The 72089-nt window shown below is 47.2% G+C and overlaps 1 protein-coding gene across 1 annotated transcript; it reads left to right on the top strand.

Annotated features, from left to right (window-relative positions):
• The first annotated feature begins 53319 nt into the window (after window positions 1-53319).
• LOC125513824 (protein S40-4-like) lies at window positions 53320-54265 on the top strand. Its single transcript, XM_048679033.2, has one exon. It carries the CDS (start codon window positions 53456-53458, stop codon window positions 53993-53995), a length of 540 nt encoding a protein of 179 aa, XP_048534990.2. The 5' UTR covers window positions 53320-53455; the 3' UTR covers window positions 53996-54265.
• Window positions 54266-72089: the final 17824 nt, after the last annotated feature.

Below are 72089 nucleotides of genomic sequence, written 5' to 3'. Positions count from 1 at the left end.
CAGTTCGGGACCCCCTACCCGAGATCCGCCGGTTTTGACACCGACACCAATACCAAAAGGCATGACTTCCAATCCTTCATGGAAACCTTCATTGCTGCTGCCAGTCGGATTGCTGACGGAATTGATCTGGATGAGTTCGTCGTGCCTGCAAGTCCTCCTCCTGCGGAGTGAACAAACTTTAAACTTCGCCTTAAATTTGCCTCGGAATGCCGAGTGATTTTGTAACCGTTAAACTCCTTCGGGCCTGATGCTCGAGTACTTTTATCCATGTTCTGGAACTTTAGGATTTATCCGAACTTGGTTTATCTTCTGAATATGTCTGTGTTTGCCTTCGAGTGGAACTTACTTCTTCACATGGAATAGTCTTTGTATTTGTAATATAGCTCTGAGGGGAGGTAATCAGTCGACCTGCACCTCGTCGTCTTTGCAGATAAGGATGGAGAGGACATTGTATTGGTGTCGAAGCTCCGAGGATAGATCGCGGATGACCTGCGCCCCGTCATCCTTGCGGACAAGGATGGAGCGGACATCGCATTTGTGTCGAAGCTCCGAGGACAGATTGCAGTTGACCTGTGCCTCATCGTCCTCGCAGATAAGGATGGAGCGGACATTGTATTTGTGTCGAAGCTACAAGGACAGATCACGGTTGACCTGTGCCTCGTCGTCCTTGCGGATAAGGATGGAGCATGTTTTTATACTTAGGCGAGTACTGGACTGCAGCTAAGCCTCCGAGTGGAAGGGTCGCTCACCACTCAGTAGGATTTTTTCAAACTTAGGCGAGTACTGGACTGCAGCTAAGCCCCCGAGTGAGAGGGTTAATCACCACTCAGTAGGATTTTTCGAACTTAGGCGAGTACTGGACTGCAGCTAACCCCTCGAGTGAGAGGGTTGCTCACCACTCGGTAGGATTTTCCAAACTTAGGCGAGTACTTGACTGCAACTAAGCCCCCGAGTGAGAGGGTTGCTCACCACTCGGTAGGATTTTTCAAACTTAGGCGAGTACTGGTGTCGGTGTCAAAACCAGCGGATCTCGGGTAGGTGGTCCCAAACTGTGCGTCTAGGATCGATGGTAATAGGAGGCAGGGGACACGATGTTTACCCAGGTTCGGGCCCTCTTGATGGAGGTAATACCCTAGGTCCTGCTTGATTGATATTGATGATATGAGTATTACAAGAGTTGATCTACCACGAGATCGTAGAGGCTAAAACCCTAGAAGCTAGCCTATGGTATGATTGTTGTATATGATCTATAGACTAGCCTGGCCTCGGTTTATATAATGCACCAGAGGCCTAGGATAACAAGAGTCCTAGCCGAATATGCCGGTGGGGAGGAGTCCTTGTCTTGATCACCAAGTCTTGTGGAATCTTCCATGTATGCGGCAGTTGTCTGAACTGGCCCATGAGTATATGGCCATGGGGGTCCTCGGCCCAATCTAACAGATCGGGAGACGACGTGGTGAGTACCCCCTAGTCCAGGACACCGTCAGTAGCCCCCTAAACCGGTCTTCAAGTTAGGGACGCTCCTCGATTCTTCAGAATTGTTCTTCATCTTCGGTTGTCGGTCTTGAAAACTGGTTCAACAAATCTTCTCATCTTCGATCTTGAGGATCGCCGAAATGCATTCGATGAGTTTACACGTCGGGTATCCGAGGAGCCCCTTTAAGTTTCTGGCCTTTATCAATGCCTTGTTATTTTTATGCCACACCTCGGGTTTGAAGTTGTTCCCAGGAGGCAGTGTCCTCTTGCGTCCGAGCTCTAACGTGGGACTGCATTCGAGGTATCTTTTGCAGCCGAGCACCAATGCCGGACTGCTTCCGAGCTCCAACGCTGAAATGTATCCGAGCTCCAACACCGGACTATGTCCAAGCTCCAACACCAGACTATATCCAAGATGTCATAGATCATCTTGGTCCAAAAAAGTTAAAGGAGTTTAGCCGAGCTTAATGCTGGAAATGCTCTCTATGGAGCCAGCCACTAGTGCCCGAGCTTTATGTCGGACTGCTTCTGAGGTGGTGCACCACCCCGACTGTGGGTCAATTTTTTGTCAATATTTTTGATTGGTGCAATTTATTCTCTGCCGAGATTTATAGCCAGTAACCCTCAACGTGTGTAAAGGTTTAAAACCCGAGATGCACTTGAAGGATGATGTAAGACCACTGATCCCAGTAGCCGCTGAGACTCAGGTTGATTTGCAAAATCGGCCTGAGGATCAAGTCCTAACTCGGCAGAATACTTCGGGATACAAAAAGCGGCGTGCTCAGTCCTCGAGACTCAGGTTGGGTGCGGCCGACCAACCTAAGGATCATAATCTCCTCGGAAACTGTATTGCACTTAAAATTTTCTGCATTGGACAGGCAATGCAGTAGCCCCCGAGACATTGGTCGGGTGGCAACACCAGACCAGGGGATCGATGTGCCCCTTGAATATTTGTAAATAATAAGCCCGAAACCCAGTAGCCCCCGAACCTTAATGCGGGCACGGGTGGCCGAATTAAGGATCGATATCCATAGTAAAATCAGAAATTATGTGTAATGACTCTATGTATCCAAGTACTTTACATCCTTAATGCTCGGATCCGCATTGTACAAAACTTTGTTGACTGACCATTGGATTCCACCTCCTCGGCTAGTAGCCGAGGAGTGTTTGTCCTACTTTATAAAGCCTTTATGAGGGCAAAGATTTACGACAAACAAGGCAATCTGGCCATACAGTTTTATAAACAAAGGTACGCAGAGAGATATGTTATATTACTGTTTAACATAAGAAATGTCTTCCAAAGAAAATAGTCCCGCTATCGGTTCCTTTCTTTGGGTTGTCATGCTAAGCATGATCATGAAACCTCAGCTCTAATGTAAGAGCAAAATATCGAGGATTTAGTTTGGGAGGCCAGTTAATAGCCCCCGGTAGTGTTCGGCGACAGTCGAGGTCAAGCCGTAAACACTTCGGCCATTGTTATGAATGGCCCGTCATTTAACACCGTCATCGGATCGCTGACCAGTTTACGCTTATTGTGACAGTCAGTTTTCGGCTTTCTCCACTGAGGTGCTTAACCATGTGAGCTGGAAGCACAATCACAGTGGTTCTCCCTTTGCATACCTAGTCGAACAAAGTGAAACATAGGAGGCAAGCACGGGAGCCGGGCAACCCAACTATTGACCGAAGACACAATTCGAAACCAATGCATATATAGTGAGATCCGAGAATGTTTTTGCCGAATCTATAAAGGTGTCTGGCATTGCACTGTGAGACTTGTGCTGGAAACACACAAATAGTTTAAAAGTGGCAAAAAGCTTGGAAAACCAAAAAAACGCCAGTAAAAACATGACGTCCGAACAAGATCAAGTGTTCAGTGCCAATTCGAAAATTGGAAGAGAAAGAAAAAATTGTGCTTCTGTCGTGTTTTGACAACGACCAAGAAGAAAACACATTTACAGCTCATATATAAATTTTAAGAGCCCCCAAGTGACTTGGGTAAGAATTTTATGTATAATGATTGTATGTACTGAAGTACTTATATCATATTTGTGTTCACCTGAACTTTAAACGCGTCTTAACCGACCGTTGGCTTCTCCCTCTTCGGCCAAGGGCCGAAAAGTGTCATGTACTCCGCCTGTCGAGAGTATTGACGGTGTTTCCGATGACCAGGCAATCAGGCCATAAGGCTATAACAGACAAAGCGCGCTCAGGAAACTGATGCTATATTACTAACGAAGTGTAAGAAGCATCTTCAGAGAAAATAGTACCCCCACCGATACCTTTCTTCGATGCTCATTATTACTATGAGACTTGTGCAATAGATTTTTTGTACTCATGAGTTCCGTTGTGTGCCGACCATGATTGAAAACAATAAGAGCGCTAGCTTTCGGCTTCACCCAGTCTGAGGTCAGAGCTCGGATGACCCGGTCGTGACAATCGCAGAGGTGCTCCCTTTACTCCCTAGCCGAACAATCGGGAACGTATGGGTAAGCACAAGAGCCAGGCAACCCAGCTTGCAAATCGCTTAGGTCAATATGGTGCATATTATGGCGTAATACACAAACAAGGAACGAAGTCGTAAGTATAATCATATGCAAGAGGAAAAGCTCCATCAAGGGAGCCCCCAAGTAAATAGGGTATTTGAATTTGTGTGTCACAAACAAAGTTTTGACAAGGAGATTCTCTACAAGCAATTTTTTTCAAAAAGGTATAATGCTTGGTCGAACCGAACACAAGTTAAAAATTTAAAACTTTGAGCATGAAGGCAACTTAGCTGGTTAATGTGTTCGGTATTGATGATGTGGCCCGAGCTTGATGCGGGACAAGGTTCCATCCCCCAAGCCGGTCCTAAGGTGGCGGAGCAAAGAGCTCGGAACTCCGAAGTGGTGACATATCACGGTCAATGCGGGCCGGCAGAGTGATGCCGAAGTCCCTGGCATGGGGTAATGAAGTGTTGACGAAGCCCCCCGTCCAGCCGAGGTGACGTGGTATGTCAGTACGCTGAGTTAACGATACTGCCCAACCCGGATCATTTTCCTGTGCACAAAAAATAGTGCAAACCGGAGATAATAGTAATAATAATAATTAAAAAATCATTGCATAATAAATAATTTATGCAAAGTGAGTAATAAAAAAATATGGCCTGGCGCCAAAGTCAATGTCGATGCAGGGCATCGGCGTGATGCGGTAAAGGCGTGGCAAAGCCTGAATTCACAGGTCGATCCGAGTTCCAGATGCGGCGTTCGCCGGACCATGTACGGAAACTGACCGAACCACCATGCGATCGTCGTTAAGGCGGCCATCATTTGATAGACCTGTGTACATATGATGAACAAACCAGAGTAATAATTCCTTGGAAAAAATGAACCCGAACAAGCAAAAAATACTAGGATTAATAGCACCTAGTTTATTTGTTGTAGCAATCCGAAGAAAGGTGATTCCGAAAATTGGGACTCGATCCGCATATCCATTTCCTGATGGGCGATAAAGCGACGGTACGGCGATGCTGGCAAAGGTTGGCTCGCCGAGGCAAAGCCCTCGGTCCAGCTAACATGACGGAGCTGGTCGGCTAGTGACGCCGAAGTCTCCGGAGTAGGTTGATGAAGAGATGGCGAAGCCCCCGGTCCAGCCGAGATGTCGAAGCCTCGATGTCAGCCGATGAGTCGAAGTAGGTCGGCGTGATGGACACCAGCTTTGAGAAGCAATAGTGCGGCCCTGCCGATGCAGGTCGTGACGTGGTCCATGCCGGCTTGATGAAGTGACCGTGCGGCGATGCTGGTATGCCCGCTCCGTGTAATCCGTGGGGCGGCGATGTTGGTGATGATTTATCCTTCGCGATGCCGGACTCTTGTTCAGCTTGCCGAGATGATGATCCGAAGAAGTTGAGCTCGACTCAATAAAGTGACGACGTGTCTATCGCAGGTTGGCAGTCTTGGAGCAATATTGCCGGACTGGTTTGACACCAGCATGATGATGAAGATGACCTCAGGGGAGGCTTAAAAATTTATGGGCATGTGTTTAAAAACAACGCACAATAATCTAGAAGAGAATTGCTCTAAAAAGGTTGTCCAATATCACGTTCATAAAGAAACATGAATTCGGGTCGGATCCGTATTCGCGCAGAAAACGGATCCGAAAATTCATCCACTCATCGGAAGGTTCCCGGAGTTTGAACAGTCGGATCGAGCTGGAATTTGGAGGGGTGGTAGATATGGGAATTCCGCACTAGATGAACGGTTGGATCTTCCAAAGGACCTCCGAGATGGGCTCTGGAGACCACGCCCTAAACTCGTCCAGATTCCCGTCCAGATTTGACAGGGCTCCGGTATATCGTAGATTGTCGGAGATTTCTCCATCAGAACTCGACGAAATTATGCATGGATATTGTAGACGTAATTCCGCACTATTCCACCGAAGCAATCGTCAAAACGACGCTCGAGGAGGTGGTGACGGTGAATACAAGTTCGCTGTCCATAAAAACAGCACGGCCGCCTGAGGGCAATGTTGACATTGAGCCCTCGAGCTCCATGGATGACTCCTCTATGATCATGATAGAGATCGGAGTTGATGTTGAAGAAGGACCCCGTCCGAACATGATGATCAGAGATGGAGCACGGTCCTCGGTCGAGCCAAGGTGACCAGTCGAGCCAGCGACGAAGATGTCGGCGTCACAGTTGACCTGCGGGCGAGCCATTGATCCTTTTGCCGATCACACAACGGAACTCTCAGTGAAAGCACTAATGTCGGTGTCAAAACCGGCGGATCTCGGGTAGGGGGTCTCGAACTGTGCGTCTAGGATCGATGGTAACTGGAGGCAGAGGACACGATGTTTACCCAGGTTCGGGCCCTCTTGATGAAGGTAATACCCTACGTCCTGCTTGATTGATATTGATGATATGAGTATTACAAGAGTTGATCTACCACGAGATCGTAGAGGCTAAAACCTAGAAGCTAGCCTATGGTATGATTGTTGTATATGATCTATCGACTAGCCTGGCCTCGGTTTATATAATGCACCAGAGGCCTAGGATAACAAGAGTCCTAGCCGAATACGTCGGTGGGGAGAAGTCCTTGTCTTGATCACCAAGTCTTGTGGAATCTTCCATGTATGCGGCAGTTGTCCGAACTGGACCATGAGTATATGGCCATGGGGGTCCTCGGCCCAATCTAATAGATCAGGAGACGACGTGGTGAGTACCCCCTAGTCCAGGACACCGTCAACTGGACTGCAACTAAGCACCCGAGTGAGAGGGTTGCTGACCACTCGGTAGGATTTTTATAACTTAGGCGAGTACTGGACTGCAGCTAAGCCCCCGAGTGAGAGGGTTTTTCACCTGTAACACCCCGGATATGATTTACCCATTATGTATTCCAACTCTTTCCGTTTCCGGCCTTAAGTTATTTTATTTTCTCGGGTTCGGGTTTTTGTCTCCGTGTGTTGTTGTTATTGTCATGCATCTCATATCATGTCATCATGTGCATTGCATTTGCATACGTGTTCATCTCATGCATTCGAGCATTTTCCCCGTTGTCCGTTTTGCATTTCGGCGCTTCGTTCTCCTCCGGTGGTCTTTTCTACCTTTCTTTCGTGTATGGGGATTAAACATTTCCGGATTGGACCGATACTTGCCAAGCGGCCTTGGTTTACTACCGGTAGACCGCCTGTCAAGTTTCATATCATTTGGACTTCGTTTGATACTCCAACGGTTAACCGAGGGACCGAAAAGACCTCGTGTGTGTTGCAGCCCAACACCCCTCCAATTTGGCCCAAAACCCACCTAAACCTCCTCCATCATCTAGAGCGTTCGATCACGATCGCGTGGCCGAAAACCGCACCTCATTTGGACTCTCCTAGCTCCCTCTACCTCTATATATAGATTCTCTCCTCAAAATCCCGGATCCCCTCCTACCCTAACCCTAAAAATCATCTCCGCCGCCACCGGACACGTCCGGACGGCGCCGGACGCGTCCGCCGCTGCCTCCGCGCCAATCCCGCGCTGCCACGTGGCCCGAGCCCCACTTTGCCGCACCGCTCCCGCCGCCGGCCCGCTCAGCCCGGGGAGGGTCCCCGGGGCCCATCTCCTCCCGCCGCCGCCCGGGTTCCTATTCCCCGAGGCCGGCCATGCCGCCCTCCGCCGTCGCCCGACGCGCCTCCACGCCGGAGTCCTCAAGTCCGGCGAGCGCGCCCTGGTCCACCCTGCGCCGCCTCGTCGCCTGTGGCCGCCGCCCCGCCGGTGCCGCCCTCCGCTGTCGCCTCGCCGCCCATCCTCCCGGCCGGCAAGTTCCCCCGACGACTCCGGCCATCTCCGGTGACCTCCTGCTACAGTACTCCGGCAGCCTCGAATTCCATGCGATCTAGATCTCAGATCTAAAAACTACCCTCGGTTGACTTTTGCCTCAAACCCTAGATCATATTGCCATGTTCATCGTGCCGTAACTTTGCATCCGTAGCTCCGTTTTGGGCATATATCATATCAAAATGTTCGTCTCAGAGAGAACATCATTTCATTCCATTGCATAATTTTCATTTGAGTTCATCTTGATGCCCGAAATGCTGGTAGAAGAGTGCTACTTGAGATAATTGTCAGATCTGCTACTCCATTTAGATATTTGTCATTTTTGCCATGATTATTGTGTGCATAATATGCCCATGAGCTCTACATATGTTTTGTTAAGGGTTTTGCCATCTTTCCAGAGGTGCAACCCATGTATTTTTGTGATGTGTGTGGTGACTAGTACAAGATTGCAAAGTGGTGCACTTGGTAATGCTGATTTCAGGGACTTAGCATTTCCACTAAGTCCTTGAGCTGTTTATTTCATATGGCCATATGTTCTTGTTGTTTCCTATTGATCCGTGCCTCTTTTGAGGATGATCAGTAAGGATGTTTTGTTAATATTGTAGTGCTCTATCCATCCATGTCTTTGTTTGCAATTATGGAGCACCCTAGCTTGAGTCAATCGAGCTCTACTTTTGCTACTTTGTGAATCTGGGCAGATTATCTACTAGTTAGCGATTTTGCCGATGATGTTGTAGTTGATCCGTGCATGCTATGTTGTTGTTCTTGCCATGTCTAGCTTGTATTTTGTGTATTCTTGTTGGGTGTATGATTAGAATATCATGACATGCTCTGTAGTGAGTGCATCGAGCTCGTAAACATGCCTACTTGATATCTGTTTCAGCATGTTCCAGTTTTCACTAAGTCTAAGAACTGATTATATTTTTGCCATGTTCACATGCTTTCAAATGTATTTTCTGATCCCTTTTGGCTCAAGGTCACTAAGGGACTTTTGTTAAGCTCTTTGAGTAGCTCCATGCCATGCTTTACTTTGCCATGTTCAGGTCCTGTAGCATATAGTTTTGTTGCTCCGAAGAGTGCTATCTGATCTGAAATTCCAGACAAGTGTTAAATTCACCAAGTCTGAAATCTGTTTACCAAATGCATTTTTGCCATGCTTGTTTGAACCTGTTAATGGATGAATTGGCCGTAGCTCAGTGCTAGACTTTTGTTAAGCATCATGAATGTATTCCTTCCATGTATTTTTCTGCCATGTTTGGGTGCCATAGTATGTTCTTCTTGTTGCATTTAGTTGACTATTTGCTGTAAATCGCAGATCGGTGTCATTTTTAAATTGCTTGTCATTTCCAAACCGTAACTCCGATTCCGGCGTTCTTTATATCGTTTTCAAGCGATTTCATCTCATCTTTCCAGTGGCACACTTGGATTTCCAATTTGAGGCCAGGTTTATTCATTCCTTGTCAAATCTTGCATATGCATCCCGCATCGCATCCCGCATAGCATACCATCTTTGCATCATGTTGTTTGAGTTGTGCACGTGGTTGATTGTGTCCTTGTTGCTTGTTTATCTTGTTTGGGTAGAGCCGGGAGACGATTTTGCTAACGAGGAGCCCGTTGAGTTTGCTTTCGAGGATCCAGTCAACTCTGACAACTGTGCAGGCAAGATGATCATACCCTCGAAATCACTTCTATCTTTGCTTTGCTAGATGCTCGCTCTTTGCTATGCCATGCTACGATGCCTACCACTTGCTTTCAAGCCTCCCAAATTGCCATGTCAACCTCTAACCCACCATGTCCTAGCAAACCGTTGATTGGCTATGTTACCGCTTTGCTCAGCCCCTCTTATAGCGTTGCTAGTTGCAGGTGAAGATTGGAGACCGTTCCTTGTTGGAGCATTATTTACTTGTTGGGATATCATCATATTGCCATGTTATCTTAATGCATCTATATACTTGGTAAAGGATGGAAGGCTCAGCCTCTCGCCTAGTGTTTTGTTTCACTCTTGCCGCCCTAGTTTCCGTCATATCGGTGTTATGTTCCCGGATTTTGCGTTCCTTACGCGGTTGGGTTATAATGGGAACCCCTTGATAGTTCGCCTTGAATAAAGCTTCTCCAGCAACGCCCAACCTTGGTTTTACCATTTGCCACCTAGCCTCTTTTTCCCTTGGGTTTCCGGAGCCCGAGGGTCATCTTAATTTAACCCCCCCCCCCCGGGCCAGTGCTCCTCTGAGTGTTGGTCCGACCGAGTAGACTGCGGGGCCACCTCGGGGCAACTTGAGGTTTCGTTTTACTCGTAGGATGTCTCATCTGAGTGTGCCCTGAGAACGAGATATGTGCAGCTCCTATCGGGATTTGTCGGCACATTCGGGCGGTGTTGCTGGATTTGTTTTAACTTGTCGAAGTGTCTTGAAGAACCGAGGTACCAAGTCTGATCGGAACGTCCCAGGAGAAGGTCTATTCCTTCGTTGACCGTGAGAGCTTGTCATGGGCTAAGTTGGGACCCCCTGCAGGGATTGAACTTTCGAAAGCCGTGCCCGCGGTTATGGGCAGATGGGAATTTGTTAATGTCCGATTGTAGATAACTTAAACCTTAACTTAATTAAAATGAATCAACTGTGTCAGTTACCGTGATGGCCTCTTCTCGGCGGAGTCCGGGAAGTGGACACGGTGTTGGAGTAATGCTTGCCGCAGGTTTGCCCTCTTTAGTTATGCGCTCGCACTTTGCCTTCTCTTCTCGCTCTCTTTTGCGAACAGGTTAGCCACCATATATGCTCGTCGCTTGCTGCAGCTCCACATATATTACCTTGCCTTACCTACAAGCTTAAATAGTCTTGATCGCGAGGGTGCGAGATTGCTGAGTCCCTGTAGCTCACAGATTACTATTACACCAGATGCAGGGCCTGATGATTCCACTCCAAATGGCGTGCTCGAGCTCAAGTGGGAGTTCGATGAGGACTCTCAACGATACTATGTTTCTTTTCCTGATGATCAGTAGTGGTGCCCAGTCGGGGTGATCGGGACCGTGTCGCATGTTGGGTTATCTTTTATTTTGGCGCCGTAGTCGGGCCATGAGTGTTTGAATGTTGCAATGCTGTTTATGTATTTGATTGACGTGGAGAGTGTAAGCCAACTATGTACCTCCCCTTTATTATTTATATTACATGGGATGTTGTGAAGATTACCTTACTTGCGACATTGCTTTCAATGCGGTTATGCCTCTAAGTCGTGCCTCGACACGTGGAAGATATAGCCGCATCGAGGGCGTTACAATGTTGATACCAAGTTGGTAATCAGAGCCATCCCGACCTTAGGAGCCCCATTGCTTGATCATTTTTAGCGGCCGAGTTGTGTCTAGAAAAATGTTTTGAGTCATTTAGGAATTTTATATCGGAGAGTTTAGGAATTCTTTTTACTCCCCAGTCTCCTCATCGCTCTGGTAAGGCATCCTGATGTAGAGTTTTGACTCTTCTCTTCTCAAATTTCACTAAATTTTTTTTAGGATCACGCGGGTATCTTGGAATCGTTCCGATGGTTTTATGACGAGAAAATTGTCTTGGTGCCTCCTGTCAGGGGTTTTGTGGAAGTCTCCCGGGGAGTTGAGCTCTGAGGTGTTGTCGTCATAATTTTATCGTTGCAGTTCTGGAATACCTGAGTTTAGTACACCGACATCAAAAATCTCTTTTATGCAGTTCGTTGGTGAGATAACCTCGACCCCACCCAGTACTGGGGCGGGAGTTCGGGAGTATCGACATAACTTGTATAACGGATGCTTTTCGAAGGTTGAGGTAGATGGTTTCCGAAGTTTTTCTCGGTTATGTGTTGAAGGATGGATACAGCTGGATGTAGGATTTGCTAGATTTGGGTGAGATATTATGCTTCCCCTGTATCCCCAACACCTGATTGCATATCCAGAAAGGTTCGGGAGTTTCATAGGTGGGAATTCTAGTAGCTCTAGTTCTTCTTCCACGGATATTGGTTTGAGATTGGGATTTCTTACCGATTATTCGTTCTTGATCCGTACCTTGTTGATTTATTTCTCTACCTTAATTCTACGTGGCTTCTCAATTTATGGATACGTGACCATTTCAAGAGGAATGCATTCGTTCATTGTGTTCGGATGTGAAGACTATATGTTGCAATTTTCATTCCGTTGGATTCAGCTTCAATATTTGTCTATCAATGTGCTAATGGATGTCAACCTCTTCAGGATGGCTCCTCCAACGCGCACGACTCCGAATCCTGATCCGCCACCACCTCCACCTCCTCCGGAGGCATGGCAAGCTGTGATGGCCGCAACCAATGCAAACACACAGTTGATCATGCAAATTCTTCAAGAGCGCAATCAAGGCAACCAAGGGAATCAAGGCAACAATCAGAATCACTTTGCTACACTCAACCAGTTCCTTGCTAACGGGCCAAAGACTTTCAGCAATTGTGTTGAGGCAACCGATGCTGACGATTGGCTTGTGGATCTGTGCAAGCATTTCGAGTGCAGTAACGTCAGGCCTGAGGACTTTGTCAAGTTCGCTTCCTTCCAACTCAAATATCAAGCTGCAGAATGGTTCCAGCAGTACAAGGACTCCAGAGGTGGACGTGTTATCACTTGGGATGATTTCCGTCGAGATTTCCGAGCTCATCATATTCCTCAGAGCGTGGTTGAAAGCAAGCATGAGGAATTCTGCAACCTGAAGCAAGGCTCTTTGTCTGTCTATGACTACAACAAGTTGTTCCAGAAGCTCGCCCGCTTTGCTAAGCAGGACATCCCTGATGAGAAGAGCATGATATATCAGTTCAGAGGTGGTCTCAGAGAAGAAATCCAGCTAGCTCTTGTTCTTTTTGAGCCCTTGAGGTACGATGAGTTCTACAACATGGCATTGAAGCAAGAGGCCGCTCAACTGAGGTGTGATGCTTCCAAGAAGCGAGTCCGAGATTCTACTCCGTCTTCCTCTACTCAAGTGGCCAAGCAGCAGAAGTATTGGCTTCCTCCTCCTTCGTTTCGTCAGCCGTATCAGAAGAGCAAAGGTGGCAGTGGATCTTCCCACCCACCCAACCCTGGCTTTCAGAACAAGACTTCGTCTCAAGCTCCAAGATCGAGTGCTCCGTACCATTGTCCGCTTTCAGAGGTCACGTGCAAAAAGTGCCAACAGAAGGGTCACTATGCCAACAAATGCTTCAATCAGAGGCGCCTTCCTCCTCCTCCTCCTATGAGATCGGCAAGTACAGCTATGGTCAAGCATAACACCAAGTCCGCCAAGGTCAATTTGATGAATGCAGCTCAGGCAGAGGACTCGTCAGATGTCATCATGGGTAACCTTCCTGTTAACGATGTTCCAGCAAAAGTACTTTTTGACACTGGTGCATCGCATTCTTTCTTGTCATGCCCGTTTGCATCGAAGCACAATGTTGATACTGAGATCATGCCCAAAGTCATGCAAGTTGTTTCTCCCGGCAAGCTTTTCACTTCTAGTTTGGTTGCTCCCGATATCTCTATCACGTTGGGTGACTACAAGTTTCTTTCTTCTCCGTTGGTTCTGGGTAATTCGGATATTGATCTTATTCTCGGAATGGATTGGCTTTCTAAGCACAAGGCTCAGCTTGATTGTGCAGCCAGGCAGATTCAATTGACTCATTCGTCTGAGGATGTTATTGTCTTTGCCGCTCGGGGTAATACCATCCGTCTGTTTTCTCTCAATGAGAAGGGTGAATTGGATGCCATCTCTCAAATTCCAGTCGTTTGCGAATATCAAGATGTCTTTCCAAAAGAGCTTCCAGGAATGCCTCCGCACCGGCCAGTTGAATTCGTCATCGATCTTGAACCTGGCACGGAACCTGTGTGCAAACGTCCTTACAAGCTCGGACCTGAAGAGTTGAAGGAGCTAAAGAAGCAACTCGATATTCAAGAAAGAATGGGTCTCATCCGGCCTAGTTCTTCTCCGTGGGGTTGTGGTGTTCTTTTTATGAAGAAGAAGGATGGAACGGACCGACTTTGTGTTGATTACCGTCCATTGAACAAGAATACCATCAAGAACAAGTATCCACTTCCCAACATCAATGAACTCTTCGAACAACTCAAAGGTGCCTAAGTATTCTCCAAGCTTGATCTCCGTATGGGTTATCATCAGATTCGAATTCATGAACAAGATATTCCCAAGACGGCCTTCAGGACAAGCTATGGTTCATATGAATACATTGTCATGTCTTTTGGTCTCGTCAACGCTCCTCCGACTTTCTCTCGCATGATGAACTTCATCTTCAACGCCTACACCAATGACTTCGTTTTGGTCTATCTCGACGACGTTCTGGTTTTCTCGAAGAACAAGGAAGATCATGCCAAGCACTTGCGTTTGGTGCTCGATAAGCTCAGGGAACATCAGTTCTACTCCAAGTTCTCCAAGTGCGAATTTTGGCTCGATGAGGTTCTTTATCTTGGTCATATCATCTCTGCCAAGGGCATTGCGGTGAATCCTGAGAAGGTGTCTGCAATTGTGAATTGGGAACCTCCTCAGAACGCGAAGCAACTCCGTAGCTTCCTCGGCCTAGCAAGCTATTGTAGAAGGTTCGTGGAGAAATTTTCTAAGATCGCGAAGCCTCTCTCAAATCTTCTCCAGAAGCACGTCAAGTACGTTTGGTCTCTGGAGTGTGACATTGCTTTCAACACTTTGAAAGAGAAATTGATCACTGCTCCAGTTCTGACTCCGCCTAACGAATCCAAATCGTATGAGGTCTTTTGTGATGCCTCTCTCCAAGGTCTTGGAGCAGTGTTGATGCAAGAGAAGAAATTTGTTGCTTATACATCTCGCCAGTTGAAGCCCAATGAAAAGAACTACCCCACTCATGATCTCGAGTTGGCGGCAGTTGTGCATGCTCTTTTGACTTGGAGACATCTCTTATTGGGAAGAAAAGTGGACATTTTCACTGATCACAAGAGTCTCAAGTACATCTTCACTCGGCCTAATCTCAACCTCAGGCAGACTCGATGGGTCGAAATGATTCAAGAGTATAATCCGAGTATCGAGTATACTCTAGGCAAGGCCAATGTGATTGCTGACGCTTTGAGCAGAAAGGCTTATTGCAACAGTCTGATTCTCAAGCCTATCAACCCGAGCTTTGTGAAGCTTTCCGCAAACTTAATCTGCAAATTGTTCCTCAAGGTTTCCTCGCCAACCTTCAAGTCTCTCCTACCTTGGAAGATCAGATTCGCCAAGCTCAACTTCTTGATGCTATGGTGAAGAAGGTGAAGATTGGGATTGCCAAGAGCCAACCCAAGTACAAGTGCTACCGCCTTGATGACAAGGATACTCTCTTCTTCGAGGATCGTATTATTGTGCCCAAAGGTGACCTTCATAAAGTGATCATGAACGAGGCTCACAATTCTCTCCTCTCCATCCACCCTGGGAGCACGAAGATGTATCAGGACCTCAAGCAGGCTTATTGGTGGACTCGAATGAAGCGCGAGATTGCTCAATTCGTGAATGAATGTGATGTCTGCAAAAGAGTGAAGGCAGAACACCAAAGGCCAGCTGGTCTCCTCCAACCTCTTGCCATTCCAGAATGGAAGTTTGACCACATTGAGATGGATTTCGTGACTGGGTTTCCAAAGTCCAAACGTGGCAAAGATGCTATATTCATTGTCATCAACAAACTCACTAAAGTGGCTCACTTTCTGCCTATCAAAGAGTCAATCACTGCAGCTCAATTGGCGGAACTCTATACCTCTCGACTTGTCTCTCTGCACGGTATTCCTCAAGTGATGTCTTCAGACCGTGGCAGCATCTTTACCTCCATGTTTTGGGATTCTTTTCAGAAGGCCATGGGCACCAACATCCGCTTCAGCACAGCTTTCCACCCTCAGACTAACGGTCAAGTCGAGCGTGTCAATCAAATTCTTGAAGATATGCTCAGGGCTTGTGTGATCTCCTTCGGCATGAAGTGGGAGGATTGTCTTCCATATGCTGAATTCTCCTACGACAACAGTTTTCAAGCAAGTTCGGGCAAGGCCCCATTTGAAATTCGGTATGGCAGGAAGTGTCGTACCCCTCTCAACTGGTCTGAAACCGGTGAGCGCCAGCTTTTGGTAATGACTTAATCACAGAGGCAGAGGAAATGTGCAAAGTCATTCGCGATAACCTCAAAGCAGCCCAATCGCGCCAGAAGAGTTACTATGATAGTAAGCACCGTGATTTGGCTTTCGAGATCGGAGATCATGTGTACCTCCGCGTCTCTCCTATGAAAGGTACTCGTCGCTTCGGTATCAAAGGGAAGCTTGCCCCTAGATACGTGGGACCTTTCAAGATTGTCAGCAAGAGAGGCGATCTCGCCTATCAACTCGAGCTTCCTTCAAACTTCGCAAATGTTCATGACGTGTTCCATGTCTCTCAGCTTAGAAAGTGCTTCAAGACTCCTGACCGCACCATCAACTTCGAGGACATTGAGCTCCAAGAAGATCTCTCATATCGTGAGCACCCAGTTGCTATTCTTGAAGAGACTGAACGCAAGACTGCAACAAGTCGATCAAGTTCTTCAAAGTAAAGTGGTCACACCATTCCGACCGTGAAGCTACCTGGGAACGCGAGGATCACCTCCGTTCTGAATACCCGACGTTCTTTCAGTCCTAGATCTTGGGACGAGATCCTTTCGTAGTGGTGGAGTGTTGTAACACCCCGGATATGATCTACCCATTATGTATTCCAACTCTTGCCATTTCCGGCCTTAAGTTATTTTATTTTCTTGGGTTCGGGTTTTTGTCTCCGTGTGTTGTTGTTGTTGTCATGCATCTCATATCATGTCATCATGTGCATTGCATTTGCATACATGTTCATCTCATGCATTCGAGCATTTTCCCCGTTGTCCGTTTTGCATTCCGGCGCTTCGATCTCCTCCGGTGGTCTTTTCTACCTTTCTTCCGTGTGTGGGGATTAAACATTTCCGGATTGGACCGAGACTTGCCAAGCGACCTTGGTTTACTACTGGTAGACCATCTGTCAAGTTTCGTATCATTTGGACTTCGTTTGATGCTCCAACAATTAACCGAGGGACCGAAAAGGCCTCGTGTGTGTTGCAGCCCAACACCCCTCCAATTTGGCCCAAAACCCACCTAAACCTCCTCCATCATCTAGAGCGTTTGATCACGATCGCGTGGCCAAAAACTGCACCTCATTTGGACTCTCCTAGCTCCCTCTACCTCTATATATAGATCCCCTCCTCAAAATCCCGAATCCCCTCCTACCCTAACCCTAAACATCAACTCCGCCGCCACCGGACACGTCCGGATGGCACCGGACGCGTCCGCCGCCGCCTCCGCGCCAATCCCACGCTGCCACGTGGCCCGAGCCCCACTTCGCCGCACCGCTCCCGCCGCCGGCCCGCTCGGCCCGGGGAGGGCCCCCGGGGCCCATCTCCTCCCGCCGCCGCCCGGGTTCCTCTTCCCTGAGGCCGGCCACGCCGCCCTCTGCCGTCGCCCGACGTGCCTCCACGCCGGAGTTCCGCCCCGCCGGAGACCTCAAGTCCGGCGAGCGCGCCCCGGTCCGCCCTGCGCCGCCTCGTCGCCGGTGGCCGCCGCCCCGCCTGCGCCGCCCTCCGCCGCCGCCTCGCCGCCCATCCTCCCGGCCGGCAAGTTCCCCCGACGACTCCGACCATCTCTGGTGACCTCCTGCTACAGTACTCCGGAGGCCTTGAATTCCGTGTGATCTGGATCTCAGATCTAAAAACTACCCTCGATTGACTTTTGCCTCAAACCCTAGATCATATTGCCATGTTCGTGCCGTAACTTTGCATCCGTAGCTCCGTTTTGGGCATATAGCATATCAAAATGTTCGTCTCAGAGAGCACATCATTTCATTCTATTGCATAATTTCATTTGAGTTCATCTTGATGCCCGAAATGCTGGTAGAAGAGTGCTACTTGAGATAATTGTCAGATCTGCTACTCCATTAAGATATTTGTCATTTTTGCCATGATTATTGTGTGCATGATATGCCCATGAGCTCTACATATGTTTTGTTAAGGGTTTTGCCATCTTTCCAGAGGTGCAACCCATGTATTTTTGTGATGTGTGTGGTGACTAGTACAAGCTTGCAAAGTGGTGCACTTGGTAATGCTGATTTCAGGGACTTAGCATTTCCACTAAGTCCTTGAGCTGTTTATTTCATATGGCCATATGTTCTTGTTGTTTCCTAGTGATCCGTGCCTCTTTTGAGGATGATCAGTAAGGATGTTTTGCTAATATTGTAGTGCTCTATCCATCCATGTCATTGTTTCCACCTAGCCTCTTTTTCCCTTGGGTTTCTGAAGCCCGAGGGTCATCTTATTTTAACCCCCCCCCCAGGCCAGTGCTCCTCTGAGTGTTGGTCCGACCAAGTAGACTGCAGGGCCACCTCGGGCAACTTGAGGTTTCGTTTTACTCGTAGGATGTCTCATCTGAGTGTGCCCTGAGAACGAGATATGTGCAGCTCCTATCGGGATTTGTCGGCACATTCGGGCGGTGTTGCTGGATTTGTTTTAACTTGTCGAAGTGTCTTGAAGAACCGAGGTACCGAGTCTGATCGGAACGTCTCGGGAGAAGGTCTATTCCTTCGTTGACCGTGAGATCTTGTCATGGGCTAAGTTGGGACCCCCTGCAGGGATTGAACTTTCGAAAGCCGTGCCCGCGGTTATGGGCAGATGGGAATTTGTTAATGTCCGATTGTAGATAACTTAAACCTTAACTTAATTAAAATGAATCAACTGTTTGAGTTACCGTGATGGCCTCTTCTCGGCGGAGTCCGGGAAGTGGACACGGTGTTGGAGTAATGCTTGCCGCAGGTTTGCCCTCTTTAGTTATGCGCTCGCACTTTGCCTTCTCTTCTCGCTCTCTTTTGCGAACAGGTTAGCCACCATATATGCTCGTCGCTTGCTGCAGCTCCACATATATTACCTTGCCTTACCTATAAGCTTAAATAGTCTTGATCGCGAGGGTGCGAGATTGCTGAGTCCCTGTGGCTCACAGATTACTATTACACCAGATGCAGGGCCTGATGATTCCGCTCCAGATGGCGCGCTTGAGCTCAAGTGGGAGTTCGACGAGGACTCTCAACGATACTATGTTTCTTTTCTTGATGATCAGTAGTGGTGCCCAGTCGGGGTGATCGGGACCGTGTCGCATGTTGGGTTATCTTTTATTTTGGTGCCGTAGTCGGGCCATGAGTGTTTGAATGTTGCAATGTTGTTTATGTATTTGATTGACGTGGTGAGTGTAAGCCAACTATGTACCTCCCCTTTATTATTTATATTACATGGGATGTTGCGAAGATTACCTTACTTGCGACATTGCTTTCAATGCGGTTATGCCTCTAAGTCGTGCCTCGACACATGGGAGATATAGCCGCATCGAGGGCGTTACATCACCACTCGGTAGGATTTTTCAAACTTAGGCCAGTACTGGACTGCAGCTAACCCCCGAGTGAGAGGGTTGCTCACCACTTGGTAGGATTTTTGGAACTTAGGCGAGTACTGTACTACAGTTAAGCCCCCGAGTGAGAGGCTTGCTCACCACTGGGTAGGATTTTTCAAACTTAGGTGAGTATTGGACTGTAGCTAAGCCCTCAAGTGAGAGGGTTGCTCACCACTCAGTAGGATTTTTCGAACATAGGCGAGTACTGGACTGCAGCTAAGCCCCCGAGTGAGAGGCTTGCTCACCACTCGGTAGGATTTTTCAAACTTAGGCGAAACGGATTCGCAGCTAAGCCTCCGAGTGAGAGGCTTTCTCATCACTCGGTAGGATTTTGTTTTAAAAACTTAGGTGAAATGGATTCGCATCTAAGGCACCCACTGGGGGATTTAGAACATATAAAAAAGGAACAACTATCATTTAAGAGATTGTAAAACTGTGTCTTTGATAATCAAACTAAAGGGTATTTCTTATTACATCTCAACAGTCTGAATGCTTAAGTGTAAAAGGGGCGAAGCAGCTCTGCATTCCAAGCGTGTGACTCGTCTTTCTTGTGCTCGACATTGTATAAGTGGTATGCTCCATTGTGGAGCACTCTGGTGATAATAAAGGGGCCTTCCCAAGTAGGGCGAGCTTGTGTGGTTTTTGCTGATCCACTCGAAGTGTTGGGGAACGTAGTAATTTCAAAAAAATTCCTACGCACACGCAAGATCATGTGATGCATAGCAACGAGACGGGAGAGTGTTGTCTACGTACCCAACGCAGACCGACTGCGGAAGCGCTGACACGACGTAGAGGAAGTAGTCGTACGTCTTCACGATCCTACCGATCAAGCACCGAAACTACGGTACCTCCGAGTTCGAGCACACGTTCAGCTCGATGACGATCCCCGGACTCCGATCCAGAAAAGTGTTGGGGAAGAGTTCCGTCAGCACGACGGCGTGGTGACGATCTTGATGAACTACAGCAGCAGGGCTTCGCCTAAACTCCGCTACAGTATTATCGAGGAATATGGTGGCAGGGGGCACCGCACACGGCTAAGGAATAGATAACATGGATCAACTTGTGTGTCTAGAGGTGTCCCCTGCCTCCGTATATAAAGGAGCCAAGGGGGAGGGCTGACCGGCCAAGGAGGAGGGCGCAGGAGAGTCCTACTCCCTCTGGGAGTAGGATCCCCCCCCCCCAATCCTAGTCCAACTAGGATTCCTCGGAGGGGGCCGGCCACCTCTCCTAGTCCTAATAGGACTAGGGGAAGGGGGAGGCGCGCAGCCCATCTAGGGCAGCCCCTTCTCTTTTCCACTAAGGCCCATTATGGCCCATATAGCTCCCGGGGGGTTCCGGTAACCCTCCCGGTATTCCGGTAAAATCCCGATTTCACCCGGAACACTTCCGATATCCAAACATAGGCTTCCAATATATCAATCTTTACGTCTCGACCATTTCGAGACTCCTTGTCATGTCCATGATCACATCCGGGACTCCGAACAACCTTCGGTACATCAAAATGTATAAACTCATAATATAACTGTCATCGTAACCTTAAGCGTGCGGACCCTACGGGTTTGAGAACAATGTAGATATGACCGAGACATGTTTCCGGTCAATAACCAATAGCGGGACCTGGATGCCCATATTGGCTCCTACATATTCTACGAAGATCTTTATCGGTCAGACCGCATAACAACATACGTTGTTCCCTTTGTCATCGGTATGTTACTTGCCCGAGATTCGATTGTCGGTATCCAATACCTAGTTCAATCTCATTACTGGCAAGTCTCTTTACTCGTTCTGTAATACATCATCCCGCAACTAACTCATTTAGTTGCAATGCTTGCAAGGCTTAAGTGATGTGTATTACCGAGAGGGCCCAGAGATACCTCTCCGACAATCGGAGTGACAAATCCTAATCTCGAAATACGCCAACCCAACATCTACCTTTGGAGACACCTGTAATGCTCCTTTATAATCACCCAGTTACGTTGTGACGTTTGGTAGCACCCAAAGTGTTCCTCCGGCAAACGGGAGTTGCATAATCTCATAGTCATAGGAACATGTATAAGTCATGAAGAAAAGCAATAGCATCATACTAAACGATCGGGTGCTAAGCTAATGGAATGGGTCATGTCAATCAGATCATTCAACTAATGATGTGACCTCGTTAATCAAATAACAACTCATTGTTCATGGTTAGGAAACATAACCATCTTTGATTAACGAGCTAGTCAAGTAGAGGCATACTAGTGACACTTTGTTTGTCTATGTATTCACACATGTATTATGTTTCCGGTTAATACAATTCTAGCATGAATAATAAAAATTTATCATGATTATAAGGAAATAAATAATAACTTTATTATTGCCTCTAGGGCATATTTCCTTCACGAAGAACCAAGTCTCCTTGAAATTCTCGACCCCTCACGTTTCTGCCATGGAATTGATGCAAGTCTTGCTGATAAATGGTCGACTGGATTAGGGCCATCTCTCGTTCCTCTTCCAGGAGATCAACTGCGTCTGGCCGAGCCAATCGACCGATTAGGAGTTGTCCTCAAACCCCAAAGCACTGATGGAAGTTCATCGACCCAGGCACCTGCCGCGTGCTTGAGATCACGCATCAGTCAGGGTTTCAGTCCTTTGAGAATCAATCCGTTTGCTCTTTCAGCTTGTCCATTCGACTGGGGATGGCGACTGAATCATAGTCGACTCGAGTGCCTTGGAAAGCGTAGAAGGCTCTGAACTCATCAGAATCAAAGTTCGACCCATTGTCAGTTATGATGCTGTGCGGAACACCATATCTGAATGTTAACTCTCTGATGAAACTGACCGTAGTACTGGCTTCAAGACTTTTGATAGGTTTGGCTTCAATCCATTTAGTGAACTTGTCGACTACCATGAGTACATGAGTGAAGCCACTCCTACCCGTTCTCAGAGGTCCAACCATGTCCAAACCTCAAACAGCGAAGGGCTAGACGAGTGGAATGGTCTTCAGGGCTAACGCAGGCTTGTGAGACATGTTGGAGTAAAACTAGCAAGCTTCACATCGGTCGACTATTTCTTGTGCCATCTCATTTGCCCGTGGCCAATAAAATCCCGCTTGGTATGCTTTGGCCACAATGGTCAGAGAGGACACATGGTGACCATAGGTCCCCGAGTGTATGTCTTTGAGGATCACTCGACCTTCTTCTGGTGTTACACATTTCTGGCTGACTCCAGTTACACTTTCTCTGAACAGCTGCCCTCTTATCATAGTAAAAGCTTTGGATCGGCAGACGATCTATCGGGCCTCTTCTTCGTCCTTTGGGAGTTCCTTCCTAAGAATGTACGCGATGTACGGCACTATCCAGTCGGGACTGATGACCAAAACCTCCATGATCAAGTGGACCACGGCCGGGACTTCGACTTCAGTCGGATCAGTGGCGCTCTTTGGTTGTGGGCGCTCTTCAATGAAAGGATCTTCCTGGACTAAAGGTGTATGAATATGTTCCAAAAACACATTACTGGGAATGGCTTCTCTCTTGGAACCTATCTTCGCCAAATCATCCGCTGCTTGATTTTTCAGTCGCGGTATGTGATAGAGCTCTAAACCCTCAAACTTCTTCTCTAACTTTCTCACTGCATTACAATAGCCAGTCATAGCCGGGCTTCTGATGTCCCACTCCTTCATTACTTGATTCACCACCAAATATGATTCATCGTAGACCATGAGGCGACGGACGCCGAGCGAAATGGCCATACGCAACCTGTACAAAAGTGCCTCATATTCAGCTTCATTGTTGGAGGAATCAAAATGAATCTAGAGAATATAGCGGAGCTTGTCGCCTCGGGGGGATACCAATACTACCCCAGCACCAGAACCATTCAACATCTTAGATCCATCAAAGAACATGGTCCAATGGTCCGAGTGAATCTGAGTCGGCAGTTGTTGTTCGATCCACTTGGCGAGGAAATCCGCTATTGCCTGTTACTTGATAGCTTTATTTGCCTCAAACTTGATATCCAAGGGAAGGAGTTCAATCGCCCATTTTTTCACTCGACCAGTTGCATCTCTGTTGTTCAGAATTTCTGACAATGGTGCGTCGCTGACGACTGTAATGGAGTGATCAGAGAAATAATGTGCAACCTTCTTCGTGGTCATGTAAATCCCATAAACAAGCTTCTGATAATGTGGATATCTTTGCTTGGATGGAGTCAGAACTTCAGAAACATAGTATACTGGGCGTGAACTTTATTGGCTTTTCCTTCTTCTTCCCGCTCAATCGTGAGTACTGTACTGACAACTTGTCCAGTGGCTGCAATATAAAGCAGTAAAGGCTCTTTGCTGACTGGGGTAGCGAGCACCGGCTGGATGGAAAGCAGGGCTTTGAGTTCTGCAAACGCTGCATCAGCTTCAGGAGTCCACTCGAACTTGTCAGATTTCTTCATCAGTTGGTAAAGAGGCAATGCCTTTTCACTGAGGCGAGAAATGAATCGACTCAAGGTGGCCAAACAACCAGTAAGCTTCTGGACATCATGCACACGCACAGGGCGCTTCATCCAGAGTATGGCACCAACTTTCTCTAGGTTCGCGTCGACCCCTCATTCGGAAACGAGGAAGCCGAGTAACTTTCCACCAAGAAGTTCGAATGTGCACTTTGATGGGTTAAGCTTGATATCATATCTTCTCAGGTTGGCAAAGGTTTCAGCAAGGTCAGCCAGCAGGTCAGAACCTTTACGTGACTTGACCACAATGTCATCCATGTATGCTTCCACATTCCGACTGATTTGAGTGAGCAGACACTTCTGAATCATCCTCATGAATGTAGCTCCAACGTTCTTGAGTCTGAATGGCATGGTGATATAACAAAAACACCTGAATGGTGTGATGAAAGCTGTTTTTATCTCATCGGGTTCATACAGTCGGATATGATGATACCCGGAATATGCGTCTAGAAAAGACAAATGCTCACACCCCGCAGTCGAGTCGACAATCTGGTCGGTGCGGGGGAGAGGAAAATGATATTTTGGGCAAGCCCGATTGATATGCTTGAATTCGATGCACATGTGAAGTGAGTCGTCCTTCTTGGGGACCATGACAACATTGGCGAGCCACTCGTAGTGGTAAATCTCTTGGATGAACTCAGCTGCTAGGAGCCGAGCCACTTCCTCACCAATTGCTTTTCTCTTCTGTACAGCGGACCGTCGAAGATGTTCCTTGACTGGTTTTACTTTCGAGTCAACTCGCAAACGATGCTCAGCCAGTCCCCTGGGTACACCCGGCATGTCAGAAGGTTTCCATGCGAAGATGTCCCAGTTCTCACGGAGGAACTGGATGAGCGCTTCTTCCTATTTGCTATCGAGTGATGTTGAGATATGAGTAGGAGCAGCATTAGGATCGGTCGGGTGAATATGAATCGGCTTGGTTTCACCGGACGACTGAAATGCAGAATCTATGGCAGGCTTCTTGGAGAGTAGCAAATCACTCGGATCTGCATTTTTCTGGTATTCTTGCATTTTGACTGCTGCCATTTGTGCATCGGCGATTTTTGAGCCCTTCTAGAAGCACTCTTCTGCCTTCTGCCGATTGCTAGTGATAGTGATCACTCCTCTGGGACCAGGCATTTTCAATTTGAGGTACACATAACATGGTCGAGCCATGAAATGTGCATAGGCAGGCCTACCCAGAATAGCATGATAAGCACTCTGGAAATCTACTACTTCAAATGTCAACTTTTCCTTGCGGTAATTCTTGGAATCACCGAAAACCACATCAAGGGTGATCTGGCCGAGTGATTCAGCCTTCTTGCCAGGTATAACGCCATGGAAACTCATATTACTTTCGCTGAGCTTGGACATCAGAATCCCCATTCTCTTCAAGGTTTCAGCATAAAGGATATTCAGGCCGCTACCACCATCCATCAGCACTTTAGTCAGTCGAGTGCCTTCAACAACTGGGTCGACCACCAACGCTTGCCTCTTAGGGGTGGCTATACGTGCTGGATGGTCAGACTGGTCGAACTGATGGCAGTCTGGGACCACTTAAAATAACTTGGTGTTGCCGGAGCAACCATGTTCACTTCTCTGTTGATAACTTTCATTCGACTTTTGCTCTCAACATCAGCAAAAATCATCAGAGTGGAGTTGACATTGGGAAAACCATCATCATCATCTTCCTTATCCTCACCCTTGTCTGACTCTTTTTCCTTCTCCTTGGGTTGTTTCTCTCGGAACTGCAGGATTAGGACTCGACATTGCCGAGTGGTGTGCTTAGGATAAATCAGATTACCCTCTTCATCTTTCTTGGTGTGAATGTGGCATGGTAAATCCAACACATCATTTCCGTCTTGATCTTTCACTTTCTTGGGGTTCCAGGGCCCTTTGGCCTTCCCCTTGAACTTTCCTTGAGCCACAACTAAAGCCTCACCAGGAGCAGCTGGCTCGGCCTTACACTTCTATTTCCGATTGGAAGTACCTCCACCAGTGTCCTGGGCGACTGTTTTGTGCTTGCCACTCCGGAGTCGGTCTTCTTCTTCGCCGTTAGCATATTTGGTGGCAATCTCCATCAACCGAGTCAGGGACATATCTCCTGTCCGACCGAATTTCAGATTCAACTCCCGACACTTAACGCCTTCCTTGAAGGCACAAACTCTTGGTGATCTGACACATTCTCCACTGTATGGTGTAACGTGATCCATCTCTGGATATCGTCTCTCAGCGTTTCATTTGGTTTTTGCACACAATGCTGCAATTCAGTCAACCCCGCTGGTCGCTTGCAAGTACCATCAAAAGTCCTAACAAACACTCGAGCGAGTTCCTCCCAACTGAATATACTGCCGGGTGCTAACTGGTTCAACCATGCCCTGGCCGAGCCTTCCAACATCAGAGGAAGGTGCTTCATGGCGACTTCATCATTGCCACCACCAATTTGTACAGCCACTCGGTAGTCCTCAAGCCAAGTGTCAGGCTTAGACTCACCCATAAACTTGTTGACTCCAGTCGCTAACCTGAAATTGGGAGGAATCATAGTGGCCCTGATGGCTCTGCTGAAACACTTGGGACCTGAAACGTGCACTCTGCCGCCAGTCGGATAATCTCTGTCATGGCCTTCACGACTTAGAGGCATAACCGCACGGTAGGCATGTCGCAAGAGGGGTAATCTTTACACATCCCATGTACTGAATAAGAAATGGATAAACATTTGGCTTACAATCGCCACTTCACACAATACATAAATATAGCATACATCATCCAGAATACAATCAAGGTCCGACTACGGAACCAACATAAATAAAGACAACCCCAAATGCTAGATCCCCGATTGCCCCAACTGGGCTCCTCTACTGATCATCCGGAAAAGACACGTAGTAATGGCCCGAATCCTCGTCGAACTCCCACTTGAGTTCGGTAGCGTCCCCTGCACTGGCATCATCGGCACCTGCATCTGTTTTGGAAGAATCTGTGAGTCACGGGGACTCAACAATCTCACGCCCTCGCGATCAAGTCTATTTAAGCTTAAGGGTAGGAAAGGGTAGTGAGGTGGAGCTGCAGAAAGCACTAGCATATATGGTGGCTAACTTACGCAAATGAGAGCGAGAAGAGAGGCAAAACACGGTCAAGAATCTAAAAGTGATCAAGAAGTGATCCTAAAGCTACTTACGTTCAAGCATAACACGGGACCGTGTTCTCTTCCCGGACTCCGCCGAAAAGTGACCATCATGGCTACACATGCGGTTGATTCATTTTAATTGAGTTAAGTTCAAGTTCTCTACAACCGGACATTAACAAATTCCCATCTGCCCATAACCGCGGGCATGACTTTTGAAAGTTCAAAACCCTGCAGGGGTGTCCCAACTTAGCCCATCACAAGCTCTCACGGTCAACGAAGGATATTCCTTCTAGCGGGAAGACTCGATCGGTCTCTGAATCCCGGTTACAAGACATTTCGACAATGGTAAAACAAGCCCAGCAAAGCCACCCGATGTGCCGACAAATCCCGATAGGAGTCGCACGTATCTCGTTCTCAGGGCAACACCGGATGAGACAGGCTACGAGTAAAACCAAACCTCGAGTTTCCCCAAGGTGGCCCCGTAGGCGGCTCGGTTCGGACCAACACTCAGAGGAGCACTGGCCCAGGGGGGTTAAAATAAGATGACCCTTGAGTCTGCAGAACCCAAGGGAAGGTATATGGTGGTAGGTAGGCAAATGGTAAAACCAAGGTTGGGCCTTGCTGGAGGAGTTTTATTCAAAGCGAACTGTCAAGGGGTTCCCATAACACCCAACCGCGTAAGGAACGAAAAATCAAGGAACATAACACCGGTATAATGGAAACTAGGGCAGCAAGAGTGGAACAAAACACCAAGCATAAGGCCGAGCCTTCCACCCTTTACCAAGTATATAGATGCATTAAAGTAAATAAGAGATAATAATGATATCCCAACAATATCCATGTTCCAACCTGGAACAAACTTCAACTCCAGCTGCAACTAGCAACGCTATAAGAGGGGCTGAGCAAAGCGGTAACATAGCCAAACAACAGTTTGCTGGGAAAGGTGGGTTAGAGGCTTGACATGGCAATATGGGAGGCATGATATAGCAAGTGGTAGGTATCGCGGCATAGCAAAAGAGCGAGCAACTAGCAAGCAAAGATAGAAGTGATTTCGAGGGTATGGTCATCTTGCCTACAAAGTTCTTAGAGTTGACGAAAGCTTGATCCTTGTTAGCGTACTCAACGGGCTCCTCGATCGCGTACTCGTCTCCCGGCTCTACCCAAAGCAAGAACACAAGAAAAAGGACCAACAATCAATCACGGTGCAATGCGCAAGCAACATGATGCAAAACATGGAATGATATGCGAGATGTGATATGCAATGCATATGCGTGCTTCGGTAGGGAAAGATTGAACAAGGCATCAACTTGGCAAACCAAGTGTGCCACTGGAAAGATCAGTTGATTTCGGTCAAAAACGATATAAACATCACCAGAATCAGATGCACGGTTTGCAAACTAATATATGCTCATGAGGAGTTTCCGGACTTGTTGTTTGTTGCTTCCGGCCTCATTTAAACTTGCCTAGATAGATAGTTTGCTTATGCTTCACCTCTTTCCATGCTAACCAACATTTAATATTGTTGAGTACATAAACGAGAGAGAACTAAATAATTGTTGTGGTGTTTCTTCAATATGCAACCCGTTGCATATTGAGCTCCACTTAGCTTGTAGTTTTACTTGTCCACTTTGCCATGACATGCCTCATTAAACCGGACATGCATCATACTTGGTTGTGCATCATGCCATGTTTATGTGATGGTTGTTTACTATGTTGTTTGCTTCTTTCCGGTGTTGCTTCTTCGGGTTAGTTCCGTTAACGTCGCATTTGTGGGGATCCATTCGACTACGTTCGTTTGTCTTCTTCATGGACTCGTTCTTCTTCCTTGCGGGATCTCAGGCAAGATGGCCATACCCTCGAAATCACTTCTATCTTTGCTTGCTAGTTGCTCACTCTATTGCTACGCCGCGATACCTACCACTTGTTATATCATGCCTCCCATATTGCCATGCCAATCCTCTAACCCACCTTTTCCTAGCAAACTGTTGTTTGGTTACGTTACCGCTTTTGCTCAGCCCCTCTTATAGCGTTGCTAGTTGCAGGTGAACTTGAAGTTTGTTCCATGTTGGAACATGGATATGTTGGGATATCACAATATCTCTTGTTTTAATTAATGAATCAATATACTTGGTAAAGGGTGGAAGGATCGACCTTACGCCTGGTGTTTTGTTCCACTCTTGCCGCCCTAGTTTCCGTCATACCGATGTTATGTTCCTTGATTTTGCGTTCCTTACACGGTTGGGTGTTATGGGGACCCCTTGACAGTTCGCTTTGAATAAAACTCCTCCAGCAAGGCCCAACCTTGGTTTTACCATTTGTCTCACCACCACCTACTTTTCCCTTGGGAGTCGCGCTCCCGAGGGTCATCTTTATTTTAACCCCCCCCCCCCCCGGCCAGTGCTTGTCTAAGTGTTGGTCCGAACCGAGCTGCCTGCGAGGCCACCTCGGGGAAACTTGAGTTTGGTTTTACTCATAGCTAGTCTCATCCGGTGTTGCCCTGAGAACGAGATACGTGCGACTCCTATCGGGATTGCCAGCACATCGGGTGGCTTTGCTGGTCTTGTTTTACCATTGCTGAAATGTCTTGTAACCGGGATTCCGAGTCTGATCGGGTCTTCCTGGGAGAAGGAATATCCTTCGTTGATCGTGAGAGCTTGTGATGGGCTAAGTTGGGACACCCCTGCAGGGTTTGAACTTTCGAAAGTCGTGCCCGTGGTTATGGGCAGATGGGAATTTGTTAATATACGGTTGTAGAGAACTTGACACTTAACTTAATTAAAATGAATCAACTGCGTGTGTAGCCATGATGGTCTCTTTCCGGCGAAGTCCGGGAAGTGAACACGGTTCTTGTGTTATGCTTGAACGTAAGTAGTTTCAGGATCACTTCTTGATCACTTCTAGTTCACGACCGTTGCGTTGCTTCTCTTCTCGCTCTTATTTCTGTATGTTAGCCACCATATATGCTTAGTGCTTGCTACAGCTCCACCTCACTACCCCTTTCCTACCCATAAGCTTAAATAGTCTTGATCTCGCGGGTGTGAGATTGCTGAGTCCTCATGACTCACAGATACTTCCAAACAGTTGCAGGTGCCGATGATACCAGTGCAGGCGGCACAACCCAACTCAAGTGGGAGCTTGATGAAGATCTTGATCGTTGTTTTGTGTCTTTTCCGGTTGATCAGTAGTGGAGCCCAGTTGGGGCGATCGGGGATCTAGCATTTGGGGTTGTGTTTATTTATGTTGGTTCTGTAGTCGGACCTTGTTTGTATTCTGGATGTTTTATGTTTAACTTGTATTGTGTGAAGTGGCGATTGTAAGCCAACTCTTTATCCCATTCTTATTCAGTACATGGTATGTGTAAACATTACCCCTCTTGCGTCATGCCTACCATGCGGTTATGCCTCTAAGTCGTGCCCCGACACGTGGGAGATATAGCCGCATCGTGGGTGTTACAAGTTGGTAATCAGAGCCTTCCCCGACTTAGGAGCCCCCTGCTTGATCGAATCGCTGACGTTGTTGAGTCTAGAACAAAATGTTTGAGTCTTAGGATTATATATATCGGAGAGTAGGATTCTTTTTACTCCTTAGTCCCTTTGTCGCTCTGGTGAGGCCTCCTGACGTAGAGTTTTGACTCTTCTCTCCTCAAATTTCACGAATTTTTTTCAGGATCACGCGGGTATCTTGGAATCGTTCTGATGGTTTTGTGACGAGAACATTGTTCTTGGTGCCTCCTGGCATTTAGGGGTTGTGGCAGTGTCCCGGGGAGTTGAGCTTCGAGGTGTTGTCGTCACAATTTTATCGTTGCGGTTCTGGAATACCTGAGTTCGCCGGCATCGAAAATCTCTTTTATGCAATTGTTGGTGAGATAATCTCGACACCACCCAGTACTGGGGCGGGAGTTCGGGAGTATTGCCATAACTCGTATAATGGATGCTTTTCGAAGGTTGAGGTAAATGATTTCCGAAGGTTTCTTGGTTATGTGTTGAAGGATGGATACAACTGGATGTAGGATTTGTTAGTTTAGGTGAGATATTATGCTTCCCCTGTATCCCCAACACCTGATTGCATAACCAGAAAGTTTCGGGAGTTTATAAGTGGGAATTCAAGTAGCTCCTAGAATATGTTTTCAACAGACACATGATACGATATGGGATCTATCATATGTTTGTTTACGGCTTAGTCTGCAAGTCAATCCTTTGTTTTGTTTTCAGTTGTGGTATTCGAGTTGCTTCGAAGTCAAATATTGATTCCATACCTTTCCTAAGCGGTGTTCTCACATTTCTACGTGAATACTATTCCTTCGTGATAATCAAGATTGTCATGTCAATCCTTCGTCATACCGGTGTGCTCCTTTTCAAGTGGATCCGATCATTTTCGACATTCGCAAGATCAACTCTAAGTTTTCTCAACGGTGTTTGTTTCATCCGTCCCAAGTTACCTTTGTTTTTCCCGCCCTCCCAAGCCCTTTCCTTCAAGGAATCAGATGTCTTAATCAAGTATCCATTTTATTCATGTGAAGTCTCTTCATTCTTTTCAATCAATGTTCTTACCCAGTGGTTCTCATGAAGATGCTCTACAAGTTCATCATTATTTGTTCTCTTTCTTCTCCAGTGGATTCAATTCAAGTTTTTGGTGTTGATCATATTCCTTTCATTGTTTCAAATGCTTTCTCATGCCGGTGCACCTCATAATCATTCCCCGCTTGCTATTCAATTGTTCCGGAGTGTTGAAGATATCTCAGGAGATTCGCGTTTCCATTGCTAATTTGCTTAAGCTATCTCGAGGTTGTTATCTTACTCAAGCCATTTAATTCAACAGACATATTCTCTCATTTAAATCGTTCAACGGTGTATCTTTTGAGTGAGCCCTAACCCACAGGTCTTTTCCCAGGATCTTACCTGGCTTTTTTCTTCCCGGAGTTACTCTCAAATTCTTGTCCAAGTCTGACATAAGAATGAATTGTCATTAGTCATATGTATTTCTCCAAGATCTGTCAAATTCTTATCACTGTTGGCTCAACCTTTCTATTCGTCACCCCATAGTATCTCAACAATTCATGGTGGTGCTTCTCGTCGTCATTCTCGGATTTTGAAGGCTGAAGAAGATTTTTCTCTCAATCTTGCTCCATTCTCTTCAAGATTCATGGTTCTAGCTTATGCCATCCTCTCATAATTGTTTTCGATTGTGAGAATTCTTTTCACCCATCTGGAGCAATTCAGGAGTCTTTTCAGTTTGATTCTCCGGAGCCCATCATTTCGGGTTTATTCATTCTTAGCTTTCAGCTCTCGTTCTCCAAATCTTACCGGTGCATCGCTCAAGTATTCTCTAATCAGCTCGTGATCTATTCGTTCTCATGTATCTAAATTCCTTCAAGTATCTTCATTCATTTATAATTCTTTCCGGTCTTTCTTTATCTTTTCTTCGTTCATTTTCTATTCTTACGGTGGTTCTTCCAAGATTCTTCTTCCTTCGTTTATCATATCAATTCATTCGTTCTTTCCAAACCCCACCGGTGGATCGTTGAAGACTTTTCTCAAGTTTGCGCTATATCTATCTTAATCCTTTCTATGAGAATAAGTAGTATGACAAATCCATTTCTTGTCATCAATCTAAATTGGTGAAGGATGCGCATAACATAATTTTTATTCTTGTTTCATCCAAATGATGGATTCATTCTTCCGGAGTTTGTTCATGATGAATAAATTCTCGGTTTCAATTGTTTCATCTTTTCTTTCCCGGAGTTCCAAGCCCTTATCATCATGAAGATCCATCTAATCATTGCAAGGATTCACCTTGTGTTTTCAACTTCTGTTTCTTTCTATCATCCTTTTGTTACCGGAGTTCTTCATGGAGGCTCAACATGGTGGTTCGTCAAGGATTCTTTTCATTCTTCAATTGTTCTTCAAGATATCTATCGAAGTTATGATCCGCCAAGCTATACTCTAAAATAAACATGGTCCTCAACACATGTTTTGTTCTAAGGAGTTCAAGTATTCTTCTTCTTGCATTTCGAAGTGCAATTCTTTCTACCTTATCTTTTGAGGTGGTGCTATGTCATTTGTGGCAATTTCCTTCATGTTTTCATGATTCAAAAGTTGTCAGGAATGAGATATTTAAACCCATCATTTTCTTCCTTGGAGTTATATTTGTATAGATTTCACCTAAAGCTTTCCCTAAAGATTGTCGCTATTTATGGTTCTCATAAATGAACCAAGTTCTTCATTTATCCTTCCGGTGAAATAAGTTTCTCGTCTCCTTGTTGATATCAATCCAATCTGTCATTTCCGTTAGTGGCAGAATTTCACCTCATAATTTTGAGACGTTTTCCATAAGGCCACTACAAGCTTATTCTTTTTGTTGTTGATTTTCCAACAACTCCGTTCAACCCTTCTTTCTTCACAGGAAGGCTCCTTCATGTTCATTCATGGTGGAAGTTGATGTTCTCTTCTCTGTTCTTTTCATTCCACTCATTTGTTCTGAAGGCATTGTGATGTAACTCTCTTCGACCCATCATCTAATTTTGTAAAGAGCATGTTCTTTCCTTTTGGTTATCCATTCAACCGGAGTGTCGTTTCCTTCATTCAAGCTTCTTTCATCTTATCAAGTTTTGCCTCCCTTCTCAACCGGAGTGCTGTCTGGAATCCTTCTTACCCATTGTTCCATTCTTTCAATAGTTCCGGAGGCAGTGTGTTGTTGATTTCATCAAGTATCCTCTCATCTTGTCAAGATCATGTTCAATTCCTTCCATTTACAGTCGGAGTGCTGTCCAAATTATATCATTCTTATTCCTTCTCTATCTTGTTTTAACCGGAGTGTTGTGTCTATCATTCCTCTTCTAACCGGAGTCTCATCCAAGTGCTTTCATTTTGTCAAGTTCATATTCTATGCCTTCCTTTTCCAACTGGAGTGTTGTCGTAATTGATCTTTATCGTTCCTTGTACATCTCGTTTCAACCGGAGTGCTTGCATCTACCTCTTGTCCATTGTAACCCTTTTCTTATGTCTGTCAACCTACAATGTTCTAGTAATGTTCCTTGTTCCTCTTTTCTAACGGAGTGTTTTCAACTTCGTTCATCTTTGTTGTATTCTTTCTTTCAATTTGTTCAACCTCACAAGGTTCTTTGGTTTCACTTATTTGTCAAAGAAGCAACTTACTTTTACCTCTTCCCCTTCCTCTTCCGTTTTCCCCGGTGCCATCCTAGATCTCGGGACGAGATCCTCTCATAGTGGTGGAGTGTTGTGATGCCCCGAGACCGATGTGCCAGGTGTCTTCCAGTTATTCACTGTTCGTTATCATGTCATTTGCTTGCGTGTTGCATTTCATCATGTCTTCATGTGCATTGCATCATCATGTTTTCAAAACTTGCATCCGTCCCGGTCTCCTCGTTCTCTTCGTTGTCCGTTCTGAGTCCAGACACACTTGCACACGCCCGCGGCACGCCCGAAATAGTATTTTATAAGTGTCCGAAAAATGTTCTCGGAATGGGTTGAAAGTTGGCGTGCGGTGTTATTATGTTGTCAGTTGACCGCCTGCCAAATTTCATCGCATTCGGAGTCGTTTGACGCCCCAACGGATAACTATAGCGACAATATAGTCGGTCAAATCGTCGGACGTTTTCGGTCTCCGGAAACTACTGTCGGGCCTCTTGCTCTCTCTTCTCTCCCCTGAGCCAGGCCCAATGTGAGGAAGCCCATCTCCTGTTTGCTCCTGTGCAGCCCAGTTCGGGCCAGTTTTGGCCCGTGGCTTATTTTTCTTCCCTGCTGCGAATTTGTCTATTTTCCAGAGAAACCAGTTTTACAGGAAGCCCCCTAGACTTCATGCATATTATAACTCATCATTCGTGCATCGGTTTAAAATAAATTATATATGTAACTTGACTAGAATTTCATCTAGTTTCACAATATCCAATTTTCAATCATGTTTGAGATGTTTAATATGATGTTTGCCTTATTTTGCTTAAATAACATGCTAAAATGATTTAATTCATAACTAATTAACCGTAGCTCGTATTTAAATAATCTCTATATGTAAATGGGGTAGAAAATTGCCTAGTTTAACATGGTGTACTTTTTTGCATGTTTAAAAACTCTAAAATTGTGTTTAGGGCAGAACAGTACAAAATCTAATATATGCTCATGAGGAGTTTCCGGACTTGTTGTTTGTTGCTTCCGGCCTCATTTAAACTTGCCTAGATAGATAGTTTTCTTATGCTTCACCTCTTGCCATGCTAACCAACATTTAATATTGTTGAGTAAATAAACGGGAGAGAACTAAACTTGTGCACTTAACTTGTATATTGAGCTCCACTTAACTTGTAGTTTTACTTGTGCACTTTGCCATGCCATGCCTCATTAAACCGGACATGCATCATACTTGGTTGTGCATAATGTCATGTTTATGTGATGGTTGTTTACTATGTTGTTTGCTTCTTTCCGGTGTTGCTTCTTCGGGTTAGTTCCGATAACGTCGCATTTGTGAGGATCCGTTCGACTACGTCTGTTTGTCTTCTTCATGGACTCGTTCTTCTTCCTTGCGGGATCTCAGGCAAGATGGCCATATCCTTGAAATCACTTCTATCTTTGCTTGCTAGTTGCTCGCTCTATTGCTACGCCGCGATACCTACAACTTGCTATATCATGCCTCCCATATTGCCATGTCAATCCTCTAAACCACCTTTTCCTAGCAAACCGTTGTTTTGCTACGTTACCGCTTTTGCTCAGCCCCTCTTATAGCGTTGCTAGTTGCAGGTGAAGTTGAAGTTTGTTCCATGTTGGAACATGGATATGTTGGGATATCACAATATCTCTTATTTTAATTAATGCATCTATATACTTGGTAAAGGGTGGAAGGCTCGGCCTTATGTCTGGTGTTTTGTTCCACTCTTGCCGCCCTAGTTTCCATCATACCAGTGTTATGTTCCTTGATTTTGCGTTCCTTACACAGTTGAGTGTTATGGGGACCCCTTGACAGTTCATTTTGAATAAAACTCCTCCAGCAAGGCCCAACCTTGATTTTACCATTTGCCTCACCACCACCTACTTTTCCCTTGGGAGTCGCGCTCCCAAGGGTCATCTTTATTTTAACCCCCCCGGGCCAGTGCTTGTCTAAGTGTTGGTCCGAACCGAGCTGCATGCGGGGCCACCTCGGGGAAACTTGAGGTTTGGTTTTACTCGTAGCTAGTCTCATCCGGTGTTTCCCTGAAAACGAGATATGTGCGACTCCTATCGGGATTGTCGGCACATCGGGTGGCTTTCCTGGTCTTGTTTTACCATTGTCGAAATATCTTGTAACCGGGATTCCGAGTCTGATCGGGTCTTCCTGGGAGAAGGAATATCCTTCGTTGTCCGTGAGAGCTTGTGATGGGCTAAGTTGGGACACCCCTGCAGGGTTTGAACTTTCGAAAGCCATGCCCGCGGTTATGGGAAGATGGGAATTTGTTAATATCCGGTTGTAGAGAACTTGACACTTAGATTAATTGAAATGAATCAACCGCGTGTGTAGCCGTGATGGTCTCTTTCCAGCGGAGTCCGGGAAGTGAACACGGTTCTTGTGTTATGCTTGAATGTAAGTAGTTTCAGGATCACTTCTAGTTCACGACCGTTGTGTTGCTTCTCTTCTCGCTCTTATTTGCGTATGTTAGCCACCATATATTCTTAGTGCTTGCTTCAGCTCCACCTTACTACCCCTTTCCTACCCATAAGCTTAAATAGTCTTGATCTCGCGGGTGTGAGATTGCTGAGTCCTCGTGACTCATAGATACTTCCAAACAGTTGCAGGTGCCGATGATACCAGTGCAGGTGGCCCAACCCAGCTCAAGTTTGATCTCGATGAAGATCTTGATCGTTGTTTTGTGTCTTTTCCGGTTGATCAGTAGTGGAGCCCAGTTGGGGCGATCGGGGATCTAGCATTTTGGGTTGTGTTTATTTATGTTGGTTCCGTAGTCGGACCTTGTTTGTATTCTGGATGTTGTATGTTTAACTTGTATTGTGTGAAGTGGCGATTGTAAGCCAACTCTTTATCCCCTTCTTATTCAGTACATGGGATGTGTAAAGATTATCCCTCTTGCGACATGCCTACCATCCGGTTATGCCTCTAAGTCGTTCCCCGACACGTGGGACATATAGCCGCATTGTGGGTGTTACAGCCCACTCCTCGGAGGAGGCGTGGGCACTCGACGACGGTCATTGTGGCCGAGGCGGTGATCATATTTGTAACACCCTCGATGCAACTATATCTCCCATGTGTCGAGGCACGACTTAGAGGCATAATCGCATTGAAGGCATATGTCGCAAGTTAGGCAATCTTCACAACATCCCATGTAATATAAATCATAAAGGGGAGATAACATAGTTGGCTTACACTCGCCACGTCAATCAAGTACATAATGACATTACATCATCCAAACACTCATGGCCCGACTACGGCGCCAAAATAAAAGATAACCCAACAAGCGACACGGTCCCAATCACCCCCAACTGGGCACCACTACTGATCATCAGGAAAGGAAATATAGTAACGTTGAGAGTCCTCGTCGAACTCCCACTTGAGCTCGAACGCGTCTCCCGGAGCGGAATCATCAGGCCCTACATCTGGTGTAATAGTAATCTGTGAGCCACAGGGACTCAGCAATCTCGCACCCTCGTGATCAAGACTATTTAAGCTTATAGGTGAGGCAAGGTAAATATGTGGAGCTGCAGCAAGCGACTAGCAAGTATGGTGGCTAACTTATTCGCAAAAGAGAGCGAGAAGAGGAGGCAAAGCACGAGCGAGAAACTAGAGAGCAACCTGCGCAAACATTACTCCAACACCGTGTTCGCTTCCCGGACTCCGCCGAGAAGAGGCCATCACGGTAACACACTCGGTTGATTCATTTTAATTAAGTTAAGGTTCAAGTTATCTACAACCGGACATTAACAAATTCCCATCTGCCCATAACCGCGGGCACGGCTTTCGAAAGTTCAAATCCCTGCAGGGGAGTCCCAACTTATCCCATGACAAGCTCTCACGGTCAACGAAGGAATAGACCTCCTCCCAAGACGTTCCGATCAGACTCGGTATATCGGTTCTTCAAGACACTTCGACAGGTTAAAACAAATCCAGCAACACCGCCCGAATGTGCCAACAAATCCCGATAGGAGCTGCACATATCTCTTTCTCAGGGCACACTCAGATGAACACTACGTACAACTAAAACCAACCCTCAAGTTACCCCGAGGTGGCGCTGCAAGTGGCTCTATTTGGACCAACACTCAGAGGAGCACTGGCCCGGGGGGGTTTAAATAAGATGACCCTCGGGCTCCGGAAACCCAAGGGATAAGAGGCTAGGTGGAAAATGGTAAAACCAAGGTTGGGCATTGCTGGAAAAGTTTTAATCAAGGCGAACTATCAAGGGGTTCCCATTATAACCCAACCGCGTAAGGAACGCAAAATCCGGGAACATAACACCGATATGACGGAAACTAGGGCGGCAAGAGTGGAACAAAACACTAGGCGAGAGGCCGAGCCTTCCACCCTTTACCAAGTATATAGATGCATTAAGATAACATAGCAATATAATGATATTCCAACAAGTAAATAAATGTTCCAACAAGGAACGGCCACCAATCTTCACCTGCAACTAGCAACGCTATAAGAGGGGCTGAGCAAAGCGGTAACATAGCCAATCAACGGTTTGCTAGGACATGGTGGGTTAGAGGTTTGACATGGCAATTTGGTAGGCTTGAAAGCAAGTGGTAGGCATCGTAGCATTGACATAGCAAAAGAGCGAGCAAACTAGCATGGCAAAGATAGTAGTGATTTCGAGGGTATGATCATCTTGCCTGCACAGTTGTCAGAGTTGACTGGATCCTCGAAAGCAAATTCAACGGGCTCCTCGTTAGCGAACTCGTCTCCCGGCTCTACCCAAACAAGACAAACAAGCAACAAGTATACAATCAACCACGTGCAAGGATCAAGCAATATGATGCAATGATGATATGCTATGCGGGATGCGATGCAGGATGCAAAATGCAAGATATGACAGGAAATGCATGAACCTGGCCTCAACTTGGAATTCCAAGTGTTCCACTGAAAAGATGAGATGAAATCGCTTGAAAACGATATAAAGAACGCCGGAATCGGAGTTACGGTTTGGAAATGGCAAGCGATTCAAAAATGGCACCGGTCTGCGATTTACAGCAAGTAGGCATCTAAATGCAATGAGATGAAAATGCTACAGCACCCAAACATGACAAAAAAATACATGGCAGGGATGCATTCAAGATGCTTCACAAAAGTCTTGCACTGAGCTACGGCCAATTCATCCATTAACAGGTTCAAACAAGCATGGCAAAAATGCATATGACAAACAGATGTCAGACTTAGTGAAATTAACACTTGTCTGGAATTTCAGATCAGGTAGCACTCTTCGGAGCAACAAAACTACATGCTACAGGACCTGAACATGGCAAAGTAAACCATGGCATGGATCTACTCAAAGAGCTTAACAAAAGTCCCTTAGTGACCTTGAGCCAAAAGTGATCATAAAATACAATTGCAAGCATGTGAACATAGCAAAAACATAATCAGTTTTCAGACTTAGTGAAAACTGGCACATGCTGAAATATAACTCAAGTAGGCATGTTTACGAGCTCGATGCACTCACTACAGTGCAAGTCATAACAAGCTAAGCATACGTCCATCAAGAATACATAAAATTCAAGCTATACATGGCAAGAACAATAGCATATCATGCACGGATCAACTACAACATCATCGGCAAAATTGCAAACAAGTTGACAATCTGCCCAGATTCACAAAGTAGCAAAAGTAGAGCTCGATTGACTCAAGCTAGGATGCTCCATAATTTCAAACAAAGACATGGATGGATAGAGCACTACAAGATTAACAAAACATCCTTACTGATCATCCTCAAAAGAGGCACGGATCATTAGGAAACAACATGAACATATGGCATCATGAGATAAACAGCTCAAGGACTTAGTGGAATTGCTAAGTCCCTGAAAACAGAATTAACAAGTGCACCACTTTGCAAGCTTGTGCTAGTCACCACACACATCACAAAAATATATGGGTTGCACCTCTGGAAAGATGACAAAACCCTTAACAAAACATATGTAGAGCATCAGGGCATATCATGCACACATTAATCATGGAAAAAATGACAAAAACCTAAACGGAGTAGCAGATCTGACAATTATCTCAAGTAGCCCTCTTCTAACAGCATTTCGGGCATCAAGATGAACTCAAACGAAAATGATGCAATGGAATGAAATGATGTACTCTCTGAGATAAACATTTTGATATGCTATACGCATGAATCGGAGCTACGGATGCAAAGTTACGGGGCTATGAACAGGGCAACATGGATCTGAAAATCCGAGGACTTGGTAGAAAAATCAACCTCCGAATCTAGGGTTTCGGTGGCACGGAATCCGAGGCGGCGGCGCCGCGCGCACTGTTCACCGGAGGCGGCGGCCGAAGTTGGAGAAGCCGGAGCTCGTCCCCGGCGTAGGAGGGAGAGGAGGCCGGGCGGCGCCTTCGGAGGAGAGCGGCGGCGAGGTTGCAGCGGCGAGGGGCGGCCGGATCCGGGCGCTCTCGCGCGGCGGGGCGGCGGGCAGTCGCCGGAGTGGCGCGGCGGTAGCGGTCGCCGGCGATGGGCGGCGAGGCGGCTTCGGGCGAAGGAGGGAGAAGAAGCAGCGGGCGGCGGCGAAGGGCGAGTGGGCCGCGGGGGCCGGCGTTGGGCTCCCGGGCCTCGGCGGCGGCGGGCAGGCGCGATCCCACGTGGCGGGCGGCGGTTGGCGGCGGTGACGAGCGGACGCATCCGGCCGGATTCGGACGTGTCCGGCTGGTGCGGGGGCGATTTCTAGGGTTTGAGAGGGAGGAGATCCGCGAATTTCGGGAGGGGGCTTTAAATAGAGGTAGATGAAGCTAGGAGAGTCCAAATGAGGTGCAGTTTTCGGCCACGCGATCGTGATCGAACGATCTAGATGATGAAGCAGAGTTAGGTGGGTTTTGGGCCAAATTGGAGGGGTGTTAGGCTGCAACACACGCGAGGCCTTTTCGGTCCCTCGGTTAACCGTTGGAGTATCAAACGAAGTCCAAATGATACGAAACTTGACAGGCGGTCTACCGGTAGTAAACCAAGACCGCTTGGCAAGTCTCGGTCCAATCCGGAAATGTTTAATCCCCACACACGAAAGAAAGCTAGAAATGACCACCGGAGGAGAACGAAGCACCGGAATGCAAAACGGACAACGGGGAAAAATCTCGAATGCATGAGACGAACACGTATGCAAATGCAATGCACATGATGACATGATATGAGATGCATGACAACGACAACAACACACGGAGACAAAGACCCGAACCCGAGAAAATAAAATAACTTAACGCCGGAAACGGCAAGAGTTGGAGTACAAATTGGGAAAGTTACATCCGGGGTGTTACAATATTGCTCGTGGTTTCTGTACTAATCTTGCTTGTGCCCACGTCCTTCATGCCGCAGGGGCGATCTTGGGCTGTGGGCCGACTGTATTGTATCCGCCACTACAGACCTGCTATGAATCCTATTCCGCGACTGAGACACTAATGTGTTCTGCTCTCCAGCTGCTCGGAGCAAGGCCCGGATTTGCATCAAACCTCTGCCAGCCTCCGACTGGGAAGGCTGGATTGACTCTGCTATTCGGGCTGCAGCTGTGAGATTTTGAATTGGAGTGCGGTATACCTGAGTTTGAGGCGGAAAAAGCTAACGCCGACTGGACTCAGGGATCCGCTGCCGAGTGCGTTCGTCGAGTGCATGTTGCAGGTTCTCCAGTCGAGTGCGCTCAGCCAAGTTGGCCAGGCGCGCTTCCTCCAAGGCCCGGGCCTCGGGGGTTTCTCCAATGATAGGAGTGTAAAGTGCATCCATATTGCAGCGATGAAGCTCTTCCCTCCGCTGCGAAGAAAGGGGCTCGGGGCGGTACTGCTCGTGAACGCGTGATGGATCGCCGCCACCATCACCACCGTCACCGCGGGGGAAGCCTGGAGGACTGGGTGGTCCGTTGACCATCATGACTTTCGCCGCAGGATCGCTGATGTCGCACTCAGATGCGGTCTCGACGGAGCCAGTCGACAGGTCGAACATGCCGTAGAGAGTTTCGTCGGGCTCGATTGTCGTGACTTGTGAGGTGGCCGACTGGCGGGCCACCGCGTGTCTCACCCACCGCTGGAGCCGCGACCGACCAGAACGCTTGCGTTGGCGAACAGCGGGGGACGAGGACACCATAGGAGCCGACCGATACTGGGTCAACGGTTGCCGGAGAAGGACGCCACAGACGCATGCGTGAAAGTGTGTCGCCCCGCAGACGGCGAGCGCATCGACGTCGAGTGGAGCTTCCTGAAGCCAAGCGGAGTCATCGGCAACGAAAACGAGCGCGCCGAGACGGATCTCGTGGCCCTCAACCATTCCGCTGGCGGAAACCATGATGATGAGAATCGGAAAAAATCGCAACTCCACCAAAAAGTCGCTGAGACACCTGCCCCAAGGTGGGCGCCAACTGTCGTGGATCTAAGACTGACAGTAGAATGGGGGTTGGTATGAGGAGGCAAGATCCTAGCTATGGCGAAGTTGTACACATGAGTTTTATGAGTTCACGCCCTTCGCGGAGGAAGTAACAGCCCTACGTCTCGGTTCCCAGAGGCGGTCGACTGGATTATGTATGTGTGTGTTTACAGGGGGTGCGAACCCTTGTGCCAGTGGAGGGGGATGGCTTATATAGAGTGCGCCTAGACCCCAGCCAGCTCATGTTACAAGGGTTTTAAGGTACATCAAGAGGGGGCGTTACTGGTAACGCTAGCAATAAAGTGACATAAATGTCTATTAAGTCTATGAAGTAAATGTCCGACCGTTGCCGTGCAGAGTGACTTTAGATCTTCTGTCTGTCGAGTGGTAGTTGTCGCGGTCGAGTGACTTCGAGTATTCTGAGTGGAATGCTTCGAGGTCGAGTGGACTATGCTATCCCTCGAATGCTTCTGATTTTAGGGTGATGTCCTAGGGGAGGGTGTATAGGTCAGGCCTATGACCCTACCCTAGGTACATAGCTTCATCAGTACATACTCCTTCCCTTTCATCTTGAAGATGTAGTGGTTCGTTCGGCCGTTGTGGGTGACTCCTCTATCAAATTACCATGGGCATCCAAGGAAGAGGTGGCAAACGATCATAGGAACGATGTCGCACTCCAAAGTGTCTTCATAGGCGCCAATTTTGAAGGAGACTTGTACTCGATGCTCGACTTGGAGAGTGCCGGAGTCGCTAAGCCATTGCACTTTGTATGGATGTGGGTGCTTCGTCTTGGGTAATTGGAGTTTGGAGCAAAGTTCTTCACTTGCGAGATTATGACAACTCCCTCCATCGATGATGACCTTGACGGAGCGTCCATTGATGTCGGCCTTGGTGTGAAAGATATGGCATCTTTGGTCTTCTTCTTGGTGATGTTGGAGAGTCAAGACCTTGGAGACAACAAGAGCGGGACTTGAATCTTCATCGCAAAAGACTTGTTCCTCTTCATCGTTCACTTGCTGGTGCATGGCGACTTGCTCAAGAGCGTCCATTTCTCCGTCACTCATCGAGTCGTAGGTGCCGTCGTTGTTGAGGATCATGGTCCGCTTGTTGGTGCACCCATAGGACTTGTGGCCTCGGCCTCCGCATGTGAAGCATTTGAAGGAACTCGTCTTTACGGTCTCATCGGTTGGAGTGGATGATGATGAAGCTCTCGGCTTGAAGCTGCTTGTAGTAGGATGATGACTTGGAGTTGACGAAGCTTTCTTGGAACTCGACTTGTCGACGTTGCTTGTAGAAGGCTTGGTAGACGGTGTTGGAATCATTGAAGCTTGGGTGTTGGAGAAGCCGTAGGGCTTGGATGAGAACTTGGCATACTTGAAATCGTCTTGCACTTGACATTCTGCTTTGGTAGCTTGATGCACTAGCTCTATGAGGTTCGAGTATGGTTGGAAGTCGGCGATCTTCTTGATAGGATGGTTGAGTCCATTCAAGAAATGTGCCATATTTTCTCATCATCTTCCGTGACGTTGGCTCTTATCATGGCAATCTCCATCTCCTTGTAGTACTCATCAACGCTCTTGGTTCCTTGCTTGAGTAGTTGGAGTTTCTTGAAGAGGTTGCGGTTGTAGTAGGTAGGCACAAAGCGTGCTCTCATGACATCCTTCATTTGCGCCCAAGTAGTGATGGGTGGTTCACCTCTTGCCTCTCGGCGCTCGATAACTTGTTCCCACCAAATGAGGACATAGTCTTGGAACTCAAGGGATGCCATTGCGATCTTCTTCTCTTCTTCATAGTTGTGCAAGCGGAAGATTTTGTCGACCTTCAATGACCATGAAAGGTATTCTTCGGGATCGTTGCTTCCGTTGAACTTGGGCATGGTGAACTTGAACTTGAGCTTGCCGTAGCATTGCTCTTCATTGTGTTGGGGGTCGGGGATGATGACATCCATGTTGTTGATGATTGTCAAGCTCGTGTTGCTCTTGGTGAGGAGGGTTGTCAACCTCATGTTGCTCTTGTCGTGGAGGATTTCCATTGTCGTCATGCTCTTGATGAACTTGATGTTCTTGGCGAGCTTGTGGAGGAGCTTGCCGAGCTCGAGGAGGAACTTGAGGAATTTGACGATGCACGCGAGCTTGAAATCTTCGTTCTTGAATTTCTTCGTGAAATGCTTCTTCTTGTTCACGAGCTCGTCGGCCTCGGTTGCCTACGGCTCGAGTTGAATCTTGGAGGGCTTGCTGCGCCGCAAGTGCTTGAGCTTCACGGAGTTGTTGTTCTTGGCGTTGTGCCTCGGTATCTTGTGCATCTTGGTGTAGACGCGCGCGCTCTTCCTCTTCATGTTGGCGTTGTCTTTGCCGTTCTCGTGCTAGAGCAAAAGCCTCTTGGGTTTGACGTTGTCGGCGCTCTTGAGAGTCGGTGTCGCGTAGAGGATTGAGGCTTGCTTAACGATCATTGCGCGCGGCACGGCGTAGAGTGTTCGATGTCGGTGTACTTGAGCCGGAGAGGGTGAAGTCGGAGTGTCGACTTGAGCGAGTCCTTCTTGATGAAGACGAAGTGGAAGAAGAGCGGTTGAGCAACAAAGCACGAATCTCATCCATTCTTGCATCATTATCTTGCTTGTGATCGTCGAGCTTGTGGTCGAAGTAGTCCCTTATACGTTGATCGGAGAGTCGCAAGTCGGCGACGAGGTTGTCGATGCGTTCACTCATTGCTTGTTGCTCTTGATGCAAAGCACGTTGTGCACCAAAGAGGTGGCTCTTGGTGACGTAGGAGTTCATGTCGTCGTCGTGCTCAATGAAGAGTGGGCTGGTAGAAGTACTTGGCCTATCCATCATTCCAAGATACACAATGTGAGTGGTAGAAAGAGAATAACGAATACCAAATGTACCATGATCGAAGTTGAAAGTGGATCAATGATCACTCCAATGTGGACAAGGAAATAGCACAGTTGGTACCAATTCTTGTCGGTTTCTCACACCTACACAAGTAAAAGCTTATGGTGGAGCTTGGTTAGGATGGTGGCACAAAATTTAATGCAATTGTAAGTGAGCTTCAATAATTTTGGAAAAGATTCGCAAGATTGCAATGTAACAAGTAGACCAAGCAATGTAGTGTACCCGGAAACACACACGCAAAGACATAAGTGGGGGTTGGGCAACCAAGGATGATCCAAAATGTGGAATCCACAAAAATGCTCTTGTTGCACAACACTATAGAGACGCTAGCACGATTGCACAATAGGCGGATACAAAGACTTGTGCACAACCTACTAAGCAAAAATGCAACGACTTCTATCCCAAGTATGCTCTATGCAAGGTGTTTCTATGATATGATCCAAGATGATCTAGTATGAAAATCTTAATGTTGTATGATGCTATGGTTCTTGCTTAAAAGCTCTTTGCTTATCTTTCCCTTTTTGCTTAAAAGCTTGTTTGGCTCTTTGAGGTTTGAGCTCTTTTGTCATGCAATGCTTCACGAACCAAGATAGCAATTGTGTATGCGATGACAACCTTGTGACACAAGAGATGATACCAAGATATGCAACAATGATGTATGTATGCTATGGGAAGTATGATCACTAATGTGCACAAGTCTCATTGCCAGCAATACTCAAAGGCTAGTCTCGATGGGTAAGCAACGCAAAGGAGTAAGGCTATGATGGCTATCAATGTAATGGCAAGAATGATGTATCACGATACCAAGCCGAGGTTACTGTTCTTGCTTACGGTATGGTGTCAAAATGGTGGACCAAATATCAAGATGTAGTCGAGGTGGTCGTTGTTGATGACGCGTCCGTGGCGAAGATGTGCGGCGGTGATGTTGATCTCGAACCGTACCTAGATAGCCGAAACACAAAAGAATACGGAACCGCAACTAAAATTCTCAAATATCGAAGTGGCAACACGTGTCAGAGTATGAAACTGGTAAGCAATGGTGGTGGTATGCGGAAGTGGTGATGGTGTATAGATGGTAGGAGTGCGTATGCAGAAATGTGGGGCGGTGGTGGTGCAAAACTAAAAAAATCAGTTTCATCAGGGTTCGTCGGACGTCCGGGCTGGGCCGGTCGTCCGGTCGTCGGACGTCCGGTAGGGGTCGGACGTCCGGTTCCTGGGCGAAATTTGGGCACGGGATGAATAGCTAGGGTTCATGGTGGAGATGTGGAAAATCGTCGAATCCGGAGGATTTTGTGGATGGAGAGGGTGGAGACAAGGGGGAAAGGCTAGATCCACTCAAAACAAAGCAAATCCACGAATCAAATCCAACAAAATTTCAACACACCAACAAATCACAAAAAAATTAGGGCTATTTTTGTGGGGAATTTTCGAATTTGGGACAAAAAAATAAAAACCAGGCTAGCAACACAACGGGGAGGCTCCCAAATCGTGATCAATGAGGCTCTTGATACCAAGATGATGCAGGGTGGAACCCTATATGGCCGGTCTTTCACGAAAGGAGCGGATCCCGCGATGATCACGAAGAACACGAGGGGAAAATACGAGGGGAAATCAGTCAAACCAACAAGATTAAGTCACACATGTGCTAGATCCTTGAAACACAAAGAGAGATACACGGTACACAATCAACTAGGGACGATACAAAGGTAGCCGTTCTTCTCCGTGAGGATGTCTTGAGTTCTTCCCTAAAAGGGGTCTTGAATCCGCTTGGGGGATCTTCTCCGGTGGAGGCTCGAATCTCCGAGGAGAAGGTAACCAAGTGGATGAGCAAAGCTCTTACACGAAATATGAGCTAATCCTTTGCTAACCCTAGCTAGAAGGAATAGGAGGTCTATATATAGTCTTAGTGCAAAAGAGGGGGGCGAAGGGGCACAAGGGCTGCGGCCCAACACGAAACAGTACACAGGCGTCGGACGTCCGGGAGTCACCGGTCGTCCGGAGGCTCGCGAGGGTTCGGACGTCCGTAGATTCGGCTCGGGTGGTCTTCGGTCAGACGTCCGGTCGGGATCGGACGTCCGGGCGTCGGTCGGACGTGGGGTGTTGGAAGTCTGTTGTTTTGGTTCGGGTGTGGAAGCGTCGGACGTCCGGTCTGGGTCGGACGTCCGGAGCCTGGAGATCGTCGGACGTCCGATCCTGGCCAGTCATCCGGAGCCTGTAGCTTCTTCTGCATCATCTCTTCTTCTTCTTCTTCTCCGTCTTCACGTCCATCTTTCTCTTCTTCTTCTCCTTGCTCCTTAGCTTCTCCATGATACCTGAGTATGCACAATCTGTCCATATGAGGTAGTAGCCATGTCTCATGTGCATCGAAGTGGAAACATGAAAGGAGTGATGTCACCTCGGTTTCGAGAGCTTTTGTGCGTGCTCGTGTCATGAGCCCTCTAGACACTTGGTGAGGCGATGGTAGATTCATGTGGATGACCTTAGGATGCTTCGCATCAGTTCGTTGACTAGAGTGTAGTTTTCTGTAACCGCACTTGTAACGTTCCAGCTCATGAGCTAGCGGTCTTGGGTAAGAGTGGTGCGTATGGTGACCAACATGTATGGCTGGGTAGCCTTCCAAACTTTGTAACTGTTGCAGTGACCGTCAACTTGGTCGGTCTGACGTGATTAATGGAATGCTAGGTGTTTCAGTTTAAAAAAAACAAATATTTCCTTCGTCTTGAATTACTTGTTTTACATTTTTTCAATATGGATGTACGTAATTTTTATTATGTCCGGTCTTCTTTGTACCGCCATAATTAATAAAGATGAATAAAATAGAAGTTTTCCGCAATTTTTTGGGACGGAGGTAATATTACACGTTAGCATGTTAGAGCAACTCCAATAGGCTGACCTAAATGGATGACGCTTTTGTCCGTTTTTTGTCCGTTTGGGTCGGCCCGGCGGACACAAACGCCCGTCGCTGTGTTTGGGTTAGCGCGAGCACTCAACGCTGACCCGACCCATTTCGTCGACGTGCTAAAAAAAAGTATTGCGAGCAGTTTGAAAATAAATATATGCATTTAATTAAACATAAAAGCCGGCCACGAAGGCCGGCAAAAGTCCACATTACATTAATAAAAACACCAAAAACTAGACGACGCGCTGCCCTAGACTCGGCGGCGGCGGCGTCTGCGTCGGGTCCGGTGAGGTCGATCAACGTCGGCGCAGGGCCGGCCCAGGGGAACGCCGTGTTCCAGACGGTGCCGATGTCGGGCTTTGCCGCCGCTGCCTGGGCCTGGCGCGCCTCCTCGTCGGCCTCGCGCTCGAGCATCTGCAGACGCTCGCCCTCCCGGCGCTCCTCGGCCAGCCGAACGCGGCGCCAATGGTCGAGGTAGGCCGCCTCCTGCTTCTTCGTCGCCCCGAGCCAGATCAGCGGAGCGGTGACCCACTCGCGCACTACTCCGGTCCAGGAGTAGCGCTCATGGTAGGCCGGCTCCTCCGGCTCGGCTTTGGGCGGGGACGGCGGGGCCACCGGCGGCATGACGTAGTCGCCCGCCGCGGAGAGGGTCATGGCCTCCGCCATGGCAGCCTCGAAAGCCGCCTCGTCCGCCTCCCTCCACCGCTCCTCCTCCTCGCTCTCCTTAATGGCCGCCTGGTAGGCGGCCTCGCCCTCCTGGTCCTCGTCGCGGACGACGAGCGCGGGCGGCAGCAAGCTGTGGTCGACGCTGCGGACGCCGCGTTGCCTTGCCTCCTCATGCTCGAAGGCGAACCATCGAGCCCGGTTGGGCGAGTCAACGGCGAAGTGCGGGTCGGCGCACTGCTCCGACGTCAGCAACGCCCGCCGGCGCCGCACCTCCTCCGCATGGGCCCTCGCCGTCCGCGGCGCCGCCGGCATTGAGATCCTCTCCGGATCCAAATGTCAGTCATGTGACAGCGTTACGTCCGGGTACGGCAGAGGCACGCGGTGGTGCCAGTGCAACTCGGCCTGGTGCAACGGCACGTTGATGCGCTGCCTCTGCCGGGGAGCGCGCGCCGGCGCGGGGAGGGAGGGGAGGGAGGGGGAATGACGGGCGGGGGCTTTGTCCTTGCGGCTGCTGCCGATGCCGGAGAAGAAACCCATACTGGCGGTGGCTAGGGTTGTCGCCGACGTGGGGGCAGGGGTGGTCAGATGAGGACGAGGGGCGAGTGGTAGTGGATGAGGATGGTCCCGCCACACGCCCGGCTTAAAAAAGAACGACCGCTGTCGCTGACGCATGGGCCCAAGGTGGGCGGTCGTCATAAATTATGTTGACCGTGGCGGTTGGATGGCCGCCAGATGAGGACGCGGCGGATGGCAAGGAGACGCGCGGCATGTCCGTTTCGCGTCCACGCCGACGCAATCCAGACGTAATTTTGGGTTGAAAATGGGTCTGCGCGGACGCTAGACGGATACGATTTGAGTTTGGGTCGGCGCGCTGGACCGCCATTTTTATCCACGCCGATCCAAAGAGATGCGGGCGAACGAAATGGATCGTCCCATTAAAGTTGCTCTTATACACCCAGTAACCCAGATGGCCAAATGTGAGACGTGTAAAATAGATAACCACGCCCTTTATCTTCTTCTCGTCCTTTTTTTTACTAACGCTTGCTTTTCGGCGCAGCGGATGGATGGATAAAGCAGCAACCTGATGGAGCAGCTTTCACGTCATACACCGTGTGCCGACGTGCACGTGCGGTCCGGACGAAGATTACATGGAGTCTTCGAGCAACCCTTCTTGCCCGATGACAACATCGCAACCTCGAGTACATGGACCAGCGCGTAGCTCTCGTCTCTAGCCTGGCACTGGCATGCCTGTCGACCCGCCAATGCCAGCCACTTAGGGCTTCTTCAGTCGTTTGTCCCCAGGACGCATAAAAATCGTCTTCTGGGGACGAGCCAGCGATACACTCGACGCTGGGGCGGTTTTGCGCCCAGTCGTCGCCCCCAGTTCGCCCTCAGGCGCCGAAATTGACCCATTTTGCAGCTCAATTTCGACGAATAAACGGCTCATATGAGCGAGAATAGGCCCATATTTGGCGTGGTTTCGCCGTGTCTCGGCGTCCAATTATCAACACAATTATTTTTTATCACATATTTCATCACAGAAAAATCAAATACTTCAACAAAATACTACAACAACAAATAGTTCAATACAATTATATAGTTCAACAAATAAAAACTCGTATTTCATCACGCGGCGTCCCCCTTGAGCCTCCATAGGTGTTCAATCGGATCTTTCTGCAGTTGATGATGCATCTGTGGGTCTCAGATCTCCTGACGCATACTGAGATAGGCAGTCCAAGTTGCCGGTAGCTGGTGATCAACTTCGGCTAGAGGACCCTGCCTGTAGTATGGTTCAGTGTCAAACACTGGGTCTTCTTACTCGCTCTCGATGATCATGTTGTGCAAGATGACACAGCAAGTCATGATCTCCCACATTTGATCTTTCGACCAGGTCTGAGCGGGGTACCGAACAACAGCGAATCGAGATTGGAGCACACCAAATGCCCGCTCGACATCCTTCCTGCAAGCCTCCTGAAGCTTCGCAAACCAGGCGTTCTTGCCTCCTGCCACAGGGTTTGAGATCGTCTTCACAAATGTCGACCATCTCAGATAGATGCCATCAGCTAGATAGTACCCCTTGTTGTATTGATGCCCATTGATCTCGAAGTTCATCGGAGGAGAATGGCCCTCAACGAGCTTGGCAAAAACAGGAGAGCACTGTAGCACGTTGATGTCATTGTGAGTTCCTGGCATACCAAAGAAGGAGTGCCAAATCCAGAGGTCCTGTGTGGCTACCGCCTCAAGCACCACACTGCAACCGCCTTTGCCGCCTTTGTACATCCCCTGTCAACCAAATGGGCAGTTCTTCCATTTCCAATGCATGCAGTCGATGCTTCCAAGTATCCCAGGAAATCCTCTTGCTGCATTCTGGGCTAGGATCCGAGCGGTGTCTTCCACATTGGGTGTTCTCAAGTATTGTGGCCCAAACACTGCCACCACTGCCCGACAGAACTTGTAGAAACACTCTATGCTGGTGGACTCGGCCATGCGCCCATAGTCGTCGAGTGAATCACTGGGAGCTCCATATGCAAGCATCCTCATCGCTGTCGTGCACTTCTGGATGGAGGTGAATCCAAGAGCGCCAGTGCAATCCATCTTGCACTTGAAGTAGTTGTCGAAGTCCCGGATGGAATTCACAATCCTGAGAAAGAGCTTTCGGCTCATCCGATAACGGCACCGAAATGTTCTCTCGCCATGAAGTGGAGCATCGGCAAAGTAGTCGGAGTAGAGCATGCAGTAGCCTTGCAGACGATGCCGGTTCTTTGCTTTCACCCGCCCCGGCACCGAGCCACCTCGCCGCGGCTTTTCATTGCTCGCCAGCAGCTGGGCGAGGGCGGCGAGCACCATCAGATGCTCTTCTTCCTGGACGTCGGCCGCGGCTTCCTCCTCCAGCAGCGCGGCGAGCTCTTCCTCCTCATCCGAGTCCATCGCCGAGACAGGCAAAACGCCGAACACCTTGCGCTCGGTGGGCGTGTACCCGCCGTTAAACCGCGCCTCCGCGGCCGGAAACGGCGGCCGGAAACGCCCAGCTGCTGTGGGAGGGGCTGCCGCGGCGAAGCACTGCTATTTTCCGGCGGGGAATGGCTATCTAGCGGAGTAGGGCGGCGGCCGTCGCCGGGATATAGCTAATGGTGGCCAAGGGCGCAGGGGGTGCGACACGAGTCGGGGGAAGAAAACCTTGACTTTTTCCTTGTCGGTGTGGGCCAGGCGTGCTTTTCCCTAGCGCCGGAGCCCCCAACGACTCCCCAGCGCGCCGGGTTCGGCCTGTGACCGTTGGGCGGAAAAAAGGTCCGAACCGTCGATTTTCGGCATCCTGGGAGCGCGACTGAACCGTTTTTTCGACACCGGCGTAAAAAAAGTGGCCTGAGGGGGCCTGTTGGGGACGCGGCTGAAGATGCCCTTAACCGTTGAAACTTGAAACACCGGTATCATATTCAGCACTCCACAAATGAGAGGCCCTCGGTGCCCTCTACGTCCCTTCGGTAAAAGCATGGCAGCGCCGCGCGCATGGCTCCAAAGTCCAAGCGCACGCAGGGCATACGGCACTGCCCGTGTTTTTTCTAGGTGTTGCACTGCCCGTGTTAATCCTCGTGCACCCTACGAAGCGTACACGAGGGGCCGCCCATGTGGCCGAGCGGGCCCGGCCCACTCCCGAGGCGACACGTACGCCCATACCCGCGTGGCGACTGGGTCTACGGCTCTCGTCGCATGCATCCGCTCTAGTCGATCATCAAGCACGCATGCATGCAGGCAGGCAGGCAGGCAGGGCAAGGCCAAAGTTGCCAACAGATAACGATCCGGCACGTAAGTGCGTGCGCGGCATCGATTGACGCTCTAATCCGTGGGGTTTGGGACCCATGCATGGCCTGCCTGGAGCATCAATTATGGCCGACATTCATTACTAACGAGCCTTAAATTTGTCGCCGAGAAAAGCTGGTGTGCAATCCTCGACGTTCGTCGTGTGATCTAGACACATGTACGTCTATGTGCATCACGCGCCAGCCAAAAGCAATTCTACGGATATCGCTGCCAAAGCGGATGTTACTAACACGTATGCTTATGTAAAGATGTCAACCAGGATGAGATAATCCAACATGTGTGACTAGGCCAACTTCCATATGGAGATGGAACAAACACTTGCTATTAATCGCTCCCTGAGAGCCAGATCAGAGAACAAATTGCCAAGAAACTCTTCTATAATTAGTTTCCGGGCGCGGCACGGATAAGACTTTCTGATCGTGTAGGACTGAATTGCTGCGTTTCTTATCCAGAAAGAAAAATCACTAGGCCCACTACGTTAGCAGCTGCCAATAGCAACGCGCCAGCACCACCCGAAATCCTGTTAACCACACAAAACACCTACGTACGTGGCGGTTTGACACCGCGAAGAGGCTTGGGACCCAGCTGGCAGTGGCACGGCGTAGATATCATCCACGTAGCAATCCAAAACGTCAAGGATGAAACGGTCATTCCATAAAACGGCCTTATCCACTTGCCCCGCTTTCTGCTCTCGTCCTTCCAGCTCATATAAATCCCAGCGCAACCACCAGCGCACGCCTTCCTTCCTACCTTCTACCCGCCGCGGTTCCGCAGGTCTTCAACTTCCTCGCCTCCTTGCGCGATCTGCTTCACGTTTCCCCTCACCGCTCCATTCGCGCTGCACGTTTGCACGGCGAGCAGGCATGGCCGCAATGGCGAGGAGCACGCGGTCGGTGGCGACGGAGCGCGCGTACCACCACTTCGCGCCGGCGTCGACGCGCGGCCTCATGGGGTACCCGGCCACGGCAGGCGGCCCCGTCACGGCCGACGAGTTCGACGAGTCAGACGTCTGGGGGTCGTTCAACCCGGGAGAGGAGGCCGAACAACCGGCAAGGTCGGGTGCCGAGCTACCCCGGGTCCGTGCAGTCCCGGTTGCCCGTCCCGGGAGGAAGACGAAGCCGGTGGACAGGGCCGGCGGGGGCGGCGCCGCGCACGGGTCGCTGCCCGTGGCCATACCGGACTGGTCCAAGATCCTTGGGGGCGAGTACCAGGGGCACCAGGCCGGGGACTGGGAGCTGGACGACGCGGACGACGAGGACGTCGAGGGCGCCCCGGTGGTGCCGCCGCACGAGCTGGCGTGGCGGCGCCGTGCCGCATCGCTGTCGGTGAACGATGGGATGGGGGTCGGCAGGATGCTCAAGGTCCGGGACGCGGTCTGGAAGAAGACGGGGTTCCAGGCCTGACGCGCTCTCGGGCCGGCGTCGTCGCCCGCCACTACTAGCTGTTTTCTTTTGACAGATCGAATCGGATAAAGCTAGCTGCTACTCCCACAAGTTGGGCCATCTATTTTAGAATGGAGGGAGTAGCTCGTAGAAGTTGTGGTTATTTTGACAGAGCTTTGGCCTCCGGGGTAGAGAGAGAGGAGTGGATGCTGAGGAGTGATCATTGTTCTTCGATTGTTCGTTCCTGCTGTGCAGTGTTTTCCGGAGAGAACGCGGAACGTTTTCTGATCCTGCGCAATTTTTTTGTGTAGCACCACGCAAGGGATAGAGCAGCTACTCCTACTGCTAATTGTGCTTACTGCAGCAAAATGATTTGTCGAGGGGATGATCAGTGGGCGACTTTTTCTTCGAGAGTTTTGTCCTTATCTGCGCATCAGCACGGCCATCATCGGTGATTGCCAAATTTCACCAACCGCACAGTAAGCGAATATGCCAAAAGCTACGTTGCGCCAACTGATTGGACAAAACAACTGGCGGTTGTTACACTATCAGCAAGAAATACGCTGGCCAAAAAGTCACGCCAATGATGCTCTCGTATCAGCGAAATTTCTGGCCGGCTTACTGAACGTGTACGTTATTGCCCTGTACTACAACAGTACAATGGATGGATTGTCGTTCCCAATTCACTCACCAGTGGACCGTGTATATCTGTCGGGGCCACGTACAAAACTGCCAAACCAAAAACTAAAGTAACAGTCCTAAGGTCAAGTCAAGTTTTTCAGCTATAGGATTAATCAAACAGCTCCCGTGCCTTCTTCTACCTTCCATCATCTCCTCGTGGCGGTTATTTCTGTCGCACGATGTAATGTGCCCGTGTAATTATGTTCCACCCTAAAAAAAATATATATATAAGTTTGTTCCACGTTATGCCCTGACTCCTTTGCATATCTTTCCCTAATAATAATAAAGCAGATATTGCTTCTGGTCATACGTCATTCAAATTATCCTTGAAGTTAGCGAAAATTACCCACCAATGCCACCCGTAAGTGGAAAAAACGATTCGTTTTTCCCTTACGTCGTTGCCCATCGTGTTTAGTTCAAATAAAATACTGCCATGTTGTATCACAAGTCTACAATAGCTCGATTGGTTGGTGCCATGCTCTTCTACTTGGGACACCCAAGTTTGAATCCCACTTATCTCTTTTATTGCCTTTTATCACTCCCTGAATTCCTGTTGGCGTAAGATAGAACTACCTTGCTCAAGGGCTGCATAGTGTTGTAATACGGTCCAGCTACTCTAACTTTTTTTTTGCAGATTCAAGTACTTTTTAAAATATTCATATCTTTTAAATATTAACATAAAACTTAACATGTTATAAATGGAAAACGCTTAGAAAAATGTTTAGATTCCAAATATGCTATTACCCTGCATGTTAATCATTTCTAAAAAATACTTTTATTTATATGGGGTATTTCAAAAATGTCTATTATATATGTTTTAAAAGATCTATTACTGGTTCAATAGGGGAAGTTCATTTCTACCAATTTAGAATTCCTAATCAACCTTTTTTTTTTGAGAAAAAAACTACTAGCCATCTTTTGTTCTTTTTCAAAGAAAAACTACTAGCTAGCTTAGTGCTATATATGTACGTGTAAAAACATATGTCTACACGTCGTTGTGTACAGTGGGTTGGCTGCCACCTTTGCATCCAGCGCCCACTAATATGCATGAGTTGATGGTCGGCTACAAATGACGTGGATTGAAAAGGAGCAATTTTGGATTTTTTTTTTTTTGAGGGGGGGGGGGGGGGGGGGGCAAGGGAGCTATGGTCTGGAATTCGCATGAATCGCCATATTAGGCGGCGATTGGGAGGGGAGGAGGTCTCGACCAGACTATCCCGACCTCACCTAACACAAACAAGCATGTTTTACAGATTAATCTACTTGATGTTATTGTTATTTCTAAATTTGTTCATAATAGTATTTCTTTCCATTTTTCTATTAAATTTAGCTCATGACATCAGGTCCAAAATTATTAATAATGTTATTCCTTTAAATTTTATTTTAAATTTCAGAAGGAACTAATAAGTTGAATTAATTTGACTCGGGACCACATCTCATGTTCCAAATAGACATCCTGGAAAAGCATACCCTCAATTGATTCATTGTTTGACATGTTGTTCGTTGTTTTGAAGCTGTCGTTCATGTCGAATGACTATTGGCTGTGATTTTAAAGTAGAGGGAGTGGACTTATACATGAAGGATCATGAGAATACTTATCACATTAGAGACTTGTGTTATTGTTTGATCTCCCGTTGCAACGCACGGGCATGTTTGCTAGTCTATATCTATATTTATATCTATATCTATATCTATAGCTACTAATAAAGCGGCTATCACTTCTTACCACCGTAATTTCGTTCGTTTTTCATTCATTCACCTCATCCTTGTTATTTTTGTTCTATTCGAGGTGGTACTAATCTGTACGTAAAAAGCACTACGTTCCTACCTGTACGTCAAAGACATGGGCCTTGCTGTTCGTGGCCCAGCTTGAGTGCAACGCAGAGAGAAAAAAGACACAAGCTTGCGATAGGATTCAATCGGGAGCTCCTAACCGGCGCCTTCAGCGCTGGTTTCGTGGCTGAGTTTCGAACTCATGATCACACTTCTTTCTGTCCGACACGAGAACCACTAGACCAAATACGTTCTTATGTTCGGTAGCTGTGAAAAAGTTCTACCTGACCATTATTCAGTGAAAACATTAACGTAAAATCCGATAATTAGTTGAAAAGTTCATTGGTTCTGAAAAATAAGTTCATCGATTTTGAAAACTAGTTCACCATTTTTCTAAAAAATTCACAAAATTTTAAAAAGCTTAATCGATTTTGAAAAAAAATTCATCGGTTTTGAAAAAAGTTTATCGATTTTGAAAAAAAGTTCATCAAGTTGGAAAAAAGATTCATGGAATTTGGGAAAAAATGTTCATCGAATTTGAAAAAATTTCATCGAATTTGGAAAAAGTTCATCGAATATGAAAAAATCATCGGATTTGAAAATTGTTCATTGATTTAAAAAAATTATTCATTGAATTTGAAAAAAAGATCACCGAATTTGAAAATAAGTTCAGCGATTTTGATAAATCATTGAATTTGAAAAAAGTTCATCGAAATTGAAAAAAAGTTCACAAATTTGATAAAAAGTTCATTGAATTTGAAAAAAGTTCATCAAATTTGAAAAATAAGTTCATCGATTTTGATAACAGTTCATTGAATTTGAAAATAAGTTCATCGATTTTGAAATAAGTTCATCAAATTTGAAAAATAAGTTCATTGATTTTGATAACAGATCACTGAATTTGAAAAAAGTTCATTGAATTTGAAAATAAGTTCATCGACTTTGATAAAAGTTCATTGAATTTGAAAAAAGTTCATTGAATTTGAAAAAAGTTCATCGAAATTGAAAAAAGTTCACGAATTTGATAAAAAGTTTTCGCATTTAAGGAAAGGTGAAAAGAAACATGAAAAAGGAACAAAAGAAAAAAGAAAAAAAACGCCCAGAAATTGACCAGCGAACGACCTAGATAAAGATTAAAAAAGAAAAGAAAGAAGTTTCTGTACATAGATGCGTTCTTATCCTGGTGGTGAGTGTGCTCCACATTCAATCGAGCGATCCAGTGTTTCGATCCCTCGCTAGCTCACGCTAATTTTTGCTCTTCTTTCAATAGGAAAAAAAAGAGAAACGGGCCAGCCCAAGACGGCGCGGGGGTGCTGCGGGGGTGTGCGCCCGTTTGCGTGGATGCCTGTATCGGGCGCAACGGGCGCCGTTTAGGAAATGCCGATTCAATCGCCTCCCAGCCTCAACTCAAAGCTCACCTGTCACCACCTGGGCCTCAGCCCATAGAATCTGGCAGCCGGCCCAAATAACTCGGGGGAGGAGGCAAAATAAGTGTGGATGTGAGGGATCGAACTTACCTCCCGAGACATAGGAGCAAGACCACGTCCAACTTACCGGGTCATATTCGTGCGGAGAAAAGGATTCACATTGGTTTTAAATAGTCCCACCTTGCTCCCTTGCATCTTATCCAACCAATTTATATGCATCTACCATCTGAAACCAGCAGTTGCCTAAAGAATTAATAACGAGAGGAGGATAAGCTCGGAAAACAAGAGGAAAGGGATAGATCGTTGATCTGGCGGAGACGCGCGGGCGCTGGTGTGTGAGGAAGAAGAGCAACAAAACTCCCGTGTTATTGGGGTTGGATGGGAGAACATCGACGATGCGGCCGGAGGGTTGTGCAGTGCCCCCTAGATGTAAGGGGCAAGCAGCCCATACCTGAGAAAGAAGAAGTCGAAGCTGACGTACCCTAATGATAGTGTCCTCTTTTTTGCGATGGCCCAATGATAATGCCCTTAATAAGCATGCCTATTAAATTACAAAACAACAAAAAATTTCTATATGTGTTTAGCGCGCTCCCTGCATATATTCCATCGATTCCATAATGTATCTCCTCATACACACAAAAATAGCTTTGAAAAGTTTAAATTAAGTCCAAAAAGTGATAAAAAATCTTACGCTAGCTGTCTCGCACAACTAGAGGTCACCGAATCGACTTGCCACAATTTGAAATAAAGGCCCCTTACGTATAAGTGTGGTAATATTTCTTTTGTCTTTAGTTCAACAATGGTATCAGCTTTGAAAGCATTCTACCCATGCCACCCCGTACTCCTTGTTTATGCAACATTTTTGTTAAATTTCATTCGACTAAGACTTGGTTATGTCTCGGTCGATGTTATATTCGTGAGATCTTACATTAAGATTCATGCAAAAAAATAGTTATTTATGTTTACTTTCTTCCATGTTATGTCGCCTGACCGAGGCTTAGTTAAATCTTAGTTGACTGAGACCTAAATATGTCGTACTTGAAAATCACATAAATTTGAACAAAACACAACCGAACCGACTAAGCTACTCATGGTAGAAAGGCCAACTCCAACGTAAGACCCCATCTGGTCCATGTGTATCCGTTTTGGTCTAAACGGACAGACGCCACGGCCCAACGCGTGGCCGCATCCGCACAATTTCTTCGTTTTGCGTCCAGGCCGCCACATTTCCATAGCAAACTTGCTCCTGGTTTGCGTCGAACGGACGTGCACGTGCCCGCTTCTCATCCGCCTCAGGGATGCGTGGCGGCCTGCCACCTACCTCCACCATCCAAATTAACTGTGCAAGCGCACGTGGCCCCGCCTGTCAGTCTCCCAACCGTGCGGGGCCTCGTCCTTTTTAGTGTGGAAGCCATGGACCGGCCAGTCCACACTTCCACTCCCGGCGACGCCTGCCTCCTCGAAACCCGACACGACCAAACCCTGGCTGATGCCTGCAAGCCAAACAGGGTAGTGTAGCACTTTCGCAGAAGTATCCCAATGAGTTATCGTTCCAACGAAGAGCGGATTAGAGTATTTATAGGCAACATTTCTGTCACACGCAAGGTGTCGCAGTTTTTATGTGAAGTAACTGCTTGTGCTTCTGCAAATATCGTTACTGTGTCCTGAGTCGTGAATAAACCAGTTTCACAAGTATAACGAAAATTGTAGTAAAAACTAAAAGAACTAATATAACTACAGTTGGGTTTCCTGCTATGAAGAGATAATTAGGTGCTGAGAGATTTCAACTCATGGTAAGAATCCTATATACCTAAGAGATTCATCCCCACTATCTTATTTATCTCGGCATGCAAGCTATCCACGTCATCAAGTTGGTCCATCATGTAAATATGCTTTTCCACTATCTCTTCATGCGCATGCTTCCACTAACTCTTCATGCGCATACAGTCTCATACGAATAATCATTAACTTTTTTTTTCATGCAATCTCAAGCAGCCACATCATTCTAGGTTCCTTTTGCTATTTGTATATGTCTTGACATCATCCGGTCCACTCCAGATGTACAACGCAAGTTCCCTCCAACCATTTGGTTAGAGTTCACATGTTGTTAATGCGTTCTTCTGATTCTGAAAGCCTAAATGACTGTATTTTTCTCATATCATTCTCTTGCGCTTGTTGTTCATGTCTCTTTTTCTTCCCACAAGGCAAAGAGTTGTGTTATATCCCTTAGTTCCCCCGAACCTCCAGTCTTCCAAGCAACCTTTTAATCCTAATTTGATTCCATTGCGTACAAAGAGGTAGCTCATCAAGTTTTTTAAGAATATACTGTTCAAATGCAACCTTTTAATCCCAATTGGACTCCATTGCATACACCCAAAAACAATAAACAAAGCTAAACTTCACCTAACGGGAAAGCATGCATGGTTCCGCACCAGACAAGACAAACAAAAATAATTATGGCTACATGGGCATATCTTCCAAAGTAATTCTTTACATATACTTATACTATGTTTCATAAAGTTATTGCATTTTTACACATAAAATTGTTTATTAAAAGTTCCCGCAGCAACGCGCGGGGTATCACCTAGTTTATTAAGTGTGCTAGTGCGACGGTAATACCAGTTACCTTATATTATACTCATAGCATTTGATACAAGTGTTTTGTAGGCGGTTCTCCCTAGGGTTATGGAACTCCTCCACTAGGGATTATATTTCATTCTTTCGTCCTGCTTCTTCGTTGTCACGGAGTGGTCATTTCCATAACTAAGGTCTTTAGACCAGAACCAAGGATTAAGTTCAAGGGATCACCATTATCTCATATTGTGCTGGGTCCTCATAGATATCTCCACCTGTCACATCAGAGGTCACAGATTTACTAAAGGGCCATTTGCATTTCTGTCCCTAACTCGAACCACCTAATCAGATATACCCCTAATTCGAAAGCCTGCTCAAATTTGCCCCTCCGCCGTTAGGTGCCTTTATAGAAATGCCCTTTTGCGTCGTTACCGTCCGGTCAAACAGCTTTGACCGTCCTGAAAAAATAGCAAAAAAATCTAAAATTTTATGAGATCGAAGATACTCATGTGCCCAAGGTGTGTGCAAATTTTTGTGCTATTTGGACATTCCAGGAGCTCGTGGCGAGGAAAAACAGTTAATATGCACGCTTGTGAACGATAAATTTGAAATAAAATAGAAAAAAATTAAAAAATATGAATTTTTTTGGCATCAAAGTGGCTTGGGTGCACAAGGTGCTTGCAAGTTTTTATGATCAAATGACATGCGAGGAGCTCTAGCAAGAAAAAAAAAATAGTCATTTTTTTCCCAAGTTTTTTCCCGAGCCAAATTTTGTTTTTTCTCCACAGGCCCCTCCAATGTCCAAACACAACAAAATTTGCACGCAGCTTGCAGACCCGAGCCTCTTTGATGCCAAAAAATTTCATATTTTTTTGAATGTTCTTACTATTTTTTTGAATTTACTGTTCACGGGCTTACATATTTATTGTTTTTCCTCTGACACGAGCTCTTAGAATGTACGAAGAACACGAAACTTTGCACGCACCTTGCGAACCTGAGTATCTTTGTTCCCACAAATTTTCAGATTTTTTAGAATTTGTTTTGCTATTTTTTTCAGGATGGACAAAGCCCTTTGACCGGCTTTGACCTGCTTTGACCGGACGGTAATGACACAGAAGGGTATTTCTGTAAGTGCACCTAACGGCGGAGGGGCAAATTTGAGCATGCTTTGAAATTAGGGGTAAATATGAGAGTGGGCTCAAATTAGGGGCATAGATGTAAATGTCCCTTTACTAAACAATACGTGTGATACATCCATTTTGCATCATGCTCTTATGTTGATAATTATTGCATTATGGGTTGTTATTACACATTATGGTACAATACTTATGCCTTTTCACTACTGCAGGATGCTGCTAACGCGACACTACGATCAGAGGCCCTTCGACGAAACTGTGTATGATGCAATGATCGCAAACGGTGGTGTAAAAAACCCATCAAAAAAGGTGAAAAACGTTTGCGATGGAGGATGCATCAAACACGGTTCAGATTTTAGTTACGTGTGCGATGAAGGGCACACGGTTCAGTTCAATTAACTGTTTGTGATGAGGAGGAACAAAACAAACGGGCAGCCAGATGAAGGTGTGTGCGATATACAACATACGGTTCACTCGAATGAACTGTTTGTGATTAGGCAACACAAAAGAAACGACTAGTCAGATCAAGGTGTGTGCGATATATGGCATGCGGTTCACTCGGATGAACTGTTTGCGTTGAGACAAGAGAACAGAAACGATTCAATATATCAAGATGTGTGTGATACGCAGCAAACAAGTCTGTAATCAGAAATGTGTGCGAAGACCGATAATAACGCAGACGATTTCTAATAAGACGTATGTGATATGGTATGTCTACACAACATCTATTAACCATTGGGGGACGGGCGGTCATCCGGATACGCCATAAGGATGCGAAGAGGCATCCTATACCAGCAAGGACAAGTTGTTCCACCAGCAGGTCATGTAAGAGAACTCTCAAGTTAAGTGTGCTCAGGCTGGAGCCGCCATCGGATGGGTGACTAGATGTGAAGTTGTGTTGATGTTAAATTAACTGATAGGATGGGTCATGTCTGTCAAATTAAATGACTGATATGACCCTCCCGTGAGTTAATTTAACCTCGAGGTCCTTGTTTTTTAACACATGTTAAGGAAGGTCTACCACATTACTTTTTGACAATGTGTGATATGTGTCATACAGTTTATCCATCCGACTTGTTTGTGATGGAATAAGCCATGTGTGTTGTGGGCAAACACTTGCTAGTATTCAACCGTTTGCGATTGATGAATTCATCACTGACGGGTTCCTTAGTGTTGTTCGTGTTCATCTGATCATCATCTACTTCTTGTGCTAACTCGATGTTCCTTCTATGCTAAGTTAACATTAATTGATGGTGTTTTATGAACACGCCACCGTTTCCCGCCATTTGCTCACCGGTTTCCCGCCACCCGGCGATATTGCGCATAAACCTTGGCGGTGTGCGACGCACGGAGGCGACAAGCGCAGCCTGTAGCACATCCACCTTTTACAAGCATGCCAACCCACCAAAGCACCGCCTATGCCATCAACCTCGTCGACGAGGAAAACGAGCAGGCGCCACGGCCCGTCGAGGCCGAGGCATGATACGTCTCCAACGTATCTACTTTTCCAAACACTTTTGCCCTTGTTTTGGACTCTAACTTGCATGATTTGAATGGAACTAACCCTGACTGATGCTGTTTTTAGCAGAATTACCATGGTGTTATTTATGTGCAGGAGCAAACGTTCTCGGAATGACCTGCAACTTCATGGAGCCACTTTTCAGAAAATAAGAAAAATACCTGCAAAAGATGAAGGCCAGGGGGCCCACCACCTCTCCACGAGGGTGGGGGGCGCGCCCCCTACCTCGTGGGCCCCCTGTTGCCTCTCCGACTCCAACTCCACCTCCATATATTGAGTTTCGGGGAGGAAAAAATCAGAGAGAAGAAATCATCGCGTTTTACGATACAGAGCCGCCACCAAGCCCTAAAACCTCTCGGGAGGGCTGATCTGGAGTCCGTTCGGGACTCCGGAGAGGGGAATCCATCGCCATCGTCACCATCAACCATCCTCAATCACCAATTTCATTATGCTCACTGCCGTGCGTGAGTAATTCCATCGTAGGCTTGCTGGACGGTGATGGGTTGGATGGGATCTATCATGTAATCGAGTTAGTTTTGTTAGGGTTTGATCCCTAGTGTCCACTATGTTCTGAGATTGATGTTGCTATGACTTTGCTATGCTTAATGCTTATCACTAGGGCCTGAGTGCCATGATTTCAGATCTGAACCTATTATGTTTTCATCAATATATGAGTGTTCTTGATCCTATCTTGCAAGTCTATAGTCACCTATTATGTGTTATGATCCGTTAACCCCGAAGTGACAAAAATCAGGATACTTACCGGTGATGACCGTAGTTTGAGGAGTTCATGTATTCACTATATGTTAATGCTTTGTTCCGGTTCTCTATTAAAAGGAGGCCTTAATATCCCTTAGTTTCCGTAAGGACCCCGCTGCCACGGCATTGTAGGACAAAAGATGTCATGCAAGTTCTTCTCCATAAGCACGTATGACTATATTCGGAATACATGCCTACATTATATCAATGAACTGGAGCTAGTTCTGTGTCACCCTAGGTTATGACTGTTACATGATGAACCGCATCCGGCATAATTCTCCATCACTGATCCATTGCCTACGAGCTTTCCACATATTGTTCTTCGCTTATTTACTTTCCCGTTTCTATTGCTATCATCACTACAAAATACCAAAAACATTGCTTTTACTACCGTTACCTTTTGTTACCGTTATCACTACTATCATATTACTTTGCTACTAAATACTTTGCTGCAGATATTAAGTTTCCAAGTGTGGTTGAATTGACAATCAGCTGCTAATACTTGAGAATATTCTTTGGCTCCCCTTGTGTCGAATCAATAAATTTGGGTTGAATACTCTACCCTCGAAAACTGTTGCGATCCCCTATACTTGTGGGTTAATAGACTATTTTCTGGCGCCATTGCCGGGGAGCATAGATCTATTCTTTGAGTCACTTGGGATATATATCTGCTTATCACTATGAATAACTTGAGAGATCCAAAAACCAAGATCTATCCCTCAACTACGAGGGGAGGTAAGGAACTGCCATCTAGCTCTGCACTTGATTCACCTTCTGTTATGAGTAAGTTTGCGACACCTACACCTGCTTCTGCTATTCGTTCTGATATGTTGCATGTTATTGATGATGCCACTTCTGCTATGCATGATACTTATGATGAAACTACCTCTATGCCTGATACCACTGTGCCACTTAGTGATTTTCTTGATGAACAACTTGCTAGGGCTAGAGAAATTGAAAATATTGAATCTGATGATACTGATGAAAGTGATGATGAAGAATCACTTGTTATTCCTAAGGGTTATGTATTTGATCAAGAAGCTTCTTTAGCTATTTTAGCGTGCCAAAATAGAACTGAACTCAAAATATTATTAGCTAAATGGAGTAAGCAATCTCTAAATGCTAGAATGAAACATGACCCTGCTTTTGCTACTTCACCTATCTTTGTTACTGATAAGGATTATGAATTCTCTGTTGATCCTGATATAATTACTTTGGTTGAATCTGATCCTTTTCATGGTTATGAATCTGAAACTGTTGTGGCACATCTTACTAAATTGAATGATATAGCTACCCTGTTTACTAAAGATGAGAGAACTCGCTACTTTTACATCCTTAAAATATTTCCGTTCTCATTAAAGGGTGATGCTAAGATATGGTTTAATTCTCTTGATCCTGGTTGTGTGCGTAGTCCCCAGGATATGATTTATTACTTCTTTGCTAAATATTTCCCTGCTCATAAGAAACAAGCTACTTTAAGGGATATATATATAATTTTGTGCAAATTGAAGAAGAGAGTCTCCCACAAGCTTGGGGGAGGCTTCTCCAATTACTTAATGCTTTGCCTGATCATCCTCTTAAGAAAAACGAGATACTTGATATCTTTTATAATGGACTAACCGATGCCTCCAGAGATTACCTGGATAGTTGTACTGGTTCTGTTTTCAGGGAAAGAACACCGGATGAAGCTGAAATTTTATTGAATAATATGTTGACAAATGAAAATAATTGGACACCTCCGAAGCCAATTCCTGAGCCTATTCCTAAACCAACTCCGAAGAAGAGGGGTATTCTATTTCTCAGTCCTGAAGATATGCAAGAGGCCAAGAAATCTATGAAATAAAAAGGTATTAAAGCTGAAGATGTTAAGAATTTACCTCCTATTGAAGAAATACATGGTCTTAATTTACCGCCTGTAGAAGAAACATATAATCTTAATCCATTACCTATTGAAGGAACTCATGGTCTTGATAACCCGACACAGGTAGTAAAGGTAAACTCTCTCTATAGATATGATAAAGCAAAAATCCCATTTACTAAATTTGCTAGCCCATGCTTAGATGAGTTTGATAAATTTATGGCTAAGAAAGAAGACTTTAATGCTTATTTTGGTAGACAATTGAAATACAATTCAAATATGCTTGAACACTTGGGTGATTATATGGCTAATGTTAAAGGTGAACTTAAACTTATTAGTAAACATGCTTCTATGGTTACCACTCAAGTAGAATAAGTACTTAAAGCTCAAAATGATTTTCTCAATGAATGAATAGTAAAGATAATGATTATGCTGTTAGAGTGGCTACTAGAACTGGTAGAATGACTCAGGAAGCTCTGTATCCTGAAGGCCACCCTAAGAGAATTGAGCACCTAGTCCTTCTAAAAGGAAGAAAAAGAAAATTGATTGGACTTTGCATGCTTCTAGTGAACCTATTACTGAAACACCTGAGAATCCAAATGATATTTCGCTGAAACACAATCTGGTAATGAACCTAAAACTAGTGATAATGTTAATTAAAATGTTCATGATGATGCTCAACCTAGTAATGATAATGATGTAGAAATTGAACCTGCTGTTGATCTTGATAACCCACAATCAAAGAATCAATGTTATGATAAGAAAGACTTTGTTGCTAGGAAACATGGTAAAGAAAGAGACCTATCTTTTTGCGCATGCGGTTAACTGATATGCTGAAAATGAATCCTTATGCTAAGTACATGAAAGAAATTGTCACTAATAAAAGAAAGATACCGGAAGCTGAAATTTCCACCATGCTTGCTAATTATACTTTTAAGGGTGGAATACCTAATAAACTTGGAGATCCAGGAGTACCCACTATACCATGCTCCATTAAAAGAAACTATGTTAAAACTACTTTATGTGATCTTGGAGCCGGTGTTAGTGTTATGCCTCTCTCTTTATATCGTAGACTTGATTTGAATAAGTTGACACCTACTGAAATATCTTTGCAAATGGCTGATAAATCAACTGCTATACCTGTCGGTATTTGTGAGGATGTGCCTATTGTGGTTGCAAACATTACTATTTTAACGGACTTTGTCATTCTTGGTATTCCCGAGGACGATAGTATGTCTATTATTCTTGGAAGACCCTTTTTGAATACTGCAGGGGCTGTTATTGATTGCACCAAAGGCAATGTCACTTTTCATGTTAATGGTAATGAGCATACGGTACACTTTCCGAGGAAACAACCTCAAGTCCACAATATCAATTCTATTGGAAAAATTCCATCGATTATTTTTGGACGTTTTGAATTTCCTCTTCCTATTGTTAAGAAGAAATATGATATTCTTATTGTTGGGGATGTGCATATCCCCGTTGAGGTAACATAGTGTTATTCAAAATTTCTCCGGTTCCATGTTATTTGGAATGAGTTCGTTAACAAGACTTGATCAACCTTGTTAGTGGATTCCTTTTTATGAGCATGAGATGGATGAAAATAGAAGGCACAACCTTTTGTACCCCACTTTTAATTTCTGTTATTTATATTAAATAAAATAAAATTAGTATTTTCTGTCTGTTATCTGAATTATCCGTGCAATATAAAAATACCCTGAAAATAAAAGTTCTCCAAATGCCCTGAAATTTAAATATGATTTTTTTCTAGAATATTTGAGAATATTTGGCACTGAGAACATAGCAGGAGGAGCTGGCACCTGGCCACGAGGGTCAGGGGCGTGCCCCCCCTGCCTCGTGGGCCCACGGTGGCCCTCCTCCACTTGTCCTTTCACCCGCACACTCCTTTTTCCTCCCATAAACACGAATATCCAGCTCAAACCCGAGTCCAAGCTCATTTTGCTGCCATTTTCGATCTCCTTGCTCAAAGCACCTCTCACAAAACTGTTTGGGGAGATTGTTCCTTGGTATGTGACTCCTCCATTGGTCCAATTAGTTTTTGTTCTAGTGCTTTATTCATTGCAAATTTGTGCTGCCTAGGTGACCATGTTCTTGAGCTTGCATGTCAAATTTATATGGTTCCAAGTAGTTTTGATGCATGACATAGGCTCTAGGCACTTGTATGAGTAGTTGCTATCAATTTTGTTGAGTTTGGTTCACTTTTATTTTGAAGTTACTAAAAATTTCAGAATTTTTCAGAGGAAGAAATATGCTTAGGAAAATGTACCAAGGTGGTTCTTCAAGGAAGCAAGGGCCCAGGCTTGCAATGCGTGATGCTGATGAAGAGCCACCAAGAGACGCTCCAGTGCGTCCTTGTGAATGGCCTTCGGAAAACTTTATGGATCAAGTAGGAATTAAGGAAGAATTTAACGCATATTTGCGTAACGCTGATCTTGTGAGCTTCGAGGAAGAAAAGTGCCGCCAGTACCATTATCTCACCAGTACCTTTGTGAGGAGGTTTGAATTTTCATCTTCATGTAATTCTCCAACTGTCCTGTTTGATCTCTATGAAAAATCTTATACTATGGACTTAGAGGATTTTACCACTGCCTGCAAACTTCCACAATGGGGTAGTGCTAGTGAACCCCGCAAATCTGAATTTAGAGATTTTCTTGCTAGCATAACTATGGGGGAATCTAGACATATAACACAAGTTACCATAGGGAGCATTCACTTTCCTACTATACATTATTTTGCTCTCTTCATAGGTAGGTGCATAAATGGTAAAGATGAAGCATGTCATATGTGTGTCCCCGATCTCAGTATTCTTAGGAGTGCTGTGTTAGGAGACAAATCCTATAATTTGGGAGCCATTGTTGCACGTAGGCTGCATAATAATAGATTTAATGGAGATGTCTTCAGTGGAATTTATGCAACCCGCTTAGCTGATTTTCTCGGTGTAACCATATGTGAGGATGATATTGAATTGCCTCCCGCTTACCTAGATTTTAATGCTATGGTTCAGCACCGGTTTGTTGAGAGGAGTGAATCACCTCTCTAGTATCGACTAATCTTTGACAGACGGCATGCTGTCCGTATTACTCTCCCTCCTCCTGTCTTCTTTGATTATCAGGCAAAAGGAAGATATGTTATTACCAGAGAGGAGGCATATGAGTACGAGAGGAGGGCGGAGGCTGCTCGTCGCCATGCTGCAACTCAGGAGGCGATAGCCGCTGCATCGCAGTACGACCCCAACTATTATTATGGATACCCGCCAGGCCAGCCGTGGCCATAGACCAACTTAGGCCAAAAGCCTAAGCTTGGGGGAGTACGTATTTCTCACCGACATTACATTTATGTTCACTGTCGGATTTCGGGTTCCGGCAGACCCTTAAGGTTCGAACACTGGGGTGCGCGCGAAGATTACGCCTTCTACCTCTCCGTCTCGCAAAGATCTAGACTACCGAAAGAACTGCACAAGAGACACAAGATTTATACTGGTTCGGGCCACCGCCGTGGTGTAATACCCTACTCCAGTGTGTGGTGTGTGGATTGCCTCTTGGGGCTGATGATGATGAGCAATACAAAGAAGAACAGCCTCGCGAGGGTCTGTTCTTGGCTGGGGCGATGAACTGCTGGGAGGAGTTCAACCACCTTTCTCTCTCTCTCTCTCTCTCAAGCCAACCGACCGAACCCCTTACTATGTGGGTGGCTGGTCCTATTTATAGGGGCCTTGGTCCTCTTCCCAAATATCGAGCGGGAAGGGAGCCAACAATGGCGGGCTAATTTGAAGGGGGACAACAAGTATCAACTATCCTGACAAAAGCAGTCTTCGCCTGCGCAAAGCTCTGGTGATGACGCCGTCTTGGGCTCCACGGTGACCTCCGTCTCGTAGTCCTCCTGGTCTTGGTCTCGTTGCACCGAAATGGCAACCTTTGCCTGATGCCTCGGTACTCCGCGGCTGTGCTTGGTCCCTTTGCACCAAAGAGGAAAGGAGGACGCTGCGCGGGCTAGCACCCGCCTGGCGCCCGGAGTCGTCATGGCTTGCGTCATGGGCACCTCGCGAGGTACCTCGCCTTGATTTCTCCGCCTCCTCGTGAGCCAGCCTGACGAGGCCGCGCCTGAGGACGGTCCGTGTCGTCCGCCCCGCGAGGCTTGGCCCCTCGCGAGGGTCTTATGTCTTGTGTTGGTGAAGATGGGCCGTGCCGGGCCCCCTTTGAGCCACGCCACAGGCCGCAGGCAGGCAAGTCTGGGGACCCCCGTTCCCAGAACGCCGACAGTAGCCCCCGGGCCCAAGGCACGCCCGGACTTGGTCGTGCCGAGAGGCGAAAGGGCAAGAGCGAAGCACCGCGGGCCCTAACAGCCTGCGGCCTTGGGCGCCGCGTGGCGTTTGATTGGACGTGGGCGGCACTGTTCCCTCACGCCCCTTATTCCGCGCCCTGCTAGGCGGACTTGCAATTGTACACAGCCGCTCCCCTTCCTGTTGCTCGAGCGTCCGCTATTCTTCCTTCCTTCGAACGCCAGCTCCTGCTTCCAATCTAATCTCGAATCTTCCCCCTCCTTCCCATCGCCATGGCTCCGACGAAGAAGGAGAGAGGGAAGAAACCCATGCCTCCATCTTGTGTGCCACTATCGGTGGCCCCCGCCGTCGGCCAGTCGACCATACTCGATCGAGAGTGCCTGGGTAAGGTCAGCTTGGCTCTGGCCTCCATCTTCAATGAGTGCGGGAGGACGACGGCCTGGCCCGTGCCCCACTTCTCCATCGGCAGGATAGCTACCGAGGTCCCATGTTTTGAGGATGCCCTGTGGGCGGGTCTGGTTCCCCCCTTTTCTGATTTCTTCAATGCCGTGCTCTCCCATTATCAGATCCACATGATGCATCTAAGCCCTGAGTCCATCACCCTCCTTTCGGTCTTCGCCTTCGTTTGCGAGGCCATGGTGGGCATCCCTCCTTCGGTTGCATTGCTGCGCCACTTCTTCTCGCTGCATCTCGTCGACCCTACCCAATGCTGGGCGTGCGTGAGCTTCGCTGTCGGGCCTGAGACTACGGCCTCTGGGGTTGACTTCGAGCTCCCCCTGCCCGCGGTTGGGTTCTGTGAGCGGTGGGTGTATGTGGACGTAGGGGTGCCCAGCCCCCCGCTATCGGAGCCGACCTCGCCTGCTATCCCCAATTCGGGTTGGGGCCAGGAGACGCTCGTGAGCCCCCGGCTCGTCTTCGTCTGGAGCCGCTTCGTGCTCCTGAGGAAGCTCGGCGTGACAACGCCCAAGGTGGTGAAGGAGTTCTTGTTATGCCGTGTTGCTCCCCTCCAACGCCACTCTCGCTGGATGTGGGCCTTCCGTGGGCGCGAGGATAGCATGAGGCTCCAGGAAGAGGACCTGGCTCCTGAGGTGCTGAAGTCGGCACTCTTGACCTTGGCCGGGGACCCCAACCCCGGCAGCGTCCGGCAAGGAGGGGCCTTGCTGTATCTCTGCCAGAGCAGGGTCGACTTCATGAAGCAGATGCCCGTCTTTGATGAGTGGGGGCTGCGCCCCGTCGGCCTCCAGGGACCTCGTGAGAATCCAGTGGTGGTGACTGCCCTTCCAATCAGCCAAGGCGACTCCTCCTCAAGTGGCAGAGCAGGGAGGCAGGAGGCGCCGGAGGCCGAGGGGGCTCCCGATGAGGTGACAGCGCCGGGTGGTGCTCTCGAGGGGACAGCTCCAGGGACCCGTGCTGCTGAGGCTGAGGGTGGCAAGCAGCCGCTCCCAGCGCCCGGGGCTGAGGCTTCGGAGGCCCTAGCCGCGTCTTCTGGCGAGGTGATGGGCGGCACGCGCCAGGCAGGCGCCCCAGACGCGGATCGCTCCGATGCTCCGTCTTCGTTGCAGGTTGATCCTTGCGCTCTTCTCTTGGGCCGCTTCCGCGTGGACTTTGAGGCCCTCCGGAGAAAAAGGGAGGCCCTGGGTGATGACTTTCCTTGTTGCGTGCTGAAGCGCAGGAAGTACTTCGCCACTGACGAGTAAGTCTTCTCCCTTTCTGGTTCCTGATCCTCTTGTTGCTTTCACTGATCCTTGCTCCGCAGGCCCCTTCCGGCCGAGCTCGCGGAGGTAGCCGAGGTGCCGCCTCCCTTGGCTTCGCCCCCTCTACCGTCCTCAAGTGCTCCGAGCAGCTCTGCCCTTATGGTGATGGCGACTGAAGGGGCGGACCATCCCGAGGCGCACCGCGGCCCTTCATTCCCCCCGATTTTCCTTCGCGGGCCCTCTCGGGGCATAGCCAGCCTGCCATGGGCTTCTCGTCTGGTCGCGGGCTGCGACTGGTTGAGGCGCCCCCTGCGCCCTTCATCCGGGGACGGGCTGGCTCCAGGCTGGGCTTCTGGTGCGGCACGCCCGGCCGTCGCGAGGGTGGCAGCCCCCA

Source organism: Triticum urartu, chromosome 6A (assembly GCF_056163025.1).
Source record: "Triticum urartu cultivar PI428250 chromosome 6A, HENAU_Tu73, whole genome shotgun sequence".
NCBI lineage: Eukaryota > Viridiplantae > Streptophyta > Magnoliopsida > Poales > Poaceae > Triticum > Triticum urartu.
This window is presented reverse-complemented; position numbering and strand designations above follow the sequence as displayed.

Bases quoted from the DNA above. Each gene is read 5' to 3' on its own strand.
- LOC125513824 (XM_048679033.2), top strand. From the start codon at position 53,456: ATGGCCGCAATGGCGAGGAGCACGCGGTCGGTGGCGACGGAGCGCGCG.